The 72,089-nt window shown below is 37.9% G+C and overlaps 1 long non-coding RNA gene and 1 pseudogene across 1 annotated transcript; one reads left to right on the top strand and one right to left on the bottom strand.

Moving 5' to 3' along the window:
* Positions 1 to 42,859: 42,859 nt before the first annotated feature.
* Positions 42,860 to 42,940, top strand: LOC131513370 (U4 spliceosomal RNA; annotated as a pseudogene).
* Positions 42,941 to 52,509: 9,569 nt separating this feature from the next.
* LOC131511383 (uncharacterized) lies at positions 52,510 to 56,949 on the bottom strand. Its single transcript, XR_009261496.1, has 2 exons — positions 56,685 to 56,949; positions 52,510 to 53,657 (listed from the first exon to the last, which is right to left on the bottom strand). It is a non-coding gene; the product is annotated as an uncharacterized LOC131511383 (long non-coding RNA).
* Positions 56,950 to 72,089: the final 15,140 nt, after the last annotated feature.

The following is a 72,089-nucleotide window of genomic DNA, read 5'->3' as shown; positions in this document are numbered from 1 at the left end:
AGCTTTTAGTTATATGCTATTTATGTGTCCTTGGTATTTCTCGATAGATAGATAGATAGATAGATAGATGACAGATATCAAAAAGAGATATATAGGCATAGACTTTTTGGTATTGACAATAATATATTCATTTTCATTTGTTTCCTAAAGAAATAGTTTCACTTGATAGTATTTTGTGTTTTTCTCTGAATCTCATTCAAAACTTATGCAAATTGTTAATGCCCACAGATTTCTGAAGCAAGAGTTTAGAAGGAAATCTTAACCATGGTATACCCAATATCTTCCAATGATTTTAAAGTTTCACTAGAGGGCACTCCCACTTCATGGCCAGGAGGCAGCAAGGACAAAGGACCATAGTGGTCTGGATGCTTAACTCCTTGTACCTACTATTTTGTTTTCTTTCTCACTGTCTCTTCTCCTCTTTATTGTATAAAGAACATAGTGAAATTATACAAGTCTTCCTTGAAACATACAAATAGAAATGAACTACATTGAAAAACTAGCAGACATCTACAACTCTGAATATTGTTCACCTTGTGACATAGAGCATGTTCTTGGAAATCTGCATTGAAGTTTTGGTTGATAACCTAAGTAAGAGTACAAGATATAGTATGAGATGTTAGCTCAGTACATCAAGAAATATGTCTTTACTGGGCCACTTGGGGGAAAAAATTGTTGCCCACACTTATTTCCAACTTGTAAGATCTTCATGGTTCACCTTTTCTGGTCGCTCTTTGGGTAAACCCAAATTACAAAGGTGTGTGGGGTTAGGAAATTGGGGAATTTAAAGAAAGATCCAAATGGACAGTCAAATGAAATTGCTTTAGAGTAAATTAGACATTGGGCCCTGCTCTGTAGTTCATATACTCTTATGTATCAAAGATCTGAAGATAGTTTAAATCACATATGTTAGCAAAACAATAAATAGAGCATTTCTTGTGGGAGGAAAATAAGATATTTCAAAGTCAGAAGGAAAGTAGCCTATTGCCAAGTGTAGAACCCCACAGAGCCCTGGGGCTTGAAGTTTTAAACTGATCTCAACCCTTTGGGGGTTTGAATTTCTTTACTGTTGGCAAAACACAACTTCCTGCTTCAAAGAGAAATGGCATTAAGAAGGCCTCTTACATAGAGATTCAAAAAACTTCTTGGACGACAAATCACTATTACAAAACACCATTTTGATGAGTTTAGTAAAGATTAATCAAGAGCATATGGATTAAGTTTTTCTTTACAATTATGTTGGTTTATGAAATAAGGAAAAAAGGGAGGACATGGTAAAATATGTTTCAGGCTTTGCAAAGCCCCCAAACATTTAAAAAGTGAGTAAAGGTTCTGATGACCCAGGGAAGCAACCAGATTTTCCCTGTGTCAACTTAACCATCCTTATTTGATTTAAATTTAAAGGCAAAATAAACATTGTGACTTTCTACCATGATTATCCACAGAGAGAAATGCATATTTGCTTCTCAACCAAGGACTTATAAACTTCAATGGAAATGTAGGTTTATGTGTTTATTTCTCAATGATGTGAACACAATTATTCATATGTCCTAAAACGTTTCCTATTATTTTAATAGAAGGCAGTGTTTCTAAAGTCTAAGCTGAAGATTGCTTGAGAAATTTATCTGAAAAAAATAATTACTGGAATTAAATTCTTTTCTGACAGTTCTATAAGTAAAATATATGCGACTTAAAAGACCTACAATGAACATCACTGGGGAAAATTCTCACCGCAATGGGTGATACCAGGACAACTTTACCACCAATCACCAAACCAACCAAGAGTGAATAAGCCTTACACCAGTTGTGCTTTAAAGGAATATCAAATAAAGGGCAACGCAAGCATAGGTAATAATGAATCAATAAAAGAAATCACTAGAAATTGATAGATCATCCTGATTTTTTCCCTCTAGTTCAAGTAATCATTTAGAAATGTAGCACAATTTTAAGAAATGAAATAAAAATTGGGGTGCAACTAACAGATTTCATAAGTCATAAAATATAAAAGTGTTCCCTCCTACAAATAAATCAAAGGATATTAGAAGTTGCCTTTATTTCTGGGAAAAATACATATAATAATAGCACATTTTAATATATCTATATTTTTTCCCTGATTAAATGTTTGATAACCATTTGTAGCAAGATTAAGCAAATTTAGGAAGTCCTGTTTCAAAAATATTTCTAGTAAATGTTATCCTTTGACACAACCAAATAAAAAATGTTTTCCCCTGGGAGTGTGGTGATGAACAGTTGGTCTATAATCAAAAGGTACTTGCTAGAAAGCGTGTCCAGCTTTCCTTTTAAACACGCGCATGGAAAATAATACCAACTTCTGTCCAGCATTGGATTTAGCCCATTACCATATACGAATGTACCTGCCTATCAACTTCCAGATTGGGCAGGTATTTTACTAAGGTGAGATATTTCTGTCCCAGGTCATAGCTTGAGTGTTCTCCCTTTCAAGGTCCCCAAAGCTTCATCTGTCACTCTTATTGTCAAATGTTCTATTTTTCCCGTCCCTGCCAGCAGTGATTTCAATTTGGGCTTGACTTCAAGACAGGCCACATTGTATCTGTGATGTCAATGGAAAGGGGATAAAAGTCATTAAAGATATTTGTTATTTTGAAAGGTTAAAAGAGTTTTTCTTGGTGGGTAACACTTTCTCTGGAAAGAACCTCAACTAATTGTCTGACCAGGGAATGGGCACCTAAGTGAGAAAAAAATATACTTAATAGAGCATTGGCGTCTATTCTTTTTCTCCTTTTATTGTCCAGTGCCTCTGGGCCTGGTGGGCTTTCTGGAGGCATCTAAGCTCAATATTCCTTCAAACAGCAGAGCAATGATTGCACTGCCGGGCTGATTCTCTTTCTGTCTGCCCTAGGTAAGAGATTCTCGCTTCAAACACCATTCATTGTAGAAATTGTTGTGAGGGTTCCAGAAATTGTGTGTGTGTCCTTAAAAGAGCCCCCAAAAGACAGAATTAGAGGTTCATTTACATTCTGTTTTGTTGTGCTTAATACCCATCTCACCTAACGTCCACTGTTCCACAGCAATAGTGTAAGAAATTAAGAATGGGACACTTTCTAAAGGGACAGTAGAAACCAAATGATTTGGGTTCTTCTCAGAAAGGTAACAATTATAAAAAGCAATGAACTCAAGAACAATAGGCCAAACTCACACCAACATATAAAAGAACCGATTTGTGTTGTTGACTTTTGTCAGGTTATAGGGGAAAAAAAGCACAAAACAAAAAGACAACACTTTTAGTTATATTAGATTTTGGTTGGTTTTAAAGGCCACTTGTAGATTAAGAACCATCAAAACAGAATAGGCTTGCACTTGAGTAGGGAAGAGAAGATACTTTGTCTGGATATCGCTCACACGGGGATGGCAATGATTCTCCGACAGTCACCATTTTCTAAAATGTGGTTACCCGAACACATCGGAATAGCACAAAAGAGAAAGGAACATTTTGATGTGTTGAGGAAAGTTGTTTTGACAAATGTCAACGCCTGGGTCTTGCTGGCTGAGGCCTGTTGTTAACTTCCCCAGCCTGCATGAATGCTATAGCTTATGCCACTCTGTCAGGGGAAATTGGACATACCCAACACAATTTCATTTCCATTTCTCTACAACATTACAAGCTTCCTTGGCAGCAAAATCACATATTCTTATCACAAAAATAAATGAGAGAAAAGAAGACATACGTTCCTGTCAAGTTATGTCAAGACATATTTGGTATGTATTTCACTTCACTATCACTGACAGCAAAGATGTCACATATTCTTAATACAAAGTAAAGAAGTATTTGCCTTTTTTTCCCCTGCTAGGCATCAATTTCATTTTATTCACTTACAAGTGCCAGTGACAGGAAGGTGTCTTTTGAAAACAAAGCTTTAAAAAAGGCAAAGAAGAAAAAAGTTTTGCGTTTTGCTGGATTTCTGAATGGACATATTGTACATGAGTTTAATTTGACAATATCATAACAACCACGATAATAGTCATCTATCACTGCTTTATTTCCCGTTTTCACAGCACACATTCATCGTTCTGATTTACTTCTCTCCGTGCATGTGATGGGATCTAGGTTGAAATAAGTCATGGAGATGTTCATTTTTTGCTAAAGGTGCCAATGGAATAAGAAAGCAAAAATAAAAAAAGGAAGGAAGGAAGGAAGGGAGGGAAGAAGGGTGGAAGGAAAGAAAATAATCAGTTCACTCAAAAAGAGAAATAGGTTCTTAATACTAAATAAAACAAAAATCTTAAAAGACCTAAGTGTAATAAACTAGGGAAAGTTAACATGGAATTGTCATCTGGACAGTTCATATTAAACGACATTTTACTTCATTATGTTTTACTTAATTACGGTATTTTGATAAATATGCATTAGAGATGAACTCAGTGGCAGAATGCCTGCCTTAGCTACCTTGCTGGAAATGAGTGGAGCTCTAGCTTCTGAGAGTTGACAGCTGGACCACCCTCACTAGGCCAGCAGCACTCAGGAAAGGTGGGGCTTTCCCCAGCCAGCCTTGCTGTGTCCTCAGGAGACTTTCCTGAAACACTTGGATTATTGCTCTTTGAAAGCCATATGACTCCTATAACTTATATATAAATCCATGGAATTTAAGGTCTGAGAACAGTTTTAGAGATTGTTTAGGCAAACAACCTAATTTTGCAGCTTAAAAATGAAAACCTAAGGCCACTGAGATCAAACTGACAGTTTGTAATGAAGTTAAACTTAGAGGAATTACTACTTAATCTGATAGCAATGAAAGACCATTAAGATTTCTATGGAGGGAAAGAATATGATAAATGTGACACATGTATGTCACTGCTTTTTAAACATTTGAATTTCATAGTTGAAAAAATTCTGAGAAATTCATAGATCCACAGAAATGCACACACATGCAGCAAAAGTGGGAGGAACTGTATATAGTATTGCAACTTTCCCACATGTAGTCACTGAATAAATATTTATTAAAATTTCATCAAAACCATTTTTAATATGAAAAAATTTGTAAAATTCTCAAGTTTTTCCAGGACTGAAATTTAAGTAACTCCCTGGAGATTCTGATTCCACAGGTCTAGGTTGGGACCAGGTTTGGGGGAACCACTGATTTATTCTACCCTGTCCTCCAAAGCAGGAAGCTTTCCCCTAATCTCTGAGAGACAATGGCAGAGACTCTGCTGGGCGCCTGTTCCATTTGGGGCCCTTCCTCCTTGAAAGAGATTCAAAAAAATCTGTGTCTGAAAAGAGCTAGAGGTTTGGGGTCCAAAGATGGGCATCACAGCCTCAGTTCATTTTTCTCACATATAAAAAGAGGATTATAATAAGAAATTCCCATACCTCAGGGCTGTCATGAAGATTAAATGGGAATATAAATATGAAAACATCTGTGTAAAGTGTAGAACACTCTACAGATATTAAGTACTCTTAATAGTGTTCAGGAGCTGGCATTTGATTTACCAATTCTCTCAAGGGTTAAATTAAAAGCAAAATAACATCCCCCCCACCCCCCCACACATGCTCACATGTGGACACATGACAAAGTTTCTCAAAGTAGAACATGCTAAACCAGAGATATTTTGTTCTGGAAGGGACCTGAGGTTATTATTATTATTTTTTTTTTTTAGTTTTCCTCATTGTAACATTAACTGAATACCAAAGGGGCATCTTGGAATCACACAGTAATTTCTTGGAATTCTCATCAGGAAGAAGCACCATGATTGCTCTCCTCCTGACTGATGTTTCTATTGTAGAATTAGAAGGCATTCCTTTTCTATGAACACCAAAGACACAAACTAATCCAAGGTATTGATAATCTTAGCACCCATACTACCTGGCATGGACAGCATTACGAGTCAATTCAACTTGTGTTAGAGATGAAAGATATATTTCACTTCAAGATTCAACTGCCTTATTTTATAGATGAGGAAACAGACACCAATTCACTGAGGAAGAATGATTTAATCAACATAACACACATCTCTCAGTCCAGTGTTCTTTCTGAAATGTCATTGCTACGAAGAATTTATCCCGTTGATCCTGTCCCACCTATGCATGCTCCTTAACATGCACAAACAACACATACATGATCACATATTCATACATGAAACATATAAAGACAGAGAGGTGATGCATGATAATCCTGCTTCCCTTCCTCCCCTGCCCCTCTCCAAGGACCAGGTACATTCAATCATTTGTTCCTTCCTTTGTTGATTCTTCTGCTAATGCTTTCATTCAACTATCAAGTGATCCTCAAATATTTGGTGAACTTCAATGTGCAAATCCCTGGGCTTGGAAATAGGAAAATAGGAAATAGGAAAAGCAAAGGCAGTGTGGAAGGGGAGACTCATATATGTGGAAAATAAACTACCAGTGGAAGTATGGAGGTCCAGTTCAAAATGCAAGAGTTGTTTTTGGCAACCCAAAGAATCATATAGATGAACAGAAAGTAAATTTACAGCAGCTCAAAAAATAAAAGGTTAGTGAGAAATAAGCATCTATGAAAAGCAAACAAATAAGCAAGTAAAACCAGTTAATTAAGGGCTCGTTAAAATGCGCATTCCAAGATATAGGGACTGGTCTGTCCTATACACTAGTGTAGCATCGGTGCCGAGAAAATGAGTTGCACGCAGTGGGTGTTCAACACAGATTAGTGAACTGAATGGTATAGGTGTAAGATGTCCGCTCCTAGAAACTAAGTCCTCAGTGCCTAATCCTAGCATAGGAATTTTATCCACAATTAAGTTGATCTGAGATGCCACACTTGTTCAATGTTTGACCCAGAGCATTGGGTCTTTTCATCACGGCTGGTTTTGAGGAAATAACAGAATTTGAGGAGTGATTCTCATGTGATTTCATTTCTTCAGGAATGAAAATACACCACTTTTTCAATGTTTCAATATTCTTAAACAACTTTAATGATCTGGAGAAAATAAACTATTAAAAAAGGGGCACCTGGGTGGCTCAATCAGCTAAGCATCCGACTTCAGCTCTGATCACGATCTCGTGTTTCATGAGTTTGAGCCCCAGGTCGGGATCTTGTGCTGAGAGCTCAGAGCCTGGAGCCTACTTCGGATTCTGTGTCTCCCTGTCTGCCCCTCCCCCACTCTCACTCTGTCTCGAGAAAAATAATAAACATTAACATTTTTTTTAAATACATAAGAATATATTTAAATGGGTGTACATATTTTTCCTTTTACCCCAGGCTCCATCCAGTATGGCTTGGCATGACACTTGCCTTAATTAAAAATTTTGCTATTTTTTTTATTGTGATATTTTTGCATTAATTTTGATTTTTTAAAATATTGCATCAAAATAATACTCATCTCGATTACATGTTCACACTCCACACCCCTTTAAAGCTTAGTGCCTTGCTTGCCTTAAGCCAATTCTAGTCTACACAACAAGGCTATTCTCACTGCTTCCCTGCTGCCTTTCCTGGGCTTCTCTCTACCTCTGGGTCAGTCTAAAGTGAGATGGAGAGATTACTAGATGGGTTCTAAGAAGTTGGGGAATACTCACACTTTGAACAATCAAATTATATTTCAAATGCACTACAGTGCATTATAAAGGTGAATTTATTTGTGTGAATTACTTTAAAGCAGGGGGCATTTTGTTTTTATCATATATCTGTTTTTAAATGATGTTTGTTTGTTTGTTTTTTTCTCAAAACATGGCATACATCTACCTTCTTGCTCACTGTGACTATTTGTTATTTTCATTCCTTTTTTCCACTTGTTAATATAAGAGAGACGGAGCTAGAGATATGAGAGATAGTATGAGATAGACACTCACCAGTGGATGAAAAGGGGGAATAAGTGGGAAGTGCAATCTGTGAATAGCCCCAGAAATCAGAAACTCTGACTAAAAAGAAGGCTTAAGACTAAGAGGTCTGGGCCTAGGAGAGGAAAGGGTTTGGAACTCATGATTCAGAACTAGTTTTAAATCTTCCCATAATAGAGTTAAGTGGAATTTGTTATATGCAGAAATAATTTGTTCCTTTTAAAGGTATAAAACAACATAACTATGCAGGATAATTTTATGACGTTTTTAAAATAAATTATAATAAAAAATTTAAAATAAATTATAAAAGTATTACATGCACGTGGCTTACAGAGTTAGAAACATTACAATACAGAAGAAAAGAAAAATCGTTCATAATCTTACCACACAAAGGTAACCATTGTTAGCATTTTTATTACTTTCCTTCCAGCCTTGTTATGAAATATATCCAATATCACACTTCTTCTGCAGTTCTGTATGCTTTTTTATTTAAGAGTATAATCTTGACCACTTTCCTCATATCTTCAAAATTATTAACATGTATCATTTCTACTAACTGCATAATATTCCAGTGTGTGGAACTGGTCTCCTGTTGTGGAACATGCAGTTTATTTTCAATTACTGCCATTACAAAATTCTGTAATAAATATCTTTGCACATAATTCATTGGCTTAATTTCTGTTCATTGGTTTAGGCCAGATTTCCAAAAGTAGAAATAAAATTGTTATTTTTGAAGAAGATATGAATTTTTAGCTGTTTCAATTTCTTTTAGGTATAACTTAAATACAATTTCACACTTTATTATATATGTTCTCTACTGGTCTCTGCTGATTTAGTGTCTACGAGAAATACCAAGGTTATTATAATGCGGAAAACGTATCAGTGAAAATGCTAATGGCAGATATCTTGATTGGAAATTTTTCTGGTGAGGGGCACCTAGGTGGCTCAGTTGGTTAAGTGTCTGACTTGATTTCTGCTCAGGCCACGACCTCGTGTCTCATGAGTTTGAGCCCCATTTTGGGCTCTGTGCTGATGGTGCAAAGCCTTGCTTGGGATTCTGTCTCATTCTCTTTCTGCCCCTCCCTGCCTAAAATAAATAAACATTAAAAAAAAAAAGACATTTTTATGGTGAGGGTCTGGGTGGCTCAGTTGGTTAAATGTCCAACTCTTGTTGTGGGTTGGAGCCCTGCATCTGGCTCCACACTAAGCATAGAGCCTGCTTAAGATTCTCTCTCTCTCCTTCTGTGCCTCTCCCCTACTCTTTCTCTTTCTCTAAAATGAGAGAAAGAAAGAAAGAAGAAAGAGAAAGAAAGAAAGAAAGAAAGAAAGAAAGAAAGGAAAGAAAGAAAGAAAGAAAGAAAGAAAGAAAGAAAGAAAAAGAAATTAATTTTCTGGTGAAATCAAAGGCTATATTTTTTTCTTTTGAATATAGATTCTTTGGATTATTAAGAGTTTGCTTGTTTATTTCTAATGCTTTATTTACTTTTTTTTTTTTTTTTACATTATGCCCATGAAAATAAAGAAGAGATTTGTGCAAATACAGTCTCCTTTGATTTTCAACTTCTCAGATATTACTGGGTCCAAATCAGGGTTGGTGCTCTTGATAGCCTGCATTTAAATAAATGACCATGTTTTTTTTTCTTCTCAATTTTAGCTAGTCTGGTATTTTCAAAAATGGTTATGTAGACAAATTTCTAAGTATGTCCTCAAGCTGCTGATTCTTGCTTTTCTGAGTGACCACCCCAAGGCTCCCTGAGAAGCCCCTTATTGGCCCCACACACTGGCTGGTCACCAGGTCCTTCTGTCAGGTGTCTGTACAAGTCACCACAGGACCAAATTCCCTCAGGCTTGTGAGGAGCAGAGATGGACAGAAAGGAAGTTTTTCAAGAGCCATCCAGTGGGCAATGTGTTTACTGTAGTTGATGTAGCTGAACGAATTATTGGTTCCTGACCTTCTTACCTCCCTGCGCCTAAAAATAATCAAGGCCAATCTTGTGTTCCATACTTACCGTGGATCAGACGCTATGCTAAACTCTTTACAGACATCATCTATTAAATCCTCAAAGCAATTTTATAAAGTGGGTACTATTATTTCCAATTTACAGATAGGAAACTGAGGTCAAAAGACCCCAGAGCTCAGACACCAGAGTCCATGCAACCACTGTGCTCTGCAGCCAGCACCCATATTCTCACAGCTCACTTTTACTCCCTGACTAGATAGGATCTGTTAGGTGTCTAATGGCAAACTGAACTGACCCAATGAAGGACAAGAGAGAGATCAAAAGTGCCTTGCTTAGTCTTTGGGATGGAGGAATGGGGAAGAGGCAGAGCAACAACCAAATGTCTAGGTGGGGCTCCTCTCATCCCTTTCCTGAATCTCTTCATCTTCTTAGAAACTTCTCTGCCCCCCTTCCTCTCCCCCAACCCATAGCTCTTTCTGAATCGATTGCCAAGTTTTCTTCTTCCGCAACCTAATGGCTGCAACTTCTGCCTAGTGCTTCACATTCTTAACAGCACCCCCCACCCCCGGAGACTGAATGGGCTGCTTCCTCTTTCACCTCCTCAGAGCTCCCTTCTGCCACGACTAGCTTGCTCAGCTCAGTATTCACAAAGGGCCTAGTAGGGCTGGGGTATACTACATATAACTGCTACCCCAGCCTTTATTTCCAAAATCAAACTCCTTCGGGGAAACAGTTGTGTGGTTTCAGAAAAAGGCTCCAGATCAGAGCACTGAAAGCCAGTTCCTTGTCCTCCATTTGCTATGGACTCAGCAGACATTTTTTGAGTGCTTCCTGTGGACCTGGAGATTGTTTAGACAAAGGAAAATATGCCAAAATAAGAAACATGAGTCCCTGTCCTCAAGAAACTCCAAGGGGAGCCACGAAAATTTGATGAAGTAAACTAACCAGAGTCTCAATTCTATCATCTGTAGAAGGGTAACTAATAACATTTTCATTGTCTGTTCCATCTGTTCACACAGCTTGGTGGTATTCACCTGCCCAACCTCCACCTCTGAAGGTGTTCTATCTCTCAGCTGCTGGCAGATTGCTGTAAAACACAACATTGATTGTGCCACTTTTTTGACAATGCCCTGTATACTGTATGGTAAAAGTCTTACTTAATATCTTGGTGTGCAAGACCCTTCAAGACCTGATACCTGCCTGTCCATCCTGCTTCAGCTCTCTCCATCCTCACATGCCTCTGCACACAACCAGGTCAACTATTCCATGTTGTCTTCTGTCTCTTCTCCCTGAAACCTTTTCTGATCCCAAAGCCCACTCCTTTGAGTTCCCTCAGTGTCCAGTGCTTTTGTCTACCAGAGTGTTTCTCATTCCTTTAATCTCCTCAACTTGACTGTGACCTTTCAAGGATGGAAACTGTGCCTAACACAGTGTTTATGAGTGTTTAGCTCATAACAGGTGTTTAGTAAATGCTTATTAAATGAATGAAGAAAGGAAAACTCCAAATGACTCTGAGGTTATATGGAGTGGTTGCATTTCAACAGCTTGATCTTCCCAATGCCCTTTAAATAATAACACAGCAGAACTCTTGTTTGGTTATGTCCAGTCCCCATGGTGGAAGCAAGTGAGTATCCCCTGGTGTCTTGCTGCTAAAGGAAGAATCCCATGATTACTCATACATCTCCTCAAGGGAGTAATTGTTCTAGCACTAGAGAGCTCTTGGGCTACTATGGCTCAGAGTATCGTTAATAAATATGGATAATTCCATGAGAGCCTTGAATGACCCAGAACCTGAACACCTGTCCTATCCTGGCGCCAGCATACAGGGTAGACATCCCAAACAGCGAATTGACTCAAGACAAAGAAGTAAGGAAGATTTGCTGGGAATTGGCTTGAGATATAGAAATCTTCAAGGCTGAGATATAGGAGTCTTCAGAGAGTCTGAAAGCTGTGTTGAGTTCTAGTTCCTTTTTGTCAGCCAACTCCAGAAATACTGTCTTCATTCCAATTCCCATAGTTCCTTCACTTCTACCCCAGCCCCAATATCTGTCCAGCTGATTTTCCTGGGACACCTTGGCCCAGATCTCTGCTTTCTTGGCTAATTCCCAAGAGAAGGCCTTGATCAGAAAAACAAGCTCACAAACCACCTCTGGTTCTAACCCTACTCCAGTCAATCCCATCAGCTTGTAAAGTTTTTCTATGCAAATAGGAGTGAACAAACTCATAGCTGCCCCTTATGCTATCAGGCCACTCATTAAAGCCATAGCCAAGAATCCTTTGCCTGTATGACCTGCCAATCACAGACCATGCCAGCCTCTTAGCATGAGCATCTGCTTCATCTATAAAAAGAAATAGAGATAACAATTTAAAATAGGTTCTTCTTAAATCTTGGATCTAATTTTAGAAGTTCTATTTTTCCTTCCACTTATATACTCTGTTCCTCTTTTTGTTCGCACCCCCCCCCCCCCCCCGCCACACACACACACGAGTACCTTGATTGTTCCCCACTGTTATATCTTTGTTCAGGTAGGTCTAACTGCTAGGATTTACTTAGACCCAATTTTTCCTTCAAAGTCAACTTAAGCCATTTTTCTTCCACACTCTTTTAGCACACTCCCTCAATATTCATTCTTAGCACTCATTGTACCATTTTCTTTCTTTCTTTCTTCCTTTCCTTTTTTTTTTTTTTAAAGTGGGCTCCACTCCCAGCATGGAGCCCAACATGGGGCTTGAACTCACAACCCTGGGATAAGACCTGAGCTGACATCGAGAGTTGGATACTTAACTAACTGAGCCATTTAGGTGTCCCTCGTTGCACCATTTTCAAATGGTATATTAATGTGTCTTTTTCCAGCCTAGGCCCTAAGCATCTTAGAGCGCAGGCCATACTTCATTTGGCTCTCTCTCAGTATCTGGCTCACAGTAGATACTCAGTAAATACTGGTTGAGCTCAATTTCATAGAGCTTTTTCTGACCATTGCAGCCCATGTCAATTCCTCCCTTCTTTCAACTCCCATTGTATGCACTACTGAGGACTGCACAGTTTGATGCTTAAATTGTTCTTGAGTTGGTTCATGCTCTGTCAGTGCTGTTCTTGCAATTAGATCCTCAAGGCTGGAGATCATATTATACATTCCTTCTGTCACCCCACAGTGCCAGTGCTGGGTGGAGAGGGTCACAAAAAGTAGTTGAGTTGTTTGCTTTCTTAGAAAGGAAGGACTAGTCACACACTGGTCATGAGCCACAACAAAAATCAGGGAGACCCTGATTTTTCCCAGGAATGGTACTATTCCTGTCAAATAAGATGGGTTTCAGTTTTTGCAATGAGCTCCCATTTTCTGAGGAACTTCTATGAGCCAAGCATTTTATGGAACATGTTACATACATTATGCTCCTGGATTTTCATGAAAACACTGTAGGACAGATATCATGGTCTCCATTTTACACATGAGGAAATTGAAATTTGGTAGGGTTTGGTGATTTGCCCAAGGCCATCCTGTTAGAGAAGATCCAAGAGCCAACCCCAGTTCTATGAGACCTTACAGCCTATACCCACTCCATGCACTACAGAGTTTAGCCTGGCCAAGCACTCTCTGATTCTTCTTTTCTATTGTCTCTCAATCATGGCAAAAATCCTACCATACACGTCTCCCTTTTTGTCCAGAGAACTTGAAGGAGGCCATGTTGGTATCGGCTTTCCAAGGTGAGTGAATTTCTCCTGGTGAGCCTGGATGTCCAGTTTATCATGGGGCCATGGAAAGCTTAGAGACTCCTAAAACAATCTGGTTTACACAGAGTCCAAGAGGTTGGGAGTGACCTAGGGCCAGCAAGAAGGCCCCCAAGGGTCAGTGCTAATTGGAGCAGATGCCCCAGGGGTACATAGCCCAGACTGTTCCCAAGGAGTTCAGCTGGAACCAGATTGCCTCAGGAATGTGAGTGAGGCAAACAACTGCTTGATTGTTTGAGCCCCTACACTTGGTACGGGGTGCTGCTTCCCAGCTAAATGTAGGCCAACAGGATTTCTGAAAACTGTTTGCAAAGCTGAACGCAACACTTCCTTCATTTGCATTTAAAAAATAAACTCGGCCTTGAAATGGGCATTAGCCAAGCCCTTCCTGAAAATTGAGAAAGATTGTAATGGTATAGCTCTCTGCTCCCCAAATGCTCCTCTCCCCAATTTGTTTGCAAGCAGGAGGTTGTTTTATTTTATAAGCCTCTCTTTCCATTAAACTCTAGTTCCAGACCTTGAACAATGAACTGCAGCCTTTTCTTCTAAGGTGAAAGTGTCTTTACTGAGGGGCTTGCAAAGTAGTACTAGAATTTCTTATCAACATTACTCTTTTAGACCCTTCGTCTTAAATGGCCTGCATTTTAAGTGCATGTTCATAATCATCCCCAACCCATAATGTTCATCATTCATAAATTAAACCTAGGACAGCACCTTGATGTCCTTCTTGCTTTCATAGTGGAAAGACTCAGTATCAATGAGAAATGACCACCACATTCTCCTGGCTAGCCCATCTTCTACTGCCCTCTTGTCCACAACCCACGGGTACACATGATCAAACGAGAGTTTTGTGCAGCATTTACTGGTTTTGAAGAAAGTCATTGCTCTATTACTAGTTCTCTGTAGCTTGTGCACTCGATATGGTCTAAAAAGTAATATTGTGAGCATAATCAAATATAAACTTGGAAAATGTAATGCCATCATTCCCATTTTTCCAAAATCAAACTCATTATAGAAGTACCAGAACATGACATCCTGGATCTCATTGACTTTATCGCAGGGATAAATCTGTCTGCATGCAGTGAATTAATTAATACATATGAATTATGGTTCTTAGATGAGTTTTGAAGATGAACTTGATCTTTTATTTTTATCCTTCTGGACTTTATCTACATAGCCATTTCCTTAGGCATCAAAGATGACACCACTGGCTTAATTGTTCTCTGTGGGCAGATGTGGCTGAAATGGACAAGACACAAAATCAACATGTGGTCAATGCACTTACAAATTAAATGATAGGGACAGTTTTCAGAAACCTGTTCTTTTTTCCCCTCCAAACTTAAAACATTTCCCTCCAGTTAAAACTTACATTTATCATCCCGTAAGATGGAGTTTTTAAAGGAAGTGTTAGGTAGAGACATCTCTTAGATATTCTTGCCTTAACGGGACAAATAAGTACAATTTTTCACTGATTTCAATACAGTTTTGGGTTGTGCTTGCACGTTGGTTTGATGGTATTGTTTGTAAAAACTATGCCTCTGTTGGAATAACTGGTTGGGGGAGAGGAAGACCCTTCTGGAAAAAGTATGAATTGTTTTCTGTGTCTATAATCAAATTACTTATAAATGATATGCCATGTTGTATAATGTTCGAAATTTTGCTTTCAGACACACACACACACACACACACACACACACACATTTACTTTGTGGTTGAATTCACTCAGGCTTCATTTTAAATCATGTAGGTCTCTGAGCCATTTCCACCAAAATGTGGTAAAATGCAGAAGTTGGCAATTCAATTTTATTCAGCCTTTCAAGAAGGAAGGCCCAGATAAGCTTTGCTTGTTCATGTCAGTGATAATATTCATCAGTGAGGCCTAAATCTAATTCTGTAGGCTTGCTACTGCTTTGTTGTACTGTCATTTCTGAACCTCAATCTCCTCTCTCTCTCTTTCTCTCTCTCTCTCTCTCTCCCTCCCTCCCTCTCTCTTTTTTAATCACAGCAAAAAGTTTCTTAAGGGCTTAACTTACAGCCAAGTGCCAGCTCCCCCATTTAATTTGTCCTGCTTCCCCATAGCACTTGTACTTTATGTTCAGGCAGAGGTGAGGTCAGTTCTCAGGGCCCGGCTCTCTGGACACCCTCAATGATGACCTCATTAGAGTCACAGATGTTTGCTGCACTTCGGGAGATCTGGAAAAAACAGAGCAGTAAACTAGGCCAGCTTGCAGTAAGGCTGTTACCCACAATTCAAGATAAAATGCTGGATAGTTCCCACTAGGTTCTGGTCGGCTAGGAAACAGCAACTTATTAATCTTGTGTCAGAGAGCCAGCTGCAGCCGTGGCAGTTACCATATTTCACCACCAACTCCGTGTCTGGACAGCCATTGTCTTTTTTTTATGAAAAAACTCTACAAATCAGCTGCGTTCTCTCTCTCTCTCTCTCCCTCTCCGTTCCCCCCCTCTAACTTAGCAAAGCCCCTGCATGTCCTCCTTGGAGAAATTGCACAGCAGCCCTGATAGAGTTCGGGTGCATCGTCAATCCTGTGGTTGGTTTACTAATTCAGAGAGACTGCTTACTTTCCAACTTTAATGATATTCCCTCAGCATATCACTTTGGTTGCCTGGCGACCGGATTTGAGCTAGGCCTCTCATTTGATTCCCACACATCAGACCCTGAAAAGCACTTTTTTTTTTCCCCCGTCCCTCAGCTTTTGATTCTTTCTCCTCTGAAACCCTTCCCCCTGCGGTGTCAGTATGGGTGGGCAGAGCAGTAGTAGAGGGAGGGCAAGGGTGAAGGGCGGCCTAGAGCGTACTGGTCACACATCAAGGCCTCCAAACAAAGCCTCCAGGAACCCTTCCTGACAAACACAAATTCCCCTCAGAAAAAGCAAATTTGGCTTTCCCTTCATAGTGTGGGTGTCATTTTAAGACTTTCCTTCGATACTTTATTAAATCTGATGCTTTTCATTGTTTTTCATGCCATCTCTCACAAAAGACTTCCTATTATCAACAAGTTGCTATAGGAGTAAGCAAACAAAATTGTGAAGAACTGAAATAATCTAATAAACACCAGCCTTTTGGCCATGTCCTCGTGGGTTTTAATATTACAATGTATATGTTAGCGTGCGAATTGTCTGTCTTAATTTTACCACAGTGCACTGCTTTTCCCACCACGAAGAAATGTTTTATGTTAAAATCCACACACTAAAATCCAAAGTGTTACTGCAAAAGAAAATGAAAAATGTGTCCCTTTTGGTCTTTTTAAAGGAAAAGAGAGATGCTTCTCTCTATTGTTTGAAAAGGCTCAACATTTTCAGTTTTCAAAACTGCAAAATTGCAATGATCACATGTATGTGAGTTTTCCTTCCAAAAAGGAAGTAAAAGAAAAATTCGTAGGACATGCCATTTGAGTTTTTCCATAATATTATTTCAATTGTGTAAGTGAAATTTTATATGCTGTGATCACATCCTCAAAGAGCACAATAACAAAAAACAGTTGGAGCATTTAATGAGCTACTTAGTTTACTGATTACAATTAGTGCATAATCATATTGATATATACAGACTTCAAGTGTATACATATAAGATGTATGTATGCATATAAATACGTGTCTGCATACCTAGACGTGTTTGTAGATTGCTCTTGAAATATTAAAATTTCCATATGCGTGTCCTTTTTGATGACCAGTCTATTGTAAAATGTAGTTCAAATATTCTTGTTAGAGTTTATTTTCTCACAGATCCCTGAAGGATTTGCTCATGTAACTCTCATTCTCGTGTGCAAATCCCCTGTGTATTGATGGGAGAATGGACTCCTAATTCCTCACTAGAGCTGCAAGAAGGATTCTTAACCTTTACTCTCTTGTTGTTGAACTTATATAAAGCTGACAAAAGTTCTTTACCCCTTTCTCAGCAATGATTAAAAATGTGTACAAAGTTACTATTTTTCTAGTGACACTTTTTGGATTCCTCCTCGTACACTCACCCCTTCCTCCATTTCCTACATCTACAAGATCTATTACATGCTACGTTATTACTTACTTAGTTATTAGGTGGCTGAAGGAGATGGTTTCATACTGTATATTCCTATGCGTGAAATAGGAATGTCCTCAAACTAGTGGTGAAGCTTCATTTTTCTTCTGTTCAAAGTTGTAATTAATACATTATTTGCATTTTAGCTGTGCAGATGGGCAAAGCAGATACTATTACAAATTCTATTGATTCAGTTATTCTAATATTTGGTAGTGTCATATTTCACGTAGGCCAAGAACATTCTGAGTTTTGTTTATTCTGGGATATCGATATTAAATGAATACTATATAAAATATTTCAATGGTAAGAGCTAATAAAACAAGAGAAGCAGTCTCCCTTCAACTTTATTTTTTCCTTTTGTATTGAATGATTGCTACATCAGACCAAGAACACAAAATTCAATATAAAAATATATTCAAGATAAAAATTCAGTATAACCATGCTAATGCTAGCATCTCATATTTGGGCTATGTTTAAGGAGGTAGAGGGTCAAGTGGAAAAGAAAATCTAATTGGTCGCTGGGTGTGGAGGACTATTTGGATACTCAAGGCAGAGTAAATGGAATGACTTACCCCTAACTTAAATAATTGTGAAAAATATCTCAAATATCCTTACCAAAAAAAAAAAAAAAAAACAATTAAAACCCCCAATAAAGAGTCGACCTGAGTTTCTGTGACTCTTCATTGATAAAATATTAAAAATACTAGAAAATTAGTGCCGTGGTCTTTCCTTAATTCAATGCAAAGTACAATTGTTATTCTATTTGCTCTTCCCCCTACTTCCTCACTCTACTGGAATCTGAGCTAAAAATTGTAAAAAAAAAAACAAAAAACAGGAACCCCTTAAGAAAAGATTTCCTTAAAATATTTTCAATCTTGCAAATATCAAGTTTCTAAAAATCCTGTGATGGAAACCTGATCATTTCTAGTTCCTTTTCAGAGAGTACACCACTGGATAGGCATTTATTTTTGGATGCTTGCCTAAATCGTTTTGTCTGCAGTTCCCACCACTAATAGCAACTCACCTAGGCTGCAGAATTGTCCTCTCATTCTAGAGACCCTTGTGCGTATAAAAGGAGCAGAGAACATGAATGAGTGGTGTTTCACTCTTTTTCTCTGTAAAAGACAAGACAAAATCAAGTCTGAGTTTGGAAAAATAAAGGCTTATTGATCTTGTTAATAAATGGATAGCCATCAGAAATTCAGAATTATTTTGCTGTTAGTTATTTTCATGGTGCCAAGGTGTGCATTTATGGAAGATGAAAGCCCAGGGAGAGGTAAAATATCTTGGATTCATGATTCATGATTTCTGACCCACTTGAGTGCTTTATTTGTTAAAACCGAATCATGAATTATATTATTGTTATCATCAATATATATACTTAACATAGTTATATTAAAAATAGTAAATATGTCACACTTGCAAGTGGCACCTAGCTTTTATTTATAATGTTGCTGTTGTAAACAATACCTATAAATGATGAGTTGTGTGATAAAGAAAGGAACAGGGAGATGGAAAAACCTGGAGATGTGTCCTTAACCTTGTCATAACATCCTGAGCCTCAGTTTCCTTAGCGGTAAAGGCAGGCAACGTCATATAAAAACTTCAAATAGTCCTTACTATTTGCCTTTTGCTATATGGTTCTGTGGCCTGTATGAGGAAGGGCTTTACTAATGATAATTCCTATTTGTATGTCACAAAGAGAAGAAGAGGGTTCATGAACATGTGTGTGAGTATGTTTAAGAACCACATGAATATCTCAGCCTTTCTAACACGATGCCACTCAAATGGGTCTATATGGTGAATATCTGCATGATCACAGTTTTAAAAACAAAAGTTCATGAAGGGAAGAAAAGGAAGTAGAAAAAAAGAAACCAGCACCCAATGCAGACTCCCAGAAGAAACCGGAAACCCTTCAATTTATTTCTCTTTGTGCATCTAAAGCTTTGAAAAGTCCAAACAGACTTCTTTTTGAACATTTCTAGCAGATCTCACTGTTCCTGTTGTTGCATGCACTGAGTTTAAATTCTCAGCACAGATGAACACAGCCCAGCGGAAGTTCTAATCCTCAAAAAGTAGACAAATAACAGGGAAACTCCAACGGCCCCTTAATACAGCTGAGCTCTCAGGCCTCCCCGGGATGCGGGACTCTGAGTGGTGCCGGAGTTGGGGTTGCTATTTTGTTTGTCCCCATGAGCCCCACCTCAGCATGCCGATGCACTGATGTCAGAATTCTAAATGAGCTTGCTCAGAAGGGCCCAGATTAGCCTGGTTGCTAGGATCTCGCCATTCCAACCCCCTTTTCCACTTCAGTGGACTGAGCTTTTGACACTATGAAAAGCACCATTTAAAATTAATTAAAGCTTCTTATTTGGTACCAAATCTCATCACTGCCGACTACATTTAATATGTTTTATGTGTGGCTCTAAGTCCCTGTAGCATCATGTGTTGTATGATCCTGCAATGAAGCGGCTGCAAGTGAGAAAACACAGAAGCAACCCAAATTTAGCCCTTGGGTGTTTCATCTGGTGTGTTAAACCACAAAGCTAGTCTTCCGGTCTCTTGGGTCATGAAAATTTCGTTGAACGAGAGAATGGTGTTCCCTCTGGAACTGAAGACAGGAGACCTGAGTTCTAGTCCTGCTCAGTCACCATGATGGGCAAGACGTGGTTACTTTTGAAAACTTCAGGTTCCTCATCTGTAAAAGAAAGGGGCTGGTCTGCAGTCTCAGACTTGGTATTTGGTGTGAATGGTTTTGGATTCTGAGTGGAGGAGGCAGGGCTGTATGACAGGGTAAACTCTCAAGTCTGGGAGTTAAACCGATCTGGGTTTAAATCTCAGTTCAACAACTTTCTGTGTAGCACTGAGCAAGTAGCCTAATCTCTCAGACCCCCGGTTTCATCATCTGTAAAGTGGGGTCAATAATTCTACCGCCCTTCAAGCCACTTTGTCACTTACATGGGCCACAAATTATTTTCTAGTCTATTAGCTTCAATAATTCTTTCCAAAAGTCAGAGTCCAACGTGTTCATCTCGTGATTGTTTTCCAAAAAACATTAGATTAAATAATAATAGTAATAACAATGAAGACTCTTTAAGGTGCAGGAAAGTCTTGTAGGCAGACAAAAAGATAGTAAAATCTTAAAAAAAAAAAAAAACCGTGACAAAAATAATACAAGTAATTTGCTTGACTAAATGCAATCTGAGTTTTATCTGCCTCCAGGAGTCTTGTTTTGTTTTGTTTTGTTTTGTTTTATGGTGTCATTTTTAATACATTTGTTCCCATTCCAAATTATATTATGCATTTGTTTGGACTATGACAATCCCCCCTCACTCTTTTGTGCCTTTGATTTAACAGGAGGGAAAAAACAAAAATCTGAGAAGAATAGTAATGGGTATCTTGACTTCACACCAGAAGATTTGTATATGTGGGAGACAAAGTGTTTTTTTTGTTTTTTTTTTTTTTTTTTTTTTTATTGATTGGTGATTCACATAAGAAATATATGCTTGTATAGAACCAGTCTCAATGTATATGTAATCCAGTACCTGAATGTTTAACGACTTAGCAAAACATGCCACATTTGCTATTCATGAAGAAAAAACTTGACATTTTAACAAATAGGGTGTTTCTTAAAACACCACTGTAGTTTCATATTTTTTATATTTTTATACTGCTTACACTCTGAAATACAGTTTTAGAAGCATCATAATAAAAACTCCACAATGGGAGAAAAATAGATTGACATACACGGTAAGTGGTGAGTAGCCTTCCATTTACCTGATGTAGCAGCTGAAAACACACGGTGATCATTCTATTATTAATGCTTTAGGCAAAGTCGGGAATCATCCCATGTTTTAAACAAGTGGCTACTTCGAACTGTAAAATTCTTTGGTTACAGAATTTCGTTGAACTGTCCTAAATGAAAATGCCCTGCAGAGTTTTCCACGCAACTGCGGCTTTCACGTTTAGGTATTGATTGGAAAGTTTATCAGATTCATGTAATTTCTTAATTCTAAAAATTCTGGCAAGTGAAAACCTCCGCCTCTCAGTTTTCTCATCTGCAAAATGGGAAACATGGTAACCTAATATAATAATAATAATGCTGACAACCGTCTCATGAGGTTGTTGTGGTGTGGTAATTCATGTATCATATTTGCAGTGCCTGCCATATATGCAGGTTTTTAGTAAATAGCATCTCCCATCCCTGTTATTACAACAGGGCATTAATATGGGTTTAGACATTATTGTGCATACCACAAGGTTGATCACATCTGGACCATCGCCACCAACATTATGTATAGTTTGGTTTGCTGGGAAATCATAACAAAAGCCTGAGAAGCACGTGATTATTTCAAAAAGCACCAGAATGCTTTTCTCAGTGTAGGAGTCCTATCAACACAAGGTATTTTCTTGGAGGAGCAAATAAAACTTTCCTTGGGTAGAATCAGCCTTAACATTTAATAGCCAGCATACAGCTACTTTCAAAAGAAAGCCCTACTGTTCTGGATCTTTTGTTTCCTGAGTATGACTGAGAATCCCTGTGTATGACTGAGATCAACAGCCAGATATCCAGCAACTGGCAGATCAATTACTATTTGTCTCTAATGTTGCTGTTTGCAACTTAGCAAAACACTAGTATGTTTGCACAGTCCCCTACTTAGGTAAAACTATGAATTAGTTAATAAAAGAACCAAATAGAAGTGAAGAGGAAAAAGTTATACACTTACTAGGTACACCTTAAAAAAAGGAGATAAATATGTAAATGTTTATTCCCCCTGGTAGATGATAACAGAATAGCCAGCCATTCAATTTAAATTTTATTTGTGTATGTTTCTTTGTGTCTTTTTCAAAACCCCAAGAAGTTCAACTTGACTATTAAATGCTTTTGGCAGCAAAAGGATATACTGTGTTTCTTAATGTAGTGGCCTAACAATACAACTATTTGGTAGCAGTGGAGGACAACTGTGGACGCGAAATTTGAAAAAAAAAAATTGAAGTATGTCTCCAAACAGAACGTGTTGTTGCTAAATATTCCTTCGACTACAGTTAATATAAATGAGTGTGCTTCTAAACATATATATGTATATATGTACATATGCATACAAAAGTCTTGACATATCATTCATCTAGTATTGCATAATGTAAAAAATGACATTAGTACCTAATTGCTTTTTCTCCCATGTGGTGTTTAAAAAGTTGTTTTAAACCAGAAAGGAATAATCAAATTACTGAAATTCTGTTATCAAGCAGACTAGAAGCAAACTTTTCTGTTTTCACTCCGAGAATCTGTAATAACATAATTAATGACTACAGATCATTATTTTGACCTGCAACTTTAGAAGAAAGCTGGTTTTGTTTCTCATAAGTGTGGTAAGAATGAGGTAAACTCACTAATACCTGCTTAAGGTGAGTTTAAAAAATGATCTTTTAAACAATCTCAACCCAGAGTCAAGATATCTCTAACAAAGGGATCCAAACCATATAACTTGCACTGAATTGAATATGAATGAATAAAGGTTTTATAAGTCAAAATACAACAAAGCCGTCCATTTGTACATCAGATTTCCAAATTAGTGTTGCTACTAGAGGCTACCTGAATCAAAGTGGTAAAACTATTCCATCAGTCTCAAACACAAATATTACAATTAAGAGAGTTATCTGTTATAACGACAACCAAATAATTACCCATAGAGAGTCCAAAATTAAATGCCATATTAGTTTGATATATAATTGATCAGTTTATTATTTCTCAGGTGATGTTTCTGTGTTTGCCACTCCCATGACCTTTTGTTAGGCTCCCCTTTAAACATAGATTCACCTCAAATTAATCTTTAAAGAGAAAAGCAGTGAAAGAACGCATTCACCTTCCCTGCCAGAATAGAATCAACAAAGAAATAATCCTTTGTTGCAGGCTTAAAAGAAGTTTCTCCCAGTTCTTCCCTTTACCCCAAAGTGTAGGAACTTCTGCTTTCCTTGTTTTCCTAAACATCTCTTCCTCCCTCCCCCCCCCACCCCCCCCCACCCCCCACCCAATAGGCTTTAGGAAGTTTACTGATCCTATCGGTTTAGGAGCAACTACATTCACAGGAAGGCCTTGCACCCGGGATCATTGTCTCCTTTCTGAAAGCTGGATGAAGACATCAGACTCTCTGTTTGTCATTGGTGTATGACTGAGATTAAATTACTGGATAATGGAAACTGATAGATCCGTTCATATTTCACCCTCAAGTTGCTAAAAATAATTTCCACCTCTGTGCCAATCACCTCTCTAAATGCTAGCTCAAATACTAGAGTACCCATGGGATAAGGGAAAGTTTTGTGGTCGCTGGGAGAAGACCAGTCCCTCATTTTGAATTCAATATCTAAATTTCGAACATCCTTAGCTCAAAGGAAAGGATCGCAATGGCTCAGTTTGACATAGTTAAAGAATACTAATGATTTCACATTTAGAAGTTGTTGAAATATTTCCAATTTGAAACGAGATTTGTTTCCTGTGAAAATGGGTGAAAACTCCATTAGCCATCAAGAAAACGATACTCCCATTGGGGCTTCTGGGTAGCTCAGTCAGTTAAGCATCACTCTTGATTTTGGCTGAGGGCATGGTCTCTCAGTACATGAGTTTGAGCCCTGCAACGTGCTGACAGTGTGAAGCCTGCTTGGGATTCTCTCTCTGTTTCCCTCTCTCTCTCTCTCTCTCACAATATATAAACTTAAGAAAAAGATACTCCCAGGTTTTGTCATTTGGAAAGAGGAAGGAAAGAAGCCTATTGTAATGACTATGTCAGATCTTAAGCTATGGGAGCTTTTCACCTGCACCAGGTGAGGCAGAGGAAATTCCCTTATTTGGTCAAAAGAATGAATACTAGTTTCTACTAGTTAATTAGGCAATTAGTATAAACAGCTGGTATGGCCCAAACCGCTCCAGGGGAAAAGTCTTTAGAGTCAAGATAAGCAAGGGATATTTTCCTTGACTTCATAAATGTACTAAAGGAGGACTAAAGAAAAAAATCAAATCTTCATGACTTTGTGTACTTAGCCTCAAGCAGGACCAACAAACAATAAATAAGAAAGTATAATTCTAATCCATTACGGTAACATAATAAAGAGCAAAGAAGAACATATCTATAAACAAAACAAAACCAAACCAACCAGAATCTTTTCTTCTGAAGCGAACCAGGCACTACTGAGCTTAAAGCCCCCTGTGCCTCATTCATCCTCCTGACCTGACCCCTCTGACCTCTTAGAAACCTAATACATTTCCTGTTTCAGTCATACGCCCCAGAAAACTCTTCTTTGCATGATATGTAGTATTTCCTTACTTGACTACCAATCAGAAAGTCACCATATTATAATGCATATAGAATGAGATGTGTCTGTTGTTTGGGTATGGATGGAACTTGATATCAAAAGTAAAACACAAAAGAGAGCTGAAGTTTTACAAGCCAGGTAAGTGTCAAGTGAACGTAGGGGAAAACAGTCTGCCAAATGTGAAGTGTGATACGAATTAGGGGATTATTGCAATTCAATTGTTTTCTTTAAGTGTCTATTTCCAGTAGGAAATAAAATGGACTTTTCAAGAAGATTCTCTTAGTTTTATGCTCATTTGTAGATTATACTTTATTTTAGAAGTGCAAAAATATAAGAACGAAATACTGAAATAAAAATAATAAAGAAAAAACTCTATCTTTCATCTGTGACATTTGCATTCTCAATTCTTTGCAGGAATTCTAAATTATATGGCAGACCTGATTTTCTTTGAGTAACTTTTGCTTGACATCTAAGTCACAATAAATGGTTTGGGGTATCAATTTCTTAAATGTGCTTGATTTGCTAAGAAAGAAATCATGAAACCAAATATTACCCAACTTACCATCCTATGTGGAGGGTAGACAGTAGGTTATATTTTTCAAATTCACCATTTCAAACACCCCCTTCCACACCCCGCAATCCCATCCTCAGTATAGGGGAAGAAAAAAGAGGGAGCTCTACTTAACTCAAGTTAATTCTGTTTAATTCCACATATTTTATCAAAATGTTTAATTTAGAGGTAATAATTTAGTTTAAAGATAGCTGTTGAGACAAACTAAATGTGCTAAAGAAGTTGATATCAAAAATGTTGAGTGTCAGTGAAACTTAGCTGAAAGCCAATAGGATTGGCCATCTAATGGCGATTAAGTATGCTATAAATTTAAATCTTTGAAATAGTTGTTGAGATTTATTCAGGCAGACAAACAAAGATAACAAAAGTCTTTTGTGTGTTTGTCAGTCATTTCCACTCCTCTGTTGTTGTGGTGTCAAATAATGTCAGTTATTTAAGGGCAATTACTGTAATTTTAAATTCTCAACAAATTAAACTATAAAGACTAGAAGTCCAAGAAGGACTCTACTCATTTTTCCACCACATTTTCCATCTTCCATTTTTAAAGGTAAGTTTTAATTGTTTGAATGTTTAGAGAGAAAAAACCCACAATTTTTCTATTGGCATTTTGTTTTGTTTTTGTTTTCTGTTTTTTAAACTACCCGTGTTTGGATATTTCTTTTACACTGAGTTACATTTTATAAAATTTTTCCAATGGCACTATGCTTTTTTGGTCGAGTAAGTGAAATGATCTTCAACTAAACTTCATTCACTTTTTAAAAATATTAAAATAGCTTTATTTTTAGCCTTCTCATATTTGGCATATACAATTTAATGAACTTAGGTTGGAGTCTAGGAAAAAAAAATTATACAAGGAAGCAAAATAGATCTTGAGATGAGTGAGAATAATATGCATTTAAATTGTGTTTGATAATAGAATGTTCTACCAATAAAAAAAAATCTTGGAAATGAAATGTAAGCATAATTAATTTGAATGGAATCATTAAAGTAGTTTCATAAAATAATTTAAAGTGAAGGAGGAAAATAATTACCACCCATCATATTTAAGCTATGTTGACAAAGTTTAAATGTTACATAATTTAAGAGGAAGGATTCAATACATTTTATATTTCATGAGATCTTTTTTAAGATTTAGAGCAGCATCTAGGATTTCTTTGCAGTAATAAAGACAATGATCCATTATGTTCTTCTATTACTAATTATTCTGTAAAGATTGTCTGTTCCAAAAGATAATTAGAAAGGGTGAAATTTAATTCCATTAAACAGAACTCAGCTGGGACATAATGAAATTTTGCTGTGAAGTTGAAGACTTTGAAGCCAAATAAAAAGCTTTCACATAGATAGAGTAAATGAGATTATAAAACTCACACCTTATTCATGCAGGGCATATTTAAGACATACCAGGACAGGATTATGTTTACTCATGATGAGTTTTAAGTGTTCAGTTAGTACAAACATTCATAAAGTAGGTTTCTTCATTTTTCCTTGAGAATTTTAGTGATGGGCAGAGGTTCTTCTAGAGTTTAGATTTGTCCATTCATTTATTCAACAATAATGTTTTGCGTATTTTCTCTACACCTGACTCTAGACAAAATAATGAGTGTACCAAGATTAATAGGAAGATAGTGGCTGTTCTGAAGGAGCTTTTGGTAAAATCCAACATCTATTTATGATAAAAACTCCCAACAAAGCAGGTATAGAAGGACCATATTTCAACATAATAAAGGCCGTAAATGACAAGCACACAGCTAACATCATATTCAATGGTAAAAAGCTGAACACTTTTCCTCTAAGATTAGGAACAAGACAAGGATGCCTACTTTTTCCACTTTTATCAACATAATTTTGGAAGTCCTAGCCAGAGGAATTAGGCAAGAAAAGGGAAAAGATGCACCCAAATTGGAAAGGAAGAAGTAAAACTGTCACTATTTGCAAATGATATATTATAAATAGAAAACCCTAATGACTCATTAAAAAAATTGTTGGAACTAATAAACAAATTTTGCAGGATACAAAACCTATATCCAAAAGTCTGCTGCATTTCAATACATTAACAAGGAACTATCAGAAAGAGCAATTAAGAAAACAAGTCCATTTGCAAAAAAAAAAAAAAAAAAAAAAATTAAAAAAAAGAAAGAAAACAAGTCCATTTGCAATGGCATCAAAAAGAATAAAATAACTAGAAACAAATTTAACTAAGTAGGTGAAAACTACTGTATGTTGAAAACCATAAGATATTAATGAAATAAATTGAAGAGGACACAAATATAGGGAAAGATATTTTGTGCTCATGTATTTGAAGAATTAATATTGTTAAAACGTTTATACTACCCAAAACAATATAGAAATGCAATGCAATCCCTACCAAAATTCCAATGGCATTTTTCACAGAAATAGAACAAAAAATCCTGAAATTTGTATGGAACCATAAAAGACTCTGAATAGCCAAAGCAATTTGAGAAAGGAGCAAAACTGAAGACATCATACTTCCTAATTTCAAACTATTTTCCAAAGCAATAATAATTAAACAGTATGGTATTTGCATTTAAAACATTCACGTTGATCAGTGGAATAGAATAGAGAGCCCAGAAATAAGCCCATGTATATATGATCAGTTTATGACAAGGAGTCAAAAATATACAATGGAGAAAGGACATTCTCTTCAATAAATGGTATTGGGAAAATTATACAACCAAAGGAACAAGCAAAGGAATGAAACCGGACAACTATCTTACGCCATACACAAAAAAATTAACTCTAAATGTAAGACCTGAAACCATAAAACTCCTAGAAGAAAACAAAGGCAGTAAGCTCCTTCCCTAAGTCTTGGTGATTATTTTTTTGTGTCTGACACCAAAGGCAAAAGCAATACAAGCAAACCTAAGCAAGTGGGAGTATATCAAACTAAAAAACTTCTGCCCAGATATGAAAACCATCAACTAATGAAAAGGGAACCTAGTGGAGGATCCTAGGTGGCTCAGTGGGCTAAGTGTCTGACTCTTGGTTCCAGCTCAGGTCATGATTTCATGGTTCATGAGTTCGAGCCCCAAGTCAGACTCTGCTGACAGTGCGGAGCCTGCTCAGAATTCTGGGCCTCTCTCTCTCTCGCTTTCTGCCCCTCACCTGCTCATGTTCTCTCTCTCTCTCTCAAAATAAATAAATAAATTTTCAAAATTAAAACCAAAAAAAAAAAAAAAGGAAACCTACTGAATGGGAGAGAGTATTTGTAATTTACATATCTGACAAAAGGCTAATATCCAAAAATATGGCAAGAATTCATACAACTCAATAGCAAAACAAAAGCAAAAACAAAAACAAAAAGACCCAAATAATCCAAATAAAAAATGAGAAGATCTGAGTGGACATTTTTCCAAAGAAAACATACAGATGGCCAATAGACATGTGAAAAGTGCTCTATATCACTAACCACCAAAGAAAGGCAAATTAAATCACAATGAGATATTACCTCACGCCTGTCAGAGTGGGTATTATCAAAGACTGTATATAACAGTTGACGGTAAGAATGTGAAGAAAAGGGAAACCTTGTCCACTGTTGATGGGAATAAAAATTGGTGGAGCCACTATGAAAACAGTATAGAAGTTCCTAAAAAAATTAAAAACAGAACTATTATGCAATCCAGCAATTCTGCTTCTAGGTTTTTATCTGAATAAAATGAAAACACTAACATGAAAAGATATGTCCCTCCATGTTCATTGAAGTATTATTTACAATAGCCATGATACGGAAGCAACCTAAATGTCTATTGATGGATGAATGGATAAAGAAATTACAGTATATACATAAATGCAATTAAATGTTATTCAGCCATAAAAAAAGAATGAAATCCTTATCATTTGTGGCAATGTAAATGGGCCTTGAGGGCATTATGCTAAGTGTGTCTGATCACTCTTATATGTGGAATCTGACAAATACATGAATTAGTTAATTAATTAATTAATTACTAAACAAACCCAAGCTCATAGGCATAGAGGACAGACTGGCAGTTGCCAGAGGTGAGGGTTAGAGGGTGAGTGAAATGGGTAAACTGTTTTTGTTTTGTTTTTGTTTTTGTTTAACTCAATTGAAGTTTTTTTTTTTTTTTTTAAGGGCAGAAGATGGACCAGAAAAGTGGGCCTTTACACAGAGAATATAGACTTACAGTATAAAAGAAAGCCAAAAGCATTGTTGCCTCATTGTGCACTAGACCTAGCAGAGAGGAAAGGGCGAATCCTTAGTCTAAAGGAGAGTAAGGGTGCCTGGGTGGCTCAGTTGGTTAAGTGTCCAACTCTGGATTTTGGCTCAGGTCATGATCTCATGGTTGTGAGACTGAGCCCCATGCCCAGCATGGAGCCTCTTAAGATTCTCTCTCTCCCTATCCCTCTGCCCCTTCCTGCCTTAAAAAAAAATGAGTAAGAGTTTATAGCTCCTAACAAGATCAAAATAATACTGAGGGAAACCATTTTCTGAAACACTTTCTTCAGGTTCAAGAGATCTTTGTAAAGGCTTGTATTCATTTAAGAGTGGGTATATGTGATTGGTAAAATATCCTCTCAAAAGTATGCTTTTAACAGTCAATTAGGAATGACATTTTATTTCTTTGGTCCCTAAATTAATTGAAGTTTATGGGTATTGAATATAAAGATTGATGATATTGTAACAGGTTAAACTTTGGTTCAGGGTTACTTGTACCTAAGGAGGCCAGGCCCTGAATCACTGAGAATGCCTGGTCATTCTCAATAATGTCTCAGGACTACACTCATTTGGCTTCCAAAATAAAAAAGGCCCAATGCTATCTATCTCGGACCCATGTAAAAATCAATTCTGTTGTGTTGCACATGTTGAAGCTAGAGGAATTGTTCTATCTATTTTTATACCTATCAATTCCTTCTACTATACCCATAGATGAAAAAGCATATGACCCTGTGTAGTAAACAGATAATAGCCCTCAAAGATGTCTACATCCTAATCCCCAAAACTGTGAACATGTTACATTACTTGGCAAATGGGAATTAAGGTTGCAGATGTAATTAATGTTGCTATTCAGCTGATCTTGAGATGGAGAGATTATTCTGGATCATCCACATAGGCCCAATGTAATCACAAGGGTCATTATAAGTGAAAGAAGGAGGTAGAGGGAGAAAACCAAACAGATTGAGTAGGAAAAGGTCTTGACCTAATATTGCTGATGTGAAGATGGAAGAAGAAGGAAGGAAGGCCATGAGCCAAAGAATAAGGGTAGTCTCTAGAAGCTGGAAAAGACAAGAATATGGATTCTTCCCTACAGCTTCCCAGAAAAATATACAGCTTTACCAACCCCTTGATTTTGGCCCAATGAAACATATTTCAGACTTCTAACCTCCATAAAGACAAGTTTGTGTTGTTTTAGGCCACCAAGTTTGTGGTAATTTGTTAAAGCACCGATAAAAAACAAATATACTCTGAGAGCAATTGGCAGGCATCTTACCATTATAGTACAGAAAGCAAAGCAAAGATAAAGAAATTAGGCCCTTGGTGTATTTAGCCACTGAAGCCTACCATATTTCTGGGGGAAAAGGAACAAATATTCCTTACAGAAGGATTCCAAATAATAAATGCAGAAGCAATGAGGGAAATAGAAAATCAGCTTTAGAACACCATAGCAATAATTGCTCCAAACAAGATCTAGTGATGAGTGTCAAAATAGTTGGTGAAACTTTAGTGAGAAATAGGATATTTACATAGATTTAAAGTATCCATACCCCCAAATATGTATTAGTGTAATGGTTTTAAAATATGTTCACAAACTCTTTGATACTCTACTCTCTAGGTGGTGAGATTAACCCACCTCCCACTGGAGTGAGGGCTGGACTTAGTGATTTCTTTCTAACAACTGAGTATGGAAAGAGAAAAATGGTAGCTTTAGAGTGGGGAAACCCAAATTGAATAATATTATACAAAATACTTGACTAGTATTGTTTAAAATTGTCAAGATCATGAAAATTAAGGAAAAACTAAAACTACCATAGATTGGAAAAGACTAAGGAGACATGAAAACTTATGCAATGTAGGGTCCTAGAGTAGTTACTGGAACAGAAAAATACCATTGGGGGAAAAACTGATGAAATTTGAATAAAGTCTATTCTAAATAAAATACTAGTTAATAGCATTGTACCAATGTTAATTTCTTAATTTTGATAATTGTACTGTAATTATATAAGTAAATAGGGAAGCTGGATGACAGTTATATAGGAACTCTCTGTACTACTTTGTAAGTCTTCAATAAATCTAAAATTATTTAAAAATAAAAACTTGAGGTCCCTGGGTGGCTCAGTTGGTTGAGCATCCGACTTTGGCTCAGGTCGTGATCTCACATCATGAGTTTGAGCCCCATGTCCGGGTCTGTGCTGACAGCCCAGAGCCTAGAGCCTTCTTCAGATTCTGTGCCTCCCTTGTTCTCTGCCTCTCCCCCACTCACACACTGTCTCTCTTTTAAAAATAAACATTAAAAAGTTATAAAAAATAAAAATAAAAATAAAAACTTAAAAGTAGATAAATAATTCAAAGGAAAAGAACAAACTAAGAAAAATATTTTATATAGCTGGCAGAAAAATGACTGACAACCTCACTACGAAGGGGTTTTTACAAATGCATTGCAAAGTATGCAAAAAAATACATAAGCAATTTATAGTGAGAAATACAAATAAACCTATAAGAATAATAAACTTACTAAGCATCAAAACATAAAAAATAAAATCTTGTCTCCTTTTTTAAGCCTATCGAATTAAAGATCTAAAAAAGATAATATTCAAAGACAGTTCTTTGAGGTTATGAAAAGAATACGTATTCTCATATATTCTTTTTTTCTTTTAACATAATTTATTGTCAAGTTGGCTAACATCAGTGTATACAGTGTGCTTTGGTATTTGGGAGTAGATGCCTATGATTCATCACTTACATGCAACACCCAGTGGTCATCCCAACAAGTGCTCTCCTCAATGCCCATCACCTATTTTCCCCTCCTTCAGCCTCCCCCCCCCACAACAACCCATTTTTTCTTAATAGACTATAAACTGGTATAACTTCTGTGTATATATTATCAACATAAATAAAACTTTTAAAGTACACAAATCTTTGAGGCAGAAATTCTGCATAGTGTTATTATAGGAATGAGTACCCATTATTATTATTTTTTTTTACTTTCTTCTTTATTGCTTGCTGAATTGTTTTCAAACAATGAGCATGTGTTACCTTTAAAATTAGTTTTTTAGGGGCCTCTGGGTGGTTCAGTCGGTTAAGCATCCGACTTCAGCTCAGGTCGTGATCTCTTGGTTCATGAGTTCAAGCCCCACATCAGGCTCTGTGCTGACAGCTTGGAGCCTGGAGCCTGCTTTGGATTCTGTGTCTCCCTCTTTCTTTCTCTGTTCCTCCCCTGCTTGCACTCTGTCTCTCTCTCTCTCAAACATAAAGATTAAAAAAAAATTAAAATTAGTTTTTTAGAAGCTATTTATAGGCTTACTTCATTTTAGTGTGCTTCACTTCACTGAACTTTGCAGATGTTGACTTTTTGTACAGATAGGTTTGTGGCAACCCTGCATCAAGTAAGTCTATCAGCACAATTTGTCCAACAGCATTTGCTCATTTTGTGCCCCTCCATCACATTTTGGTAACTCTCACAATATTTTAAACGTTTTCATTATTAGTATATTTGTTATGGTGATCTGTGGTCAGTGATCTTTAATGTTATCACTGTAATTGTTTTAGGGCACCCCAAACTGCACTCATATAAATAAGATGGCAAACTTAATAAGTATAATGTGTGTTCTGGCTATTTCCCCATTTCCCTCTTTTTCCTCAGCCTTCCCTATTCCCTGATACACAATAATATTAAAATTAGGCCAACCAAAAACTCTACAATGACCTCTAAGTGTTCAAGTGAAAGAAAGACTTGCACGTCTCTTACCTTAAATCAAAAGCTAGAAATGATTCAGCTTAGTGAGAAAGACAAATAGAAAGCTGAGCTAGGCTAAGTTGTGACTGCAAAGGCAAAGTTCTTGAAGGAAATTAAAAGTACTATTCCAGTGAACACATGAATGATAAGAGCAAAACAGCCTTATTGCTGATATGGAGAAAGTTGCAGTGGTCTGGATAGAAGATCAAACTAGCCACAACATTCCCTTAAACTAAAGCCTAATCCAGAGAAAAAATCTAACTCTCCTCAATTCTACGAAGTCCGGGAGAGGTGAGGAAGCTGCAGAAGAAAACTCTGAAGCCCAGCAGAGGTTTGTTCATGAGGTTTAAGGAAAAGAAGCCATCTCCATAACATACATGTGCCAGGTGAAGCAGCAAGTGTTGATACAGAAGCTGCAGCAAGTTATCCAGAAGATTTAGCTAAGATAATTAAAGAAGATGGCTACACTAAATAATAGATTTTCAATGTCTTCTATTGGAAGACAATGCCATCTAAGATTTTCATGGCTAGAGAGGAGAAGTCAATGCCTGGCTTCAAAGCTTCAAAGGGCAGGCTGACTCTCATTTTAGGGGCTGATGCAGCTGGTGACTTTATGTTGAAGCCAATGATCATTAACCATTCCAAAAATCCTGGGGTCCTTAAGAATTATGCTTAACCTACTCTGCCTGTGCTATAGAAATGAAACAACAAATCCTGGATGACAGCACATCTCTTTACAACACAGTTTACTATTTTAAGCCTACTGTTGAGACCTATTGCTCAGAAAAAAAAGGTTCCTTTCAAATTTTGACTGTTCATTGACAATGCACCCAAGAGCTCTCTGGAGTTGTACAATGAGATTGATGTTATTTTCATGCCTGGTAACAGAGCATCCATTCTGCAACTCAGGCGTCAAGGAGTAATTTCAACTTTCAAGCTTTATTATTCAAGATCTACATTTCATAAGGCTATAGCTGTCATAGACAGTGATTGCTCTGATGGGTCTGGGCAAAGTAAATCGAAAACCTTCTGGAAAGGATTCCCCATTTTAGATGCCATTGGGAACATCTGTGTTTCCTAAGAGGTCAAAATATCAGCAGTAACAGGAGTTTGGAAGAAATTGATTCCAGCCCTCATGGATGACATGGAGGGGCTCAAGATTTCAGTTGAGCAAGTAATTGCAGATGTGGTGGAAACAGAAGGAGAACTAGAATTAGAGGTGGAGCTTGAAGATGGGACTGAATTGCTGCAGTCTCATGATAACACTTTCACAGGTAAGGAGTTGCTTCTTATGGATGAGCAAAGAAAGTGGTTTCTTGAGATGGAACCTAGTCCTGGTGAGGATGCTGTGAAGATGTTGAAATGACAACACAGGATTAGAATATTACATAAACTTAGTTGATAAACAACAATAGCCAAATTATGGAAGGACCCCAAATGTTGATTGACAGATGAATGGATAAAGAAGAGGTCATATATATGTACGATGGAATATTACTCAGCCATCAAAAAGAATAAAATCTTGCCACTTGCAAGGACTTGGATGGAGCTAGAGTGTATTATGCTAAGCAAAACAAGTCAATCAGAGAAAGACAAATACCATATGATTTCACTCATATGTGGAATTTAAGAAACAAAACAGATGAATATCTGAAAGGATGAAAAAGAAAAGAAGAGAGATGGAGGCAAGCCTTAAGAGACTCTTAACTATAGAGAACAGACTGAGGGTTGATGAAGGAAGGTGGACAGGGAGATGGGCTAAATGGGGGATGGGTGTTAAGGAGGGCACTTGTTGTGATGAGCACTGGATGTTGTATGTAAGAGGAATCACTAAATTCTACTCCTGAAACCAATATTACACTATATGTTAACTAACTAGAATTTAAATAAAAACTTGAAAAAAAAACTTGGTTGATAAAGCACCAGCAGGGTTTGAGAGGACTGACTCTAATTTTGAAAGTTCTACTGTTGGTAAAATGCTATCAAACAGCATCACATGCTACTGAGAAATTGTTTATTAGAGAAAGAGTCATTCAATGCATAAGACTTCATTGTTGTCTTATTTTAAGAAATTGCAACAGAAACTCCAACCTACAGCTGCCACCACCGTGATCGGTCATCAGCCAGCATCATCTAGGCAAGACCCTCCACCAGCCTAAAGCTCAGATATTGGTTAGCTTTTTTTAGTAATATTTTTAAATTAAAGTATGTACGTTGTTTTTAGACATAACATTATTGCACATTAATAGACCATAGAATAGTGTCAACATAACTTTTATATGCACTGGGCAACCAAAAAATTCATTGGACTTGCTTTAGTGAGATATTTACTTTATTGTGGTGTGAAACTGAACCTGCAATATTTCTGAGGTGTGCCTGTACTTGAAAATAAATAAATACAATGGATTTAAGAGACTGAAAAGTTATATTCCAAAATGGTAACTGTGGTTATTTTTTGTGTCGTCAGATTACATGTGATTTTCACATTTTTCTTTTTCCTTATATTTATGTAAGAAACATATATTGCTTTTTGCATTAAGTTCTCCCATACATAAATGAAAAGTGGCATAAAAAATGACCAGCCAGTATATCTTAACTAGTCTTAGTTATTTATCATCAAAATCATTTATGCCTGTCTGTATGTGCTGCCCTGCTTGTCTGCAAGTTTACAGCACTGCCAACCTATGTGTATCACAGGCCTTGGTGATCTGTTTTTGAAAAGAATATCTTTGATCCAGGTCCACAGCCATAGGGAATGGACGTTGAGTTGACGTTGGTCATGGTTAGGAACAAAACAAAATCTTCTGTTGAAAACACCACTGTTTTTATTGACATCAAGATGACCTTAAACAGATAATAAGCAAAACCTTCATATCAGGCTTAAAGGGGAAGACAAATTCCTCTTTCATTTTTCAGAAACAGTTTGAGAACACTACCACTGTCACTGTCTTGTAAAAGAACTCAGCCGTAGCTGATAAAATACAAGGCAGACCAATTCATTTAGGCACAGGGGAACATTCCACCAAAGAGCTCTTTTGCTAATGCAGGTCTGAGTACCTATCTCAAAATTTTGGTGCTATCACTGACCTTTACTTTGGCCTCAGTGTTCTTACAGACACAAGTCACAGAAGCAAGGGCTAGTGGAAGGATAGTCTGAGATTATCTGGCACATAAATGTCTAATTAATTTCTGATTGGATACTGTTAAATTCCCCCCTTTTTAACAAAATTCCATTCAACCTTTACCTTTCGAAATTAAAAAAAAAAATTTTTTTTTAACATTTATTTATTTTTGAGACAGAGAGAGACAGAGCATGAATGGGGGAGGGGCAGAGAGAGAGGGAGACACAGAATCTGAAACAGGCCCCGGGCTCTGAGCTGTCAGCACAGAGCCCGATGCGGGGCTCGAACTCTCAGACTGTGAGATCATGACCCGAGCTGAAGTCAGACGCTCAACCGACTGAGCCACCCAGGCGCCCCTACCTTTCGAAATTTTTAAAGTACTGTGTAAAAGACAAAAATTGTAACTGAGCATCTTAATTACATAGTCTTACTTTTGTAGCGGTGTTTGAAAATAGCGTGTTTACCTTTTCTCATAAACAATTAAGTTGCTCACGACAATGATCATCCAGGCAAAACATGCACAAATTCAGGCCCAAACCCTCAGTTTCCAAAAGGAAAAAGATTCCCACAGGGAAAGATGATATTTACATTACATAAATGATGCTAAAGCAAACCCTGTTCATGTAGGTGGAACACATGAATAAAATCCTTGGAACAGGCCAACAGCAAAGACGTGTTTCAGAAAGAGGACAAATGCTATGTGCCCATAGCACAGGATGAACATCTCTACTTGAGGGTCTAGATCTGAGTTTCCTCCCACAGACAGCTGAGGGCGCCCCTCCTCCCTCCCACCTTCACCCCATCTCAGGAAGGCAGAGCAGTGTAAAGGAAAACAGATAGGCTTTGAAGTCAGTCACAACTGGGTTTGAAACCTGTCACCAGTAGCCACGTGGCCTCACGCAAATGAATAATTCCTGTTGTGGTCCTCAGTTTTCTCATCTGTAGAATGAGGGATAGTAGTACATTCTTAAAGGGTTGTTGTGAGAATTCAATATAGTTACATGTAAAATGGCAGGCACCTTTGAAACGGTAGTGATCATCATCATGATCTTCACACCCATGGACTGACTCTCCATCCGAAAATATGGTTCTTAATACCTTGCCCTGAAATATTTAAAAGGAACCAGTACAGAGCTGAGGGCAAGAGATCTTCTTCTCTATTATGTAAGCAGAAAGAAACACCAGAACATCAACAGTGTCAGCAGTACTAACGTCACCTCCTAATGATCAAGTGTTGTCTGACTAAAGATATGGAAAATTCTTAGTGATGAATTTTTAACAGTGAAATTTGACTTACCTCTTGTGTTCTGCTGCCCTAAATCCATTTTGGAAACAGGCAGAGCATAAATAAATAAACACTCAACTCTTCCCTGGATGTTTGGGTGGAAGCAGGTGGCTATTGAGAAGACGTGGGTCGATGTGTGTGTGAAAGTTAAAAACAAATGTCTTATGAGGCGACTAACTTGAGCACTCAGGATGGAGATCTTTCTTGGATGGGAACCTAGGTCACTTGGGTGTCTTTGCTCTATTGTCAACATTAAAGGTAAATCGACAAGCAGTCCTGCTTGGTAACTTCCTCTATCCTTCTTTTAACCATTTCCCTCCCCATTCCTTCATGGTGGCATTGGGATTTTCTCTCACATGATTATTCTTTTCCTGCCACAATCTTTGCTCTCCCCTTTCTCTGCTGGCCCCCAGCTGCATGTTGGCTCTCACATTAACTTGCCCTTAATCTTCACCATCTTTTGTTGGAAAACAAGAAAGAGCATCCAATGCTACCCAAATGCCTTCCCTTTCTGCCCTCTACACCAGCCTAACATGGGCCTTCCCAATAATTAGTCTGAGCGGATTGTTGAGGGCACACTAGAGGACACTGACAGTTCACTGAGAGCCATTTCCCCTTAGCATCACGGAAGGAACATTCCATTTGAGCTCAAACATGTTTGGATGGCTGTGTTGAGATGAATCTTTTTTCCCCGGGTCATCTGCTCTGTACTCCCAGACTGTTACAGAGCTCATAACGTCCTGTATTGTAATTAATGTGTTTGGGGAGCCGTGTCTCCCTCAGAATAGTGCTGGATTACCTACAGGCAAATTAAATAGACACATATGGCTCTGGTGAAGCAGAGGCACTAAACCAAACAAACAAGTAAAAACACCAACACCAAGAACAAGCAAACAAAAAGCAACAGTATAGAAATGGCAATTTGAAGGTCTAGAAAGAAGCGATTTGAATCTACAGCACTTCACTTTTGTTTCTTTAACACATTTAAATTGTATTTTGAATTACATGTAGGAAGGAGACACCACAAACCGGAAGGATTTAGAACCTGCTCAATTCATACTGTGTCTGGACTTGGTGAGGATTGGGGTCTCCTTCAATCACCTGAAACCTTATTCAAAATCCTGTGTTTGTACACGTGGACATTTTTTCAGGGGCGAAAGCCAAAGGGCTCTTAGAGCCTGAACTGTTTAAGAACCACTGCTAATGTGAGCTAGAGAGCAGGGCTGTTTGCTTTATCTTTGTGTATCCAGGGCTAGTGCAGTGCTTGGCAAAGTGGGCACACAGTGCTGGTTGATATGCAATGGCTCTATCTCAGCACTGAATATTATTTTTTCCCACATTTTTTAAGTATCAAAGAGATGTAATTAGTGATTCTGTGACCCTACTCTGTTGTGGTTACTTAACATTTTGGTATACCTGGCTTGAACACACCTACACACATATACACACACGTTCACACACTTTATTATTTTTAAATTAGTTTCTAATATTTTAGTAAGCCCTAGGAAAGCATCATTTGCTGTGTTTTAACATGGGATTTGCTACTCATCAAGTCAGAAGTGTTTTTGGGTACTCCATCTTCTCATCTGTCAATGTAAAAATCACCCTGTTAAAATTGGTAGGTGTTGCCTGAAAGCAAAATAAAATTCAGAGAATTTTATCCCCATTTCTCAGAGGTTCTTGCCTATCTGTGTGTGTTAGGGCCTGGAAAACCTGTTTAACATGTGGATTCCAGAGTCCTACCCACATAGATAACTGGTCTGGAATCCATTTTTTGACAAAAGCCTCAGCTGATTCTGACAAAGATACTCTGACTTAAAAAACACTGTTCTGGGGGCTCCTGGGTGGCTCAGTCGGTTAAGCGTCTGACTTCAGCTCAGGTCACGATCTCGCGGTCCCTGAGTTCCAGCCCCGCGTCGGGCTCTGTGCTGATGGCTCAGAGCCTGGAGCCTGTGTCAGATTCTGTGTCTCCCTCTCTCTCTGCCCCTCCCCGGTTCATGCTCTGTCTCTCTCTGTCTCAAAAATAAATAAACGTTAAAAAAAAATTAAAACAAACAAACAAACAAAAACCACTGTTCTGTGTTAGCTCACTCTCCGCATTAATATTTATTGAGGTATAAATGCAAAGTTAGGGGGGAATAATGAGCTTGTATCACTCTTAGAACTTTCCTTTGAGTCTGCATTTCCATGAGACTAAGTGAATGTGGAAAACTGCTCTAGGGGAGAAGCAGTCGGCCCTGTTTGAGACTTGTAGGGTTTTGTTTTGTTTTCTTTTGAACATGTGGGTAATATCCAAATGAATCAGGAAAAGTCTAAGTACCACAGCGGAAAAACTTCTCGCTTTATACTCTGCTTCATCTTTGGTGCTAGAGCCTATTAAATTTTAACACTGAAACTGATAAGACCCGCAGCCGGTGGATTCCTGAAGATGATGACAAAGGTTGGTAGCACTCAACCACTCTGTTTATTTGTTTGTTTTTACTTCCTGCAGCTACATGCTAAGTGTATTATAGCTATTTGTGGAACCCTGGCCAGTTGTTGCAGATAAACGTGTTGACAGTACACAGCCTTTCTTCTCGCACACACTCCTGACAAGGGCAGACTGTGCTTGGTTTTGTTTTGTTTGTTTGGAGAACATTTACCAGGTACTTGTATGTGAAAACTACAGCTAGTCGATTTTACATATATTTCATGTACTTCTCAGAATGTCTGCAAGCTAGGGCTATTGCTATTGTATCTATGGTGTATTATTAGGCTGACAGCAGTGGTACCCAATCAGCCCAAGGATTGCAGCCTCCATGCTCTGTATAGCTGTCTCCTTGTCTCCTGCTGGAGCAGTGCTCAAAGGTCCAATGGAGCACCATTTCTTTCATGCAATAATAATACATACATTAATATTTTTTATCGGGGCATAATCGACATAAAACATTTAGTTTCAGGTGTACAGCACAATGATTCAATATTTGTAAATTTTGTAAAATGATTACTGCAATGAGTTCAGTTAACATCTGTCATCATACAAAGTGCCAAAAATTTTTCTCATGAAGAGAACTTTTAAGATTTATTCTCTCAGCAATTTTCCAGTATGCAATACAGTACTGTTAACTATAGTCACCATGCTGTGCATTAGATCCCCAGGATTTATTTATTTTATAACAGGAAGTTTTTACCTTTTAGCCTCCTACACACATTTTTGTCTACCTGCCCTTCCTCCCAATCTCTGGCAACCACCAATCTGTTCTCTCCAAGTTACATTTTTTGTTTTTGTATTTTTTAGATTTCACATATGAGCGACATCACATGGTATGTGTCTTTTTCTGTTTGACTTATTTCACTTAGTAAAATGCCTTCAAGGCCCATCCATGTTGTTGCAAATTTCATTCTTTTTTATGGTTAAGTAACAGTCTATCATGTATCTATGATATGTGTATATGTCACATCTTCTTCATCTGTTCATCTATCAGTGGATGCCTAGGTTGTTTCCATCTACTGGCTATTATAATTAATACTTCAATGAACATGGGATGCATATATTTTTTCAAGTCAGTGTTTTTCTTTTCTTTGGATAAATACCTAGAAATGGAGTTGTTGGATCATAAGGTAGTTCTCTTTTTCATTTCTGAGGAACTTCCGATACTGTTTTCTGTAGTGGCAGATCCAATTTACATTCCACCAACAGTGCACAGGATACGTTAATATTTAAAAATAAATAAATAAATAAATAAATAAATATCATTTCTGATTCTACAGAGGAGAAAGCTGAACTGAATAGAGTTACGTTACTTGCCCAAATTTGGAGCCAATGATTACAACAAGCAGGATTTGAACCCCAAAGCTTGCAGAGTTGTTCAACAGTGTGTGTACCAGGCCTATTTTTGATGTTTTTCCATGGTTGGTCATGTCCCCTGCAAGACAAAGGGTGATTCTTGGGAGGAAAGGGTATCTTCTAGAGAACTTTCTTCCAAGGGCACAGGAGACCAGGAGCTCCTTGAAAGATGCAATTTTACCTTATTCTTATTTTTCCTTTGTGTGTGTGGCCCAGCACCTTGCCCAATAAAAGCTGGTGCCTCTATATTCATCAAAATAGGTAAACAGGTACATTTTAATATACCTTTATACAGGTACATTTAATATACCTCTTGTTTCCTTAATTTTAGTACCTGAGTTAGCGATGGCTAACTTCCATGGAGTACTTGCCAATTGCTTTACAGGCAGTACCTGTAATGGGCTAAATGTACCCTCCATCTCCACCAAACTAATCCATATGTTGAAGCCCTAATCCTTTCCCTTTTTTTTGTTTCAACTTTGAGGGCATTTTTTTCATTTTAAATTTTAGTTAGTTAATATACAGTGCAATATTGGTTTCAGGAGTAGAACTCAGCAATTCATCACTTACATGCAACACCAGTGCTCATCCCAACAAGTGCCCTCCTCAATGCCCATCACCCATCTAGTCCACCTCCCACCCACCTCCCTCCATCAACCTCAGTTTGTTCTCTACTGATAAGAGTCTCTTGTGGTTTGTTTCCCTTTATTCTCTTTCCCACCCTTTCCCATGTGTTCATTTGTTTTGTTTCTTAAATTCCACACATGATTGAAATCATATGGTATTTGTCTTTCTCTGATTGATTTATTTCTATTAGCATAATACATTCTAGCTCCATCCACGTTGTTGCAAATGGCAAGATTTCATTCTTTCTGATGGCTGAGTAATATTACATTGTGTGTACACACACACACACACACACACACACACACATACACACATATGTATATATATGTGTGTGTGTGTGTGTGTATATATATATATATATATATATATACATATATACAAACACATCTTCTTTATCCATTCATCAGTCAATGGACATTTTGCCTCTCTCTATGGTTGGGCTATTGTTGATAATGCTGTTATAAACATTGGGGCACATGTACCCGTTTGAACCTGTATTTTTGTATCCTTTGGGTAAATACCTAGTAGTTCAATTGCTGGATCGTAGAGTAGTTCTATTTTTAGGTTTTTTGAGCAACCTCCATACTGCTCTCCAGAGTGGCTGCACCGGTCTGCATTCTCACCAACAGTGCAAAAACAATACTGGAGGCATCACAATTCAAGATTTCAAGCCATACTACAGCTTTGCGCAGTGGCAGTATCATAGCCAATGAGGTTTATCTGAGGCGCGATTATTGCTAATTGAAAACAAGCTATACTACAAAGCGGTGGTCATCAAGACAGTGTAGTACTGGCACAAAAACAGATACGTAGATCAGTGGAACAGAATAGAAAACCCAAAAATGGACCCACAACTATATGGTCAACTAATTTTGACAAAGCAGGAAAGAATATCCGACAGAAAAAAGACAGTACTATCAACAAATGGTGTTGAGAAAACTGGACCACAACATGCAACAGAATGAAACTGGACCACTTTCTTACACCATACACAAAAATAAATTCAAAATGGATGAAAGACCTAAATATGAGACAGGAAACTACCAAAATCCTAGAGGAGAACACAGGCAGCAACCTCTTTGACCTTGCCTGTAGCAACTTCTTACTAGACATGTCACCGAAAGCAAGGGAAACAAAAGCAAACGTGAACTATTGGGACTTCATCAAAATAAAAAGCTTCTCTAGCCTTAGGAATGGGAGAAGATATCTGCAAATGACATATCTGATAAAGAGTTAGTATCCAAGAACTTAACACACTCAACACCCAAAAACCAAACAACTCAGTTAAGAAACGAACAGAAGACATAAATAGACATTTTCCAAAGATGACTTTGAGATGGCTAACAGACACATGAAAAGATGCTCAACATCACTGAGCATCAGGGAAATGCAAATCAAAACCATGATGAGATACCACCTCACACCTGTCAGAATGGCTAAAATTAACAACACAGGACACAACAGGTATTGGTGAGAATATGGAGAAAGGGCAGGGGGATCTCTAGCCCTAATCCTCTTGTGATGGTATACAAGGTGGTGCTTTTTGGAGGCGGTTAGAGTTAGATGAGGTCATGAAGGTGGGGTCTTCATGACGGGTAGTACCTTTATAAGAAAACACCAGAGAACTTGCTCTTGCTCTGTCTCTACCATGTGAGGACACAGGAGGAAGACAGCTGTCTGCAAACCAGGACAAGAGCTCTGATCAGGAGCCTAAGTGCCTGGCACCTTGATCTTAGACTTCCCAGGCTCCAAAACTGTGAGAAATAAATTCCTGCTGCTTAAGCCACTCAGTCTATAGTATTATGTTATGGCAACCCAACTTAAGACAGTACCCTATGTGGGGCACCTGGGTGGCTCAGTCGGTTGAGCATCCGACCGGCTCAGGTCATGATCTCACAGTTCGTGGGTTTGAGCCCTGGATCAGGATCTGTGCTGACCTCTTGCTCAGAGCCTGGAGACTGCTTCAGATTCTGTGTCTCCTTCTCTCTCTGCCCCTCCACCTCTCATGCTTTGTCTCACTATTTCTCAAAAAATAAATAAATGTAAAAAAAAAAAAAAAAGACAGTACCCTATCTGATACTGAGGTACAGAGAGCTTAGCAACTTTCTCAACGTCACACAGCTGGGATTTGGAACAGGCTAGTCTTACTCCCCGAGGGCATGGTTGTTCGCTGTGCTAACCTGTTTCCCTACCTTTTGCGGTTTGAAGGGGCACTGAAATATAAAGCAACATCCTGTTGCAGAAATATTTGAGTAAACGAAGGTCATGAAAAGTGTCAGTTACAAGTGGAATATAAATTAAGGTATAAAAATATGACAAATAATGCTGCGAAAGGTAGGTCACAGGCAGACCTGGAGACCTTGTCTTGATTCATGCACAGGCATTGATGCCACCATTTTCCATTCCCCCTTCCTAATTCTGTTTTTTTTTTTAATTTTTTTTTTAACGTTTATTTATTTTTGAGACAGAGAGAGACAGAGCATGAACAGGGGAGGGGCAGAGAGAGAGGGAGACACAGAATCGGAAGCAGGCTCCAGGCTCTGAGCCATCAGCCCAGAGCCCGACGCGGGGCTCACAGACCGTGTGATCGTGACCTGAGCTGAAGTCGGACACTTAACCGACTGAGCCACCCAGGCGCACCCTCCCTTCCTAATTCTGATCACCAATTTTGGAAGATTACTGTAGGATAAGTGCTGCTTCCAAGAAACTGCTGATTCGGAGACATGGACAAGAACTCTGCCTACCAAAATGTCTTGCCTTGTCACCATCTGGTCATGGAGGACTAGTGACCAAATCACAGACTTGAAATTTAGTATCTCTGAATGCATGTCCATTCACCCATTTGCCTTGTTTTGTGTTTTTTTTTGGGAGGGGTGGGGGGAGCTATGATGTATATCACAGATTGCTTATTTTCAAAATAAGAAATAATAGTGGGATTCTGCCTCAAGGAAACTGCCAAGATCATCTCACAGAAATGACTGAAATTGACATGCAGTTGCAGAGTCCTTTAGTTACTAAAGAATGAGTGACAGAAGCACTTTCAGGTGGAAGGTGTCCAGGGTTAGACCTGGTCTCTCACACTCCACTCTGCCACTTCCCAGCCTTGTGACTTGGGGCAAGTCGCCTAATCTGCACATGTGCCTCAATTTCCTTGCATATAAACTGGGAATATGAAAACCTGTCCTTCGAGCATTGTCATGAGGTTTAAATGAGATAACCTGTATCTGGCACATACCAATGCACAAATAGCTTTGCAACGGCTGTTTTGTTTTTTAACTAGACAAAGACAAATCTTCCCCACTGACATATTTTTCTACAGGAAAACAACAGTATATGCTTTTAACATAAATCTACATCTGACTTTTGTATAATAATGGACAGGATAAGGCACCAGAAATCTTTTAGAATTTTTTTTTTAGGTGAGCTCTATTAGTCTGCATTAAAGAAGCAAAAACCTTTCTCTACAGACTGAGAAGGAAAAGACAGGGGAAAAAAAACTGGCCAGTTTAAACAATGAGGGATATATTTTTTTTTGTCAGTATCTTAAAGAGGCTTTTCTTATACAAACAGGAGTATTTGCTGGTCAGTACCCAGATTTTTTTTTCTTTTGATGTATATTAAAAAAATTAAAAGGAATATTCTTAGAAAGACATCTGTGCCTGGGGTGACTCACATTTGATCAATCCCTGTGAACCGAGCTTTTCAGGGGATGTGCAATTATTTGCTCAGTTAGGCTTAAACTTTTTATTTATCTAATCACCCCCCTGTAATGCTTTGATCTGAACTTCCAAGGCCTATTTTTCAACCACTTTAGCTACATATTTTAAGTCTTATGGTCTAATCAACCCCAGCCCGTAAAACATGCAATGTCCTGTTTAATGCATCCTATTAGGAAATCAGCTGCCACATGGATTTTGAAATCTCCCACTTTGTGACTGGGTGAGCTGTTTGGAAGTGTCATTAATGTCATTATTCTGGGAGAGCAGGAGAGAACCGGCAGCCAACTGTACCCTCTGCATCCCGGCTGCTTCTCTCTACTAACTCTTGCCGAGTGACTCAGAGATGAATCACCGATTTCTGCAGGTGTATGCTTGGGAGTCCTGGAAGCCTTCCACAGCCCAGCGGGGGCACATGTTTGCTTCATTAGTTCATGGGGTTACTCAGTACTTCCAGCTAACTTAGTTTGATTGTACAATAATGTAAAAAAAATATACTGTGTGTGTCAATTTGCGTGTGTGTTTATATGCCACAAATACACTGCAACTTAGAAATTGAAAAGTAAAACCTGTCACTGAGTGATTAGAAAGTGTGCTGACTTAAAATCTTTGGAAAGAAAAATAATTCCTATGTATGTCATTTTTTATTGCACCACATACTTTTGGTAATGGTATTCTTCCTTTTCCTATCTCCTTGATTGGGCCATGTAGGGGACAAGGACCTATCAAGACCTGATGAATTACCAGACTGTAATTTCTTTCTCAGCCTAGAAGCTTTTTTATTTGAGTATCTTCAGACACTTTAGCTTGTCAGAGACTTTTTCTTTTTAAAGAGAGAACACTCAATTTTTTTCTATGGAAACAAAAATGTAAATATAAATATAAAGACAAATATAATCTTTACTTTGTTAACCTCTGAACAAACCTTACTTTTATATGGGAGCAGTGCCTAATGAAGATAACAGCCATCAATTAAATATAGAAACAAGGTTGAAGAATACTGTGATAAAACCGCAATGCATAAATTCACCAAACACCAATGGTCTTTAATCATGATCTACGACACAACATAGTACACAATGGTAATAGCTAACGTTTGATTCCTTCCCATGTCCTAACACCAATTAAAATGCTTTACATATACTAATTCTTTTACTTCTCAGAACAACCCTGTGATATTGGTACTATTATTGTCCTCATTTTATAGGCTAGAAACGATAGGCTAAGGCTTAAGAAACTTGCCTAAGGTCTCACACAGATAAAGGATGAAGCCAGGGGATACCTAGGTGGCTCAGTCGGTTAAGCTTCTGACTCCTGATTTCAGCTGGGGTCATGATCTCAGGATCCGTGGGTTCGAGCCCTATGTCAGGCTCTGCCCTGACAGCTCTGAGCCTGCTTGGGATTCTCTGTCTCTTTCTCTCTCTGCTCCTCCCCTGCTTGCGTTCTCTCACACTCACCCCAACCCAGCCCCCGGAAAATATACAATACAATACAACACAATACAATACAGGATGAAACCAGAATTTAAAATAATAAAAACAAAAAAACAAAGAGTATTTACAGCTCTAAATCCCTTCCTTGCCTCTCAGTTGGGTAGATTGATGCCATGTCTAATCACAACCAAGCAGAAATCTGGGTTTTATCTTCTGGAGAGGTACCTGAACTATAGGATACCAGGCACATACTCCAACCCTAACATTAACTGTAACCCTAAATCATAAACCTGAAACACCTAACCCCTAATGCTAATTCTAACCCTAATCTTAAGCCTAACCCTCTGTAGAGCTCTCTGAACTGCAGTACACAAGGCACATATCCTCACCCTGACCCTAGTCCTGCCCCTTACCCTTTCCCTAACCCTAACCCCAACCCAAACCCTAATCTTAAAGATGTAGTAACATTTCTATACATATACACATGTATATATAGGAATATTACTCAGCCATTTAAAGTATGAAATCTTGGCGTTTGTAGTGAAATGGTTGGAGTAAGAGTATTATGTTAAGTGAAATATGTCATTCAGAGAAACGCAAATAACACATGATTTCACTCATATGTGGAATTTAAGAAACAAAACAAATGAGCAAAGAGACAAAAAAGAGACAGAGAGGCAAACCATGAAAAAGACTCTTAACTCTAGAGAACAAACTGATGGTAGCCAGAGGGAGGTGGGTGGGGGGATGGGTGAAATAGGTAATGGAGATGAAGGAGGGCACTTGTGATGAGCACAGGGTGATGTATGGAAGTGTTGAATCACCATATTATACAGCTGAAACTAATATTACACTGTATGATAACCGGAATATAAAAGTTTAAAAAATAAAAAATGAAAAATAAAAATAAAACCAGCCAATCAGCCTCCAGAACCTGCATTGCAAAACTGTGCTATTATGGTCTAATGACAGGTTTTTAAACAAACACTGAAGAATCTTTATATCCAAATGGATCCTGCCCACTCCAGAGTTGTCACCTATGTATACTCTAGGTTATTCCAAATGTTGCCATGGTTCAACAAATCTACATCTTTCTCTCAAAAAAATTTTTTTTTAATTTTCCTCTAAGCCTATGGCTGGTTGTTCAAATATTACCAGTAAAACATTTACTCTAACCTCAGATTTGAGTTTTGGAAACAGTCAAAAGAAATTCAGAAGCAGGTTGGCGAAGAGAGGAGGAATCAAGTTTGGTAAGGAGGTTATTAGTTAAACTGTCTCTAAAGATAATTTTCAAATGGAGGTTCTAAAGTTCCAAACACATTTTGTATAGTGGCAACATCATTAAAACACACTTGTAGAGGCGTCTGGGTGGCTCAGTCAGTTAAGTGGCATCTGACTCTTGATTTTGACTCAGGTTATGATATCACAGTTCTGAGACTAAGCCTTGAGCCAGACTCCATGCTGAACATGGAGACTCCTTAAGATTCTCTTTCTTCTTCTCCCTCTGCCCCTCCCCTCCCTACCATGATCTCTCTCTCTCTAAAATAAAATAAAATAAAATAAAATAAAATAAAACTTGCAAAGATCATTCTAAAGAGCATTAGATAGATGGAGAGCAGTAGCATAAATGTGTCTGATACTGTATTCATTCTCTAAACATGTGACACCACACTATTAGGTCATGATTCAGTAGCTGCTACTTGGTCACATGACCTGTCATAAGCCCTTTTGATTCTTTTCTGTGTACAAATTTATATATACATATATAAATTTTATATAAATATATATAATTAACTCTCTCTATATATAAAACTATATGTCACTATCCTGGCAAGAAAGTGACAGCCAATCAAAATGGATAAATAAAGGATAATATACAAGGTTACTTTCTTGCTTGCTTAACTCCTGCTGATGCCCCATTGACTAAACCCCACATGAATCTAAGCAGCAAAGAATCTGTCTGTTGTCCTATAGAGATCACCTTTCTGGGGCACAGGACATGATGAGAGCGGTCCCAGAAGGGCAAAGCACAGGGACCAATTGTACCCAGGGGGCTGTCTCCAAATATGGTTGGCAAAAATCCAAATTTTCTCTTTATTCTCAAGCCTGTTTTCCATCTAGATCATACCTTTCCTAGAAGAGAGGAACTGGAACATGGTAAACATGCTTCATATACAGATTATTTCTTGGTTGCTAAACTGGCCTGAGGAATGGAAAAAGAAGAAGAATCTGTGCTTTATTGAGTGCCTGCTATGTGCCAGGTAGTTAACTTACATTAAAAAAAAAAAAGACTCATTATAGGAAGATAACGTTGCTTTACTTATGTGGTCTTCCCCCCCAAAATCCATAACTACAGTCTAATTATGAGAAAAACATCAGACAGATATCTCTTGAGGAACAATCTATAAAATATCTAAGCTGTCTTCAAAATATGCTCAAAACCCTCAAGGTCTTCAAATACAAGGAAGTCTTGAGAAACTATCCAAGTTTCCTGGAAGAGAAAAAGGACAAAACAATGGAAATCCCCATAAAGGATGGACTTCAGCTCATAATGACATCACTAATTGTGACAACTGTAGCATACAATGTAAGATGTTAATAACAGGGGAAATCGGGTACAGAGCATATGGGAACTCTCTGTACTATCTTCACAGCTTTTCTGTAAATCTAAAGCTACTCTAAAATAAAAGTTGTATTAAAAAAGAAGAAAAAGTCCTAGTGTTTCACTTTACTTGGAGTGTAAGAATGAGGATGAGGAGGAACAAGGGGAAGGGGGAGGAGGAGGAGGAGGGAAAAGAGGACAAGGCGGAGGAAAAGGTAGAGGAGGAGGAGGAAAGACTCCATTTCTTGGTTCTTTCCCTCATGGCCATTATGCTGCACAGCCAGCATTGTAGCAGTCAGGGGGTCCTGCCACTTCCTGACTAGACACCTTAAGCAAATGCTTAAATGTTTTCGCCTTATGATGTGAAGTATTATATTAGGTTACTGACCCTTAAATTTTCTGAGACCATAGGGCCTTAGAATTTAACATGAAGGACACCAATAATATTTCTCTTCAAAAGTCATCTCCCCTTCTAAAAAGATAAAAAAAAAAAAAAAAAAAAGGAAGCGGTGTATGCATGATTAAGAAAAAAAAAGGACTGGGACACTTGGGTGGCTCAGCTGATTAAGCAACTGACTCTTGATCTCTGCTCAGGTCATGATCTCCATTTGTGAGATGGAGTCCGCATCAGTCTTTGCATGGACAGTGCAGAGCCTGCTTGGAATTCTCTTTCCCTCTCTCTCTCTGCCCCTCCCCTGCTCGTGCATGTGCTCTCTCTCTCTCTCTCTGTCTCAAAAGTAAATAAATAAGCTAAAATAAAGGCACTTAAGCAAGTATTGCAGCAATGAAAAATTAACATATATCTGATTTTAATAATAGAAATAATAAATTCTATTCTAAGAAATAATAAATTCTACTCCTAAATATTTACTAGAAGTGTTTTCTGTCTTCTTCTGATGCCAAACACTCGCCTCCCTAAAACATATATGTACATCAACATACACTATACCATGAATCACATACTATGACGTGTGTACCCGTGGGGTATAGGAGAGCCACCTTTTGGTGTACAGGCCTCTGGTTCACCATCAGAGCCCAAACGTCCTGTGAAGGGGCATTTTATTTTACTTTGCATTGAGCCTGAGTCTCTCCCGGGACTGAGAAACACTTGCTTGGAAGGTCCAAGGCAGAGGGAGTGCCTAGTACCTGCCAAGCCTGCCTGCACAAGGCAAAGTTCCTGATAGACAAGTAGGCTCTGCAATGCTCCCCTGGGTCAGTCTGAAATTTTTGTAGTACCATTAACACCATCCCAGACTGCCCACCTTGCTCTGTCTTGTGTGTGGCACTGTGTGCGGGGCCCTGTCTCACTTCGGACTGGCGGAAGGGGCAGTACAGCACTGGCAAGGAGGCTTGGCTTTGTCCCATTGCAGGAAAGCCCACCTTCTCCTCACGGAGCACAAGTGAGCACAGAAGAGAAGCAGCAGGTGGAGTGAGAAGTGTGAGGACTTTGCAGCCTGCAGAACTGGGTTTGGATCTGCCTTTACCTTTGGCTGCTGTGTATCCTTGGGTCAGTCTCTTAAAGTCTGTTTTCTCATCTCAGAAACAGGATGTGAACCAGAGATAACGCCTATAAGGTGTCTGACACGTGATGAGAGTTCGTCAGATAGTTATTACTGGCAACTGCAGGCATGGCCTCTTGTGTGAGGCCATGAGGACTATCGTTTTTCTAACCCTAACCCTGACTGCTCATTTGCCCTAGAGTAACTAGGAGCACTTTTCAGTTGGGTCTTTAGCATTTCATTTTTCTCTGGCTTCTTTCCTCTTACTAGACCGAATCTGACAATTGTTTGAATCCCCTACAGTCGTCTGAAAGAGACGCACAGGAGGTACGCTAGGTAATCTTTGTTCAATGAATAAGACTTTTCATTAACTTTTGAAGTTAACTCCACAGCACGTGTACACAGGAATGCAAAAGTGTGTGAGTGTATGCACACACAGACCCACATCCACCACATCCTCTCTCCACACACACATATGCGGCCCGACAAACACATCCTTTTGAAAAGCAATACGGGCAAATTTGTAACTCAGTGAGCCAAGCCACAAGCCCTGTGGATTTCAAGTGGTTCTTTGCACCAACTTAAATTAATTTTTAAAATGTGCAAGTGAATGGATGCTCTGAAATTGAATATTAAAGCATTCTACAGAAAAGTGCCAAAGAATAGCTACATATATCCATGAACAAATTTCTGACAATAAGGGGGCTTTTGAAGTTTTCAGGAGAACATTGTTTCCAATGCCTACTTCAAACACGAAAGCGAAGATGTGCCAAATTCTGAAGTACTCTCCCTGCTTCCATTAATGGGAATTCAATTCTGTCAAGATAATGCTATTCTAATTGCTCACCAAAAATAATGGCCACATCATATTTATTATTAGTCCTTTTGAATTCTAAAGAATCCATTCTGAAACATGAGGTTCATGCTACGGTTCCCAGCACAGACTTGATCAGCACTTTCCTTCTTCAGTTTTGGAGCATTTTCTCTGAGTATGACAAAGATGTACATGGGAAGTATGTCTCCAACGCACCTCTATGAGCTCGGAAAGTTTCCCGAAAGGAGTGTGATGTGAAAAAGCACATAGAACTATGTGGTTTATTTTTTATTAAAAATAATTTACATACAATACCATGTTAGTTTCAGGTGTACAACATAGTGATTTAATATTTATATACATGATGCTCTGCTCACCACCATAAGCCTAATCACCATACAGAGCTGTTACAATATTATTGACTCTACTCCCTGTGCTGTACATTTTATCTCTCTGTCTTACTTATTTTAGAACTGGAATATTTGTTACTCTTAACCCTCTTCCCCCATTCCATCCATCCCCCCTTTCTGGCAACCATCAGTTTTTTCTCTGTATCTATGAGGCCGTTTCTGTTTAGTTTTGTTTGTTCATTTGTTTTGTTTTTCAGATTCCAAATAGAAGTAAAATCATATGGTATCTGTCTTTATCAGTCTGACTTACTTCACATAACATGATGTTCTCTAGGTTCAAGTGGCTTGTTGCAAGTGGCAAGATTTCATTCTTTCTTATGGCTGAGTAATATTCCATTATGCGTATAAATATACCACATCTTCTTTAGAGGAAGATTCATCTATTGAGGGACATTTAGGTCACTTCTATATCCTGGCTACTGTAAATAATGCTGCAATGACCATAAAGGCACAGATATCGTTTCAAATTAGCGTTTTAGTTTGTGTTATCTGGAGGTGAAATTGCTGGATCACATGGTGGTTGTATTTTTTATTTTAACACAGTTTTTTGTAACTTAATACCAGTAGTGCACCAATTTACATTCCCACCAAAAGTGCATGAGGGCTCCCTTTCCTTCACATCATCACCAACATTTGCTGTTTCTTATTTTTTTGATAATAGCCATTCTGACAGGTGTGAGGTGATATCTCATTGTGGCTTTGAATTGCATTTCCCTGATGGTGAGTGATGTTGAGCACCTTTTTGCATTACTTTTATGTCTTCTCTGAAAAATGTCTATTCAGATCCTCTGCTGATACTTTGATCAGATTTTTTGTTTGCTATTGAGTTATATGAATTCTTCATATATTTTGGATGTTACCCTCTTATTGGATATATCATTCATGAATATCTTCTCCCATTCAGTAGGTTACCTTGTCATTTTGTTGATGGTTTTCCTCCCCGTGCAGAAGCTTTTCAGTTTGATGTAGTGCTGATTGTTCATTTTTGCTTTTGTTGCCCTTGCCTGAGGAGGAAGATCCAAAAAAAATATCCCTTAGACAGATGTCAAAGAGCTTATTGCCTGAATCACTGAATTTTACTCCTGAGGCCAATATTGCATTGCATGTTAACTAACTAGAATTTAAATTTAGACCTTTTAAGAACTTATGCCTATGTTTTCTTCTAAGAGCTTTAGGGGTTCAGGTCTTAACATTTAAGTCTTTAATCCCCTTTGCATATGGTGTAAGAAAATGATCCAGTTTCATTCTTTTTCATGTTGCTGTCCAGTTTTCCCAACACCATTTGTTGAAGAGACTGTCTTTTCCCCCATTGAATATTCTTGCCTCCTGTGTTGTAGATTAATTTGACCATATAAGTGTGGGTTTATTTCTGGACTCTCTATTCTGTTCCATTGATCAATGTGTCTGTTTTCACCTCAGTACCATGCTGTTTTGATTGCTACAGCTTTGTAGCATAGTTTGAAATCCAGGAGCGTAACACCTCCAGCTTTGGTCTTTTTCAAGATTGCTTTGGCTATATGGGGTATTTGGGGATTCCATACAAATTTTAGGATTATTTGTTCTAGTTCTGTGAAAAATGCCCTTGGTATTTTGCTAAGGATCGCATTGAATCTTTATGTTACTTTGGATAGTATGGTTTTAACAATGTTAATTCATCTAATCCACAGACACGGTTTTAAAGAAAAAAAAAGCAAAGACCACTAGCTTTTCAACTGAAATCTAGCTTCATCACTTAACAAGCTCTGTGACCTTAGGAAAGTTGTTAACTTCTTGGTTTTATTCCTTCAGTGGTAAAATATGGGGAAAAATACCCATCTCCCATGGTTATTAAGCATTTTAACTGAGATGATAAACAGAAAGTGGTGCATAGTTAAAACAGCTAGAACACAGAACTTTGGTCTGCAAAAAAAATGGATAATTAAAGAACAAAAGGTAGTTTATAAGAAAGAGCCTTGCCTTCTTTGGAGAAGCCTAATGCTGCCTACTGTAGGTGCTGTGTCCAAGGCTAAGAGCTGCAGTGACCACTTACCTCTCTAATCCCCCTTTAGTCTGGGAGTAACCAAGAGATGAAAGGTCTGACAATGCCACATGTGACCATTTACCAGTGGTAAAGACATATGGTCTGCTCAGGAAGATCCCCTTCTAAGAAGGGCATTTGCCAGGTTTCCAGGAGCCAGGATTCCCACATCAATGATGTCCTTGCTATGGATTAGAGACACAACTATACCCTTACTATCTCAACCATTCTCACAATATTCTGTCAACCTCCATTACCTGTGTTTATCCAGTGCCTAGTATTATGCCCGGCACAGAACAGACCTTCACTAAAGAGGAAGAATCTAATGAGAGAAGGAAGTGAAGAAACAAATGGATGAGCTCTCTGTCCTAGTCTTCTCTTTATGTCATTCTCTATGTTTAGTACTTCACCAATCCTTCCTGCTTTATTCAGGTCATCCATTTGGCATTTACTTATCCCTCAGCAATACTCACCTCCTCAAGGAAGACTTCCATGATCTATCATACCCCCATTCCCAGCCTAATGAGAATCCACTGCTCGATTCTTCCTTGCAGCTCAAAGAGTATGGTGTTTGGATAATGCTTGCGCACTTGAGCTGTCCCGTGTTTTTATTTATTTTCTCCCCATTAAGCCCTACGAGGGAAGGAATTGTCTTCAGCATCTTGAAAAATGTTTTTTTAATGAGTTTTTGGTTTATTTAGGTAAGGGCCTAAAATACTATGAGCTTTATTTATACAAAGTAAAACTAAACAGTAGTCCTGCCCTCAGAATGCTTAGTTAGCAGGGAAGGTGAGATCTATAGCTGTAAAGTAGAAAGCAAAGAGCACTGAAACACTGATATGGATGAAGATAGCAGGAAGAGAAGGGTCAGTTACATCTTCCAGATGGTATAATGAGGGCATATTGCCGGAGGAGGCACCGCTGAAGTCAGGTCAGGAAATATGGTAGGAAAGGCACTCCTGGTGGAAGAGAAAATATGTGCCAAGGCATGGAGAAGGCTCATGACAAACAGATCCCACTTTACAGTTTCAAAGGGCCTTTCCTTCTCTCATTGGTTCTGCACAATAGCTGGGTGTTGAGGACAAGGCAACGGTTACCTGGCTGTTTCCACAAAAGGTGCAGAAGGCTACGGGACTCACCTAGAGTAGCAGTTGAACTAGGACATGATGTGACTGTTAGCAGAGCTGAAGTCTCACTCTGGGTCCACAGTGAAAACTCCCTCTTTGGAAAAAGCAATGACCCCCATGGAAATCAGGCAGTTCTTGCTTATTGGTGACCAGTGGCTTGGAAGGGGGACAAATAAATGATGCACCTCTTGCTACCTGGAGGGCAACAATCCAAGAGGCTTGTGGGTTCCTGGAAGGACCTGAGGACCCTGGGTGTTAGGGGTGAAAACTGATCACAAACACTCCTCTGGGCCAGCTCTAAACAACGGAGGACCATGTGAGGCAGGTGACATGCCCGGGGGCGGGGGGGAAGGCCTCCTAATAATAATGAGCAGTAGCACTAGTGAGCCCTCACTCTGGGCTGGGCACTGTGCTCTTTGTCTTACATGGATGATCACATCTGATTCTCACAATAAACCTAGCAGGTAGGTTTCCATCCCTCCTTTACAGATTGGAGAAACTGAGGCTCGGAAAAGTGAGGAAACATTTCCTAAGTACACAGCTGGGTCGGGGTGGAGTCCAGATCCAGATACAGGGCTCTTAACTATGTGTGCCATGAACCCCTTTGGCCATCTGGGGAAGCCCATGGACGCCTTTCCCAGAAAAAATGCCTTTAAATGTATATTATAAAATATGTAGGTTTCAAAGACCAATTGTGTTAAAATTTAAAAATATTTTAAAATATTAAAAAGCAAAATTTTATGTAGTAAGATATGGGCTTCCTTGCCAATGGATTAAAGGATAAGAGCTGGTGGCAGGTCATGATTTAGAAATCATGATAAGTGTAAACAACATTTTGAGATAAGAACAATAACTGTGATGAGATATGAAAATATCTGTGACTTCACCTGATTTCGCCAAGTCATAGGTACCACGAATGCCACTGTTGTTCCATTCAAAACAGAAGAAAATGCTACACTTCAGTTAAAAGTTAGTGGAAATTAAAATGTGTTGTTTCCAGGGGCACCTGGGTGGCTCAGTCGGATGAGCATCTGGCTTCGGCTCAGGTCATGATCTCACATTTGGTGTGTTTGGACCCCACATCGGTCTCACTGCAGTCAGCTCAGAACCCTCTTCGGATCCTCTGTCCCTCTCTCTCTCTCTGCCCCTCCACCGTCGGCACGCTCTCTCTAAAAAATAAACAAACATTTTAAAAAAATGTGCTGTTTCCATTCAAGTTTACAAGCCTCCTGAATTCTCTTTAGTTAGGAACTCCTGGGCCAGGCTATACTGTCTTCTTGTGCCCAGGACCTTGACTGGAAGGGTCCTTGAAGCTCCATTGCAGCCCTGATTGGTGGGGCAAGGGTTTTAAAACACCTCCTGGGAATGAGTGATGCTTAGGGTGTAGCAGGGCCACTCTCTAGGTGGGGGTGGGGGTGGGGGTGGAGGCGAGAAATGCACAAATGGGCTGACAGGGCCAAACTGGATCTAAGGGCTGAAAAGGTAAATACAGGAGAGTGATGGGGCAGAAGGAAAAGGGGCTCCCAGTGATGGCTTGATGCATGGTGCATGGTTAGGGAGAGGAGGGCAATGCACCATGCATCATTGTGGCACCATTGTGCCATTGTGGCATCTGGCACCATTGTGCCAGAATCCTGCACATCATTAGTATCTGGTGCCCAGAAAAGAGAGGACTGAGGGCAGAGGTGGTAGAGAGCAAGGGAGAAGTGAATGGCAAGGATACCGTCCTTTTCCTCCCCTGGAGGTAACATGAAAGAACAGGGAATATAGGGGCGCCTGGGTGGCTCAGTCGGTTGGGGGACCGACTTCGGCTCGGGTCATGATCTCACAGCCCGTGAGCTCGAGCCCCGCATCGGGCTCTGTGCTGACAGCTCGGAGCCCGGAGCCTGTTTCAGATTCTGTGTCTCCCTCTCTCTCTGACCCTCCCCCGTTCATGCTCTGTCTCTCTATGTCTCAAAAATAAATAAACGTCAAATAAAGAAAATTAAAAAAAAAAAAAAAGAACAGGGAATATGGAGCAAGATCAAGTTGGCCAAATCCTGTGTCCTCACTTTCCGGTTCTATGGCCTTTAGGTAAATCGCATTCCCTCTTGGGGCCCACATTTCCTTAGTGTCAGGAAGGAACCAAAACATTAAACTCTCAGTCCATTTGAAGGATTGACTCACTGATTGGCACTGGGCAGAGTTCCTGGCACGTGGCTGCTGTCTGATAAAATTAGGTTGAACTATATGAGATGGCTGTTTTTGTAGGTCAAAAAGTAGTTGAATATGGATAGTTTTATGTGGTTCCAATTATAGTTCCTGGCAAGCAGGGGAGCTGATGTGAGCATACCCAGCTCCCTTTGGTGGATTCATTTTTAATATGGGATTAAGAGAATCCAATCACCTATGTTCCCACTCTACCTCCTTTGGGGAGGGGTATTATTAAGAACTTCCTTCTGCACCTTCATCCCATGATACAGAGTAAATTCTGTAAAGGAATGTTTATGGCAGCATTCTCCATGGTATTCCAGGGAGTGATAAATCACAAATCACAGGATGGCATAAGAGGAGTCCTGTGACCTGTCAGTGGATGAATAAGAGGAGGAAGAAGGACTTTACTGTCTTTAGACTATTTTTTGGTGTGAGTTCTAAAAAAACCTAGAGCGGTGAATTGAAAAACCCTGCTGTCTGGATCTGAGTTTAACCCTTGCTTCATACTTAACACTTAATTGCCTGTATGACTTGGGCCCATCACAGTCACCTTGACCCTCAATCTTCTCATCTGTAAGAAGAGAATATTAGACTAGATCATCTCCAAGATCCCATCCATGAGTAACCTTTTAAAAAAAAACAATTTTTTAAGGTTTATTTATTATTTATTTTGAAAGAGAGACAGCATGAGATAGGGAGGGGCAGAGAGACAGGGAGAAAGACAATCCCACTGACAGTGCAGAGCCCTACACGGAGCTTGAACCCATGACAATGAGATCATGACCTGACACGAAACCAAGATTTGGACACTTAACCGACTAAACTACCCAGGTCCCCCCATCCATGAGTACCCTTGACCATCAGGCTCTGGTTTGCTCCTCAGCTCTGTACTGGGAAGCCACAAGTTCATTCTGGATCTGGTTAGCCATCATCTCGGCAGTATAACTATAATTCAACCTGCAAAATGGGGTTTATGGAACCCAAGTTTGGAGGTGCATCTGCAGACCTGGATGGATGTCTAGGGAGTCACATGGAGGGGTCTTGCCATGAAGCAAAGTGAGACCCAACAGAAGCATACAGGGTCAGTGAGGTGACGCAGAGGAATAACTATTTTAAAGTATAGTTTTCTAAAAGTTCATTTCATATTAAATTATAAGAACCTCAGGGAAAAGTGATTACTAGCTCTTTCTGCAGTAATAAAACAGCCCTTGGGGCAAAGAAGCACTAAGGCTTAATACATCTAAAAATATCTTATTTTTCTACAGCTTGATTGAAACTGATGTAGGTGTGCTTGGCATTTGACTTGGGGAGGTCGTGCCTTTTTTTCTTCTTCTAATAATACTGTTTGGCAGCTTTTCACTCTATCTTACCACAGATCTTTGCCAAAACTTGAATTTACTTCCGTCAGATTAACTGTCTCCAAAAACAAACTGGCATTTCTTCTAAGGGCTCCGATTAAAAGGATAAGCTTGAGTGACACTCCCTTAAATGGCTGGATGTTCTCACAGGGCTAGGAAATCAGAAATGGAAAAGTAGCAGGGCTGAATTTAGTCACAGGGCAGCAAAGGATTTTGGACGGGGAGAGGGGCTGCATCTGACTGTGCCGTGTTTAGAAACAATGGGTGAACTATGATTTTGAATACACATGTCTCAAAAAACTGTGAGAAGAAATCTTTTCAAATCTCTTCACTGCTGCTTTGCTCTAGGTCCTAATCTTCCGGCATTTTATTTGTTTTAAATATCGCCTTCCATAATTTTAGCGATCAAATTACGTTGGCTTCCCAAACCACCAACGAAATAGACATTCTTCTAGTTGCACTGCTGAATGCGTATGGAATTTGAATGAGTAAACTATGTATGGGCCAAAGACCTTCCTTCAACATTCCAGGAGACAGAGAGGAGAGTCCAGGAAAAAGGAAAGCAAGAAGAGCTGAAGGAAACATTCTCCAGTTTTCCCCTCACTCTCTGTCTATAATTTGGCCCCTCAAGAATAAGGGTAAGAGACAAATAATTTTCCAAGAAGGCATTTTTCTGTTTTTTACCTGTTGTTTTTTAGTAACTTCCTTTTAAATGTACTATGTTGAGAAAAAATAGGGAGTGGCTAGAGAAGAAACAAACTGGGTTGCCGATTTTCTTGACAAGTTACAAATGTGAATATTCAACAAATACAAAGTTCAAGTGAGATAACATTTCAAGAACTAAGTCAAAATGTGGCTCCTGAACATTCTCTAGCCTCCCCCAGCTTCACAACAATCCGTGTTCATCAAGTAATAGAATACTGAATGAAAGGGTCCTATGAGAAGTCTGTGGAAACTCTTATGTCAAATGTGAATATTAAGCTAACTTCTCTAATCCTGTATTGAGACCAACCACCCAAAACTGTAGGACAAAATAACTATTAATTCTTCCCCCACCTAACTTTCAATACTCAACCTGAGAAGATGTAGGATCAGTAAATAATGCTTTGAAGTCATTCTGAGAAAAAACATTTTACTCAGATTGCCATATATACTTAAACTTTTTCATTGCCAAAATCCAAACTTCTCTGAGTTGGAACCTATTTGGCTTATCTAAGCAAGGTATGTTATATTTATATTTTATTTTATCTAACTCTTTGGATCCTGAAAATTAGATTGCTATCATTAACCTAGGTAAGTTTTGCTGTGCAGAAGTCAGAAATGGATGATCATCAGTGTCAAAGCCATTAAGTTGCTAAGTCTTCTTCCATTTTCCCTATAAGGATGAAAAGCGGGGTTAGCCCATGGATTACTGGGTAACTCCTCAGGTGCCTTTGGTTGTGATATAAATATCCATCAAGAATGGGATTGTTCATAAAGACCTGCTATACATTGAAATGAATTAAAAATATATCTCAGTCCTCACCGACAGTCATCTGAACATAAGCCACTTGGTATATTAGACTGACAACTGCTGGTGAACAGAATTGTTCCTGGGACTTCATATGTATTTTTATATCTAATCTCTGAAACAAATGGTTGCCCAACTTTTTTTGATCACATGCCCCCAAAGTATCATAGTTTAGAACATACACCCTCAAAATATTCATATTGCCCTAATATATGCGTTTATTTCACTACCGTATTATATACATTATGAAATATGCACAAAAACAGAAATTTTAAAAGAATCAGATGAATATGAAACAAACATTATTTTAAATAATTATTGTAGTTCTTAAAGGCACAAAATTATTTTGTCCTTAGCAAAAATATAATAATATTTTAATGAGACCAATATAATTAAATGTGTCATGTTCTGTGAAAATTTTGACTTATCAGTTTCTGAATCAAAAGCCTGGCTCTAAGTTCACTTTATTTTTATACTTGTTATTAATGATGTCAAGGATTAAACATATTGTCATTTTTTTTAGCTTGATGTGGCTACTAATGAGTTCATACTAGGGGAAGGAGAAGTGTCAGCTTGGCCATTTTTTGCTCATTTTTATTCATACTATTAATATCAATTTCAATATATGGTTTCATTGTAGGGATCTTCCAAACCCATTAGTCCATTTTGTGAGGGATCTTGCAGTTAACACAAGATAATGTATCCTGCAGTTAACACAAGATAATGTAATCCACAACGCCCTTTAGTTGAACATATAAAAACTATTGCTTTACAATATGCTGAAAGCAAACCTAATGGATGAGGATGCCTGGCCAGCTCTCTGGGATGTGGTCCCTCCCTCAAGATCCCTTCTGAGGTATGTGAGCCCTATGGTCCTCTGATATATAGGACAAGCCATCCATGCATCCAGCATTGAGGTCAGCAGAAATGTATATAAATTAATATATTTGTGTAAAACTGTAATGCATAACACACACACACACACACACACACACACATATAATGAAAATGCACCACTGTTTGCTTCTTCCATACCTGCTAGGATGAGCATACCTGATTTTGGAGGCCATTTCTCAAGGTAGTTCACATTGTAAAATACATATTGTTTATCTTCATTTTACTGATGAGAAAAAATAAGTTGCTGAAGGTTGCAAGTCAGTGACTTTTTTCTGCAGCCTGTATTTTCCCATAAATACTGGCAAAACAACAACAACGCAGTTAGGTAGCTTAGTCACCACTGTTTTTGTTTTACTTTTTAATTCCATTCTTTAAGACTCTTGTTTTAGGAGGGAAACATATTTTCATTTGGTAGGATATGGGAAAAAAGGTCCTAAGCCAGTTACTAATAATGATCAATAAAATTCAGTGGGATCTGAACAAGAAATCAGTCAATAGTACCCTAATATTAAAATAATCAATGTTGCAAAGCACCTGCATGGCTCAGTTGGTGGACGATGAGACTCTTGATCTCCAGGTTGTGAGTTCGAACCCCACGTTGAGTATAAAGATTACTTAAAAATTAAATCTTTAAAAACTAACAATAATCCATGTTCCATTATTCCTATTATCTGGTTATTCTAACCATTCCCCCATCTTCTTTATTTTTCTTCCCATCCATCAGTTGTATTGATACCCTAATCATCCTTCTCACCAGCACACCTACCAACTAGGGTTCAGTCTTCTTTACTGACACAGACTCAGAATTTTCATGTCTACATGTAAAATAAAAATAACTTCAGCAAGATGAAGGAATGATTTTAAACATTATTTGATAATAGGAGTCAAACTCACACTAGTCCTTTTACATGAAGCTTTTTATATTATGAAAATAATTTAGGGGAGCCTGGGTGGCTCAGTCAGTTAAGCACCGGACCCCTGATTTTCACTCAGGTCATGATCTCACGGTTCGTGAGTTGGGCCCTGTGGCAGGCTCTGCACTGATAGAACGGAGCCTGCTTGGGATTCTCTCTCTCCCTCTCTCTCTGCTCCTCCCCACGCATGCTCTCTGTCTCTTAAAATAAATAAACATTAAAAAAACAAGAATTTACATTTGGTATATACAAAATTGGAGAATATAGAAAAAGGAGAAGAAAAAATACCTATAATTCTGTCACCCAAAATAATTACTGTTACTATGTTAGTGTATTACCTTCTGATATTTTTTCCTATTTTTCTTTCATATAGTTGTAATCATATTGAATACGCAATTTTGTACCCTGCTGTTTTTTGCCTTAATATAATATGATAAACATTCTCCCTGTTATAAATTCTCATAAATAAGTATAAGTTTCTGTAGAGGCATCATAATTGATCATGTGGGTGGCAGCATACTTTTACATGCATACCAGTCCTTGAGATAGGAGAGAAATAAATGATGTAGGCAAGTATAGTCAGGTCATGATTCCAACTCTAATGGGAAATATGAGTAGACTAAATAGTTGAAAATCTATTGTATTTTCCTTTCCTTTGGTGACTAATTTTACTAAGACAAAGTTATTTTGTATTTCTCAAACACTTATTCAAGTGATTCAAGGAACGTGATTCAAGAATACAGTAACTAGCAAAGGAAAATCAATTAAAAAATTACATATATATGTAATATACATTATATACATATATAAATATTATATTGCCTTATATTAAATATTCTATTAAAATATTAATGAAAGTTTTTTGTATGTACAATATTTTAATAAATTATTTTTAGGTTGCAGTTTCTTATCACTTCTAATATTATTAGTGTTGATTGCCAACATGAAAGATTGGCCACTATTTTATGAATATATTTTTGCACCAGTGAAGATGATATTAAAAAAAAGAAGGCTAACTTTTACATGACAATTTCCACTTTTTAAAATAATAAGTATTGTATATAATGAAAAAAGAAACAGAAAACATTCACGAAACTATTCTTGAATACAAGCTGGAGAATGACCATGTAAGAAAATGGGATGATGATCAACTATGGAAAAAGTATTGTTAGTATCTTTCTTCTTTTCTCCTATATACTATTTGCAATAAGGGTTCTTGCTTGATGGTAAGGTACAATGGTATAATAATTACATGGTATAATTATAAAATTATTTTAAACCAAATAATAGACAAAATTTAAGAGGTGTTTTTCTATGTATATATGCATGTATATGTATATGTGCATATATGTCCACTTTCTGTGTTTAATACAATGTCTTATTTTATGAAACACATTTTATGAACCAAATTTGATTATCTCTGTATATGAAAAAAAGTAACAAAGCCTGTTTTAAAATTTAGTCAACTAGATATATAGTTCCATTTAGACAAAAATGTTTCAATAATTTCACTGCATTTGTTTTAACTCTCTCAAAAAATGGTTTCAAATGGTTCTGGCTTTCGAATAAAACCAGTCCTCTCTCTTTGAACAACTGAATATATTGAGCTCTAAGATTCTGTGTGGCTGCAAAGTGCTTAAGCCATTTCGGGTTATCTGTACAGTGCCACTTCAAGCAATTGAAAAAAAGTGAAGAATCTGATCAACCAGGTGTTAATTTGATGATTTCTTTTCTTTTTCTCTCTTTCTTCCTTCTTTCCTCTCATCGTTCTTTTCTTTCTCTCCTCCCCTTCTCCTTCCCTCCTCCCTCCCTTCTTTCCTTCTTTCCCCTTGTTTTTAACTGAGTCTGTGGAATTTCTTGACTATTCTAGGGTCCTATAGTCAAACTGAAGACAAACTACATTGCTCATACTTTCATCTTCTGGAAATTTCTGTAAGTATATTTAATAGAGATTTTAAGACAAGCTTTTCTCTCTGAATTGGTAAGAAAGCAATTGCTTTCTAATCAAAATAACTTTTGAATCCCAGATAGTGTCCTTCTTTCAGAATTAAAGAGAGAATCAGTTCTCAGGTGCTTTGGCATCTGATAAACAATTGTAACCTTGAATTAACCTCACTGAACCTCAGTGTCCTCATCTATAGAATCAGAATGCTAATAATACCTCCCTCAGATGGTTGATGTACAGATGAAGTGAAAGGGATTTTTTACAGTCCTTGGCAGAGTGCCTGGCATAGCAAGGGCTCAATAAACAGTAGCTGTTATTTATTTAATGTATCCTTTCCTTATGTGTGCAGTACAAATTGTACTGAACTTATGCTACATAAAGTTATTGCCCAAATGCTCAATTATATTGCTCTAGGTAACCAAAAGACTGTTGTAGAACACAGGGTAAGTACATTTAATTATCACATGGCATATTTATTGATTTTAGTCATTATATATAAATTATAGAAAAAGGAAGATAAGCAATTATGCCTAGAAAATAAATACTAGAGCTAACAACAAAGACTTATTTTATGAAACATATTTAATTTGTTACATGTGGTCAGGACCTAAACAAAAATCAAAGACCTGATAAAAGATTATGAAAATTAAAATGAGCTGTGAAAAAGAAACCCACACAAATACACAACACCTTACCAAATATTCTAAGCCCTGGCATGATAGCATCTGAGATTTTCAATACGCTTCGAGGGTATTTTACTGACCTAACAGAAGTTCATTTATACCCTTAAAAAAAAGTGTAACACCTGCTGTGTTTAACCACTTTTGGAAAATCAGTTAAAAAGGTCTCATGCAAAACAGAGGGCAGATATTAGAACAGTTGTATACTATAATTTGTAGTAAGAAAAGCTGCCTCAGCCTAACACATTGGAAACAGAAAAAATAGGGGCATTTCACCTGGGCCTACTTATCTTTCTACTTGACTTAAAAAAATAATAATAATAAAATAAAACAAAACAACAACAATAACAACCACCACCACCAGTATAACCCCAAATTGTTATCCCATAAACAGTTGAATTTATTTGGTCACTACTGAGTGACATGGAATCCACCAACATAATTCACCAAAATATGAGCCAAGGAAGATTGGAAAACAAATTAAAAGTCTAGATTAGACTGATTGTAGTTTCTTTAGAGCCATCCAAAAACATAAACTTCATTTTATTAAAAAAGAAAATCTATTAGTCTGCTTTTCATAAGGGGAAACTATTCCCTCGACCTCCATAATTTCTCCATCTTTTGTTTTATGACAGAGCTTCATGTTTTAATATAGTAAATACGGATGTGATTGGGAGTGAGGGAAGGTCAAGGCACAGAGCTCTGTCTTTCTTCCCCTAAAGATCTTCTGGGGTTTCCAATCAATTCAGTCAAGGGCAAAATGAATTAATTAGTGGAAAGTGATATTTCAAATAAAACAATTAACACTTTAATCCAATTTTGTAGGGGGTGGGGACTTCAAGTCTCCTGCCTTTTATTGAAATGAATTCAATTTCAAAGTTAATTTTAAAAATTAAAAGCACAACCTTGAACCTCAACAGAAATATTTAACTATTTGCAGTGTGTGCAATTTTAACCTACCCCTGCTGAGTGAATGAAAGCCTTTCAATAGATTTCCTGTCACTTTATTTAGGCAAGAAAAGAGACAAACAAACAAAGGTGGGGAGGGGTGTGACCTATCCTGCTGCAATTCTCAGAGCCATTTTGAAAACCCTCCTTGACATTCTATAAAAAGCACAAGCTATAGATTAGATCTACATACATGATCAAAATGAGATGTAAAAGAAAGACAAATACAATATGATTTCACTTACGTGTGGAATCTGGAAAATAAAACAATCAAACAAACAACAATAACAACAACTAAAAAGAGAGAAAAAGAGAAACAGACTCATAAATATGGAGAACAAACTGGTGGTTGTCGAAGGCCGGGATGAGGGTGGGGGATGGGGGTGGAGGTGGATGATCAGGGTGTGTGAAGGGAAGGGGTTTAAGATGTATAAACTTCCAGTTATAAAACAAACAAACCAGGGGCGCCTGGGTGGCGCAGTCGGTTGAGCGTCCGACTTCAGCCAGGTCACGATCTCACGGTCCGTGAGTTCGAGCCCCGCATCAGGCTCTGGGCCGATGGCTCGGAGCCTGGAGCCTGTTTCCGATTCTGTATCTCCCTCTCTCTCTGCCCCTCCCCCGTTCATGCTCTGTCTCTCTCTGTCGCAAAAATAAATAAAAAAAAAAACGTTGAAAAAAAAAAATTAAAAAAAAAAAAACAAACAAACCACTGGGATGAAAAGTACAGCATAGGGAATATAGTCAATAATACTATAATACACTTATTGTGGTGAGCATTTCATAACGTATATAATTGCTGCATCACTGTGTTGTACATCTGAAACTAATCAAATATGTTAATTGCACCTAACAACTAAAAATAAAAAATATATATTATAAATGATTAATCTAACAAAAAATCAAGTCATCTTTCCTAGTCTGTATTGATCATAAACTGCTACCTTTATAATTTTATGATTATATATACAATATACATTGTGTAAGTTAAACAAAAAAGCATGAATAATAATGTAGTTATTTATGCAATGATACCGAAATGGGAATTTTTTCCCACTATTTACTATAAAAAAGTAAATACAAAATTAGTTCAAAAATACGGTTTTTTTTAAGAGGAGAAATAAAATGGATTTTAAAAATAGCATTTCTCCGGACAAAAATTACTGCATCTTTAATATCTGGGAAACTAGGTAGTACTCAAAATTTAATATATATGGTGTAACTTAGCAGAGCCCTTAAAACGTGCTAAAAGAAGTTTAATGGAGGCATACCATTGAGTATTACTGATCTGCTCAAGAAAATGAAGGCTGTGAACATAAACCAAACTACACAGTGAGTATCAACTACTTACTTTGTTTAAAACTGAGCCTTCCAAGGTTAAACCCAATGAGCTCCCAGTGAGACAGAACTGCAGGGAGACCGATGCATTTCAATAAGAGGGACAGATAGGCTCTGGTTTAAATCTTATCTGTGCCTACATCTTGGGCAGCCATCCTCACCCACGCTTCCACTTGAAAATTCCAAAAATCTGTCCCACTCAAAACTAAGTAATGACCCCCCCACACACTCCTACACCCCACCCCGCCCCCATAGACACACACACTAAGAAATGAGTAAAGGGCAAATAACTTTTTAGTGCATGGAAACTTTCTTACTACAGAGCCATTTCTGACACTACTGGTCCTATGCATTCCCTGATGAACAACTTTGGTAAGAGCATTTTCAGCCACATCAGTAATTGGTCTACTCTTACTCTTTGCTTTAATTTAAAACCAAAGGGGGAAAAAGTGATTTCAAAAGCACCTGCAATCAGACATGTGCGAGCAGAACTAAATTTTTTTTTCAAAATTGGATTAATTAGCATTATCAGAAAAACAAAGGGAACAAAGCCACCAGTATGTAGTGCATTAATCATATTGCTAGTAATTAGTGCCACAATAGAAATACAAGACAAAGCAAAGAAGTTGGAAATAGTTCTGAAACTAGTCATATTTTGTAGGTATCGCTAGCTAAGAAATAGACGTACTTGGACGTGCACAGAGGACAAGAGTAAAATAGAATCTCAAAAATCGCATAAAGTTGAAAGACTAGACTGCATAAATCCTGAACCCCAGAGAAATAGGGAAGTTGATATATTTATAGCGTCTAATACACAGAGTTCAAAAAAAAAAAATAGGAAAGAAGGGGACAGGGGAGGATGTGAAAGAATTGGAGGAACAGACTATTTCCATTTTTAAAAGAGGGAGAGCTTATCCTATTGTAACAAACTAATGCTAGGTCTAGCCAAACTTCACTAGTGAGATTCCTTTTTGCTTTATATATATGATCAGATGACATTGGGGAATGAAAAGCTTTCCTCTGAATGCTAAAATATTAAATTAATTATAACTTTTAAAGAATGGAACAAATCAGAGGGCTGATTTCTAACCATTTGATTTTTCTATACCAGAATGTATTACAAGAATCTTTTATAAAATAGTTTCGTATGAAAATGCTGATTTGTGCTGGTTCATTTTACAAATGAAAATTGGCCCAGTGATGCCCAGAAGAATATGGATGAGAGAATGAACAAAATTTTACTTCTGGTTCTGAAAAACTCATATCAAGTCACCATTTTTCTGTCTCCAATTTTCCTTACCTGGGATGGGCAGGCAGGGCGGGGCGGGGTGGGGGAAGCCAGATAATTATCTAGTCTGAGTGTTGCCTCCTTGAAGATGGCCTTCCTGGAGGCCTATGGGATAAAGGACTTTGCTTCTCTTATTTAAAAAAAAAAAAAGAAAGAAAGAAACGAGTTGTGCATCTGAAAATGGTGACAGTGGTGGGTAATGCTGACTTGGAGCTGATTTTCACCTACAGGCCTGCCTGCAGAGCCATAGAGGTAGGAAAGAAGGCATCTCTGAGAAACTAAAGGAAAGAGAGGTATTTTCCTGGGGGCTTCCCCTCTTATACTTCTTCTGGACCTTCACTAGATACCTTTCTCAGTCTTTGGTTTTTTTTTTAAGGTTTATTTATTTTTGAAAGAGAGAGAGAAAGCATGAGCAGAGGAGGGGCAGAGAGGGAGGGGACACACACACACACACACACACACACAAATAAATTAAATTAAATTAAATTAAATTAAATAATAAATGCTTGTAAAAACAAAAACTAAAGTTAAAAAATAAGATAGTGGGAAGAAATTTTTCCACTATAAATGCTAGAAAAGGAGCCAATTTAATAAATACACACACAATCTTTATAAAATTATTTAGAAAAATATAAATCATACAATATAATATGGACAAAGGACACAAATAGGCAACTTTTAGAAAATAAAATAAAGTGACCAGTAAATAAATAAGTGTTCATATTCTCTCATAATTATAGAAATGCAAGTTAAAGTAATAATGTATCACTTTTCATCTATCAGAGAAGGATTCTAAAAATTCAACAATGTTATTATTGATAAGAATGTGGAAAAGTGGGTGCTCACCCACAAAAATATTAAGTAAATATTTAGTGAATTCTACTCTGGAACACTGACTATGGGATTGCAAAGTGGTGCAATCTTTTAAAAAAAATTTTTTTTTAACGTTTATTTATTTTTGAGACAGAGAGAGACAGAGCGAGACAGAGCATGAACGGGGGAGGGTCAGAGAGAAGGAGACGCAGAATCTGAAACAGGCTCCAGGCTCTGAGCTGTCAGCACAGAGCCTGACGGGGGGTTCGAACTCATGGACCACGAGATCATGACCTGAGCCAAAGTCAGCCGCTTAACTGACTGAGCCACCCAGGCACCCCAAAAGTGGTGCAATCTTTAAGAAGAGCAATTTAGAAATATTTCACAAAATTTTTAAACGCACACATCTTTTGATTTAGCGTGTATCTACACAATGAATTTATTGCTGCAATACTTTAATAGCAAAAAAAAAAAACCAAATTGAAAACAATATAAGTGTCCTCCAATAGGAGACAGTGGTTAAATACATCATGTTATTTTTATACATATCATATATGTACAATGCATATTACATAGGTGATAAAAGAAATGTAAAAAGCTATATAAGCTGATACAAAAAGCTATCCAAGATACATTAAGTAAAATTATACAGATACAGAATATAGATCATACTTTCTAGAATGATCTCAATTTATAAAAATAAGGAATATATATTTATGCCTATAACATGTTTATGCATTAAAATTTTCTAAAAGCATACAGAAGAAACTGTTACCAGTTGTTACCCTTGGAGGATGGTAATAGGGGGAAGGCGAAAAGGGCCTGTCATATTTTCACTTTATATTCTGTCCCATTGAATTTTTGTTTTTGTAAGGAGTATATGCATTGCTGTTATAATTTTAAAACAAGCTTAAAAAATGGGCCATAAAAATGAACTTCCTGTCTTTGCAAAAATTCATTTCAGAAAGAGACAAGGAAATTTATTGGTATACAGTTTTTGGGAAAAAAATTATGAACAAAGACAAAAAACATTTTTTCATAATTTTACTATATATTTCATACATAGATATGAATACTATAGGAATAATTAAAGAAGAATATAAATGGATATTCATCAAATTTGTCAGGGGGCAGCCTTTTTGTTTATATGTTTGAATTTGTGAAATTAGGATCAAAAGTTAATTATAATAATTCTCTCAAATAAAACAGAAAGGATAGTGGGTTTCTAGTCTCAGTATAACTGATTTTCACCATTCTTTACAAATTACCTTACAATTTTACAAGAAAGATTTTATTTAAAAGTTGCTTTAAATAAGATCCAGAGCTTACACAGTATTAGACAAAGGGCAGGTCACTTCTGCATTGTCAGAACTCTAATTTGTCAAGCAAACTAGAAAGAACTTGAGCTGTGGATGCAGACTGGGATCTATTGCAATTAGGCCTCCTGAAGCCAAATATTTCATCTCTCTGAGCCTTGTTTTGTTATTGTTGCTATTGTTTTAATCTGTAAAATAGAGAAAATAACACCGGAACTATGTTTGTGAGGGATAACTTGATCCATGAAGGTAGCATGACACTTTGTAAAGAATGTGGACTTTGGAGTCAGTTCTGATTTTGAATCTTCCCTCCACCACTACTAGTTGTGAGAACTTGGATAAGCTAATCTATCTTTTCTGTGCTTCAATGGAAATTAGGTATAACGATATATATATTTGTTACGGTGAGTGGTTTCAAAGATTTAAGAGGCAAGTGGCGTAAGACATTAAACATATTCTAGTTAATCGTAAGTAAATGTTAGTCTTCAATTCACACGGAGTATCATAAAAAGAGTGTTAGAATGATGGAATGATACAGTTCTTTCTTTTATCTCATTGGTCTATAGAGCAAAGGAGTAAAGAAGAAAAGAAACTGTGGTTTTTCCATATCTGGATTTATAAAGAGTTCTGTCTAGAGTGAGGATAATTCCCCAAAACTTCCTTCGCATTTCTGCTTCTGGCCAAGGTGGAGTAACAGAAACTGGACTAGTCTCCCACCTGAAAGAACCAAATACGAGATACAATATATGAAAAAACAATTTTCAAGACACAGGCATCAGGCAATGAAGGGCAGTGATCCCTGAGAGATGAAAAACAAATGGGGTGAGCTCTACTATTGCCCTATCTTACTGCTTGGAGAGAGTCTCCAGGCTATGGTACAGAGAATGAGAACCCAGGTGTCGTCTAGCAGACTCCCTAAGTTGAAGAAACAATGCTGAGCACCAGGGAAGTGCAAGGTGGCTAGAATTCACAGGACAGAGTACAAGAGAGGACGAGGTTGTTGAGAGAGAAAACTCTGGATATCTGCAGAGGACGTCTCTCCTAGTCAGCAAAACACTGATCAACACGTGCATTCCAAGACCAGCAGCTTTTAAG

This window comes from Neofelis nebulosa, chromosome 5 (genome assembly GCF_028018385.1).
Source record: "Neofelis nebulosa isolate mNeoNeb1 chromosome 5, mNeoNeb1.pri, whole genome shotgun sequence".
In the NCBI taxonomy this organism is placed as follows: Eukaryota; Metazoa; Chordata; class Mammalia; order Carnivora; family Felidae; genus Neofelis; species Neofelis nebulosa.
Note: the sequence above shows the minus strand (reverse complement) of the source record. Positions and strands in the feature narration are given on the sequence as shown.